This window comes from Sceloporus occidentalis, unplaced genomic scaffold, assembly GCF_023333645.1.
Source record: "Sceloporus occidentalis isolate IW3139 unplaced genomic scaffold, rSceOcc1.0.p SCAF_39, whole genome shotgun sequence".
Taxonomy (NCBI): domain Eukaryota; kingdom Metazoa; phylum Chordata; class Lepidosauria; order Squamata; family Phrynosomatidae; genus Sceloporus; species Sceloporus occidentalis.
This window is the reverse complement of record NW_028317019.1, coordinates 6954287-7026190: the sequence shown is the minus strand read 5'-3', so window position 1 is coordinate 7026190 and position 71904 is coordinate 6954287. Positions and strand designations below refer to the sequence as shown.

The 71904-nt window shown below is 46.6% G+C and overlaps 1 protein-coding gene across 1 annotated transcript; it reads right to left on the bottom strand.

Annotated features, from left to right (window-relative positions):
• Positions 1 to 28595: 28595 nt before the first annotated feature.
• On the bottom strand, positions 28596 to 69130 carry LOC149290498 (uncharacterized). The gene is made up of 4 exons (XM_089489349.1): positions 69041 to 69130; positions 53164 to 53284; positions 47983 to 48653; positions 28596 to 29658 (listed from the first exon to the last, which is right to left on the bottom strand). Exons 1-4 carry the CDS (start codon positions 69128 to 69130, stop codon positions 28756 to 28758), a joined length of 1785 nt encoding a protein of 594 aa, XP_089345475.1. The 3' UTR covers positions 28596 to 28755.
• Between the last annotated feature and the right edge of the window lie 2774 nt (positions 69131 to 71904).

Genomic DNA, 71904 nt, shown 5'->3' with positions numbered 1-71904 from the left:
AAAAAATACCTCACAAAGCTCTAGTAAACAACACGTACACACAGTCCCCATAAAAAGGACTCACTGACGTACTGTGTCTTTGGGGTCTGGAATCTCACTTCCACATTCTGGGAAGACAATGCTGCCAGAAGCTGAATTTGGGACTTTATGCCTGCAAAGCATGGGCTCACTGTCTCAGCTGCAGCCCTTCCACACAATCCTGGACTGAAGCATTTAAACAAAGGACCTCTTCCAGCTCCAGGAATAAAGGCCTACCTTCAGTACAAAGACCCTGATTCCTTCAGCCCCAGAAAGGGCTCTTCTGCAGTCCTTTAAGGCCGGAGCTTCCCTGGGTCAGAGGCAGTCTCCTCAGCCGTAGAGAAGGGTTGCTCTGAATGCGAAGGAGGAGGAGGTCCAAGGGCTGAGGGAGGAAAGGCAATGGGGAAAAGGTCAGTGCCAATGGCCATGGAGGGCAGAAGGTGACAATGCCTAGGAAACTCCTCTAGGAATGAGTGGCAGGAGTGAGTCCAGGGGGCTGAGGGGGTCTCCTTTCCCAAAGGGGGGGGAGCAAGGACTGGTGGACCCTCCCCAGCTAGGGTCCAAAGGGAGGGTCTCTTGCTCTACCTCTTTCTCCCAGCCCCCAAAGCCCAGCCTCCGCACTGGCCCTGGGTCCCCTGCCTCCCCTTTCTCAGACCCCTTCCTTCCTTCCTTCCTTCCTTCCTTCCTTCCTTCATTCCTTCCTTCCTTCCTTCCATCCTTCCTTCCTTCCGTCCTTCCTTCCTTCCGTCCTTCCTTCCTTCCTTCCTTCCTTCTTTCCTTCCTTCTCCCCAAAATGGAGGGCCAGAGGCAGAAAGGGACACACTGCCTTCCTTTTGGCCCAAGGAGCCTCGCCTCCTTCTCACTCTGGAGCCTCAGGGAGGGAAAGAGGAGCCTCTTGGTTCAACTGAGGAGGCCTCAGAGAAGGTTCCGGAACATTATACCCCATAGTCACAAGCAGCACAAAATGGCTGCCAGAACCCAAAACGGTTGCTTCTGCATCAGTACGTGGCAGATGGCAGTTTGAGGCCTTCAGGGAACCCAAAATGGAGGATGAAAGGGCCACAAAGTCGGAAGGGACCCCAAACAGGATTTCTGAACCTAAACAACACAGAAAGGTTTTCCTGATCGCACCCGATGGCTGTGAGAACACAAAAAGTCCCCAAACAGGATTTCTGAACGTTAACAACAGCTAAATATTTTCCTGATGCTATTGAAAGGAGGAACCTGATCCCCTCCTTAATTACAATCAATAGTGAAAGATATTGATATTAATATCAAGAGAGCCCATCATCCACAACCCAGCTCAGGTCTTGACCGCTCAGGGAGGCCAGTCCAGCTGCAGGACTGGGACCACTTTAGCTGCCCTGGCTCAGTGCTAGGGAATTCTGGGAAATGTAGTTTTGTGAAACATTGAGCCTTCTCTTTCAGAGACCTCTGGTGCCACAATAAACTCCATTTCCCAGGATTCCCTAGCACTGGCCCAGGGCAGTTAAAGCACACTCAAACTGGACTATTGCTGCCGTGTGTTTTGGACCTTTCTTGGCCGCAAACTGTCCATAGCCTGCAATGCATCTCCTAATTCTGTTGGCAGTCCCTCCCTCCCAACACTTTCTCATTTCCCCCCAAAACCAGCACAAAGCTGGCAGATGGAAAGAGGTTTTAAAGCAGCATTTAAATCTGCCATATTTGTTTTTAAAAGACTAAATGTCCCAAATGCTATTATCAGTTTTGTAGCTATTATTACAGAAAGAAGTAGAGTGCAAACTCTTCAAGTACCTTTGTTTTCTGGAGTGAGATGGGCTTTTCCAACTGACTCACTGTGATGATCTCCGGTGGTCCAAGAAGCCAAACTGCAGCCCTGTAATAATAATAATAATAATAATAATAATAATACTTTTATACCGCTCTTTCTTCAGCCAAAAGGCTATGAAAGTGGCTTACAAATTGTTAAATTCCTTAAATCACGCTGCCACCTCCCAGTGATTTATTTTTTAATTTTTAAAAATATTTTATTATTAAAACATATATACAAACACACATATATCAATCTTCATATACAAACACACACATACATATATTTATATACATACATACATACCTACTTATGCATTTCTATTTTACATATTCATCTTTCATCCTTTATTTATACTAATAAAAATATTCTAAAGAGGGGTCACTTTTCTCTTGCCTCAGCTCTTACTCTAACCTTTATCTTTCCACTTTAATCCTTTCCAAAACACACACACACACTCTCTCTCTCTCTCTCCACCTCCCAGTGAAATATAAAAGATTTCCCTTAACCTACACTGGGACCAGTTAAGGAGACTTATTTCTACTTTTTTACTGATCTTCCCAAGCATCAACTGAGCCAAATCATGTGTAAAAGGAGCGTTGAGTAGTAGATACTCAAGGAGATATTTACTATAAATAACAAAACATAACTAAAATATAAGTCATACAAGATATTAAGAGTCTTGCAGGTACAATATTTGTAAGTATATAATATTCAATTCCTACAAGCTATTATAATAATAAATAAACCTAAACATCCAATTCTGAGACTAACTTCCAAGATCAACTCTCTCTCTCTCGATCTCCAACCGACACAATTCCCCCAACTGTCTCTCGGTCTCTCAGGCCTTATATCTCCTTCTCACGGAAGCTTCCAGAAGAACCTTTATCTTGCTCTCTGATTGGTCAAGAGAGCCTTCCGTAGCAGTGATGTCACTCTGCATTTGCATAAACCTCCCTTTACTGCCTGAAAAAGACTTCCATTGACTGGAGCCCAGTCATTGCACTTGCCCAAGGCAAGGCTTGCACCTATTTCCCAATGTTGTTCTTGGGGTCTGCCTTCCAGTTGTTTCCAGGTCTTATGGTGACCTTATGGGAGTCTCTGAAAGGGTTTTCTTGGCAGGTCCCTTCAGAGTGGGTTTCCCATGGCCATCCTCTGAGGCTGAGAGAGTGTGACTTGCCCAAGGCTTCAGTTCTTTTGGAAGCCTTTTTGCTTTATCTTCTAGAAGGTAGCTGAAGTGTTGCTTCTTGCATTGAAGAATGAGAGGAACCTTGTGGCATCCAAAAGACTAACATTCTCTGGAGTTATGTCTGATAATATATATATATATATATATATATATATAGGATTGCAATCCCTGTTCATTTATTAAAAGGTTTATAGTGCACCCCATATCATAGAATCTCATAGATATGTCCCTTAATAGCATTTAGCCAAATTAAACAGTACTGTATATAAAACAAAAACATGAAACAAGCTGGACAAGAGGCCTCCAGGCTGCACCTGGCCCTTTCGCATTGGAGGTGGCAGTGGAGCTGCGGCTGCAAGGAGGCCAAGCCTCAGACTCCTCTCTGCCGTCGCTGCCGGCACCTCCTGTGTTGGTGATGGTGGCAGTGGAGAGGAGGCCAAGGAGAATGCCAGAGGCCTCCTCTTTCCCGCCACCTCTGTCTCTGTGCAAGGGCCATGTGGGGCTATTGGAGGCCAAGAGGCCTCCAAGTCACCACCCGGCCCTTCTACGGTGGCAGCATCGGGGGCATGTAGGCCGAGATGGAGAGGAGGCCTCTGGCGCTGCTCCTCCGCCTCCTCTTCGCTGCCACCGCCACAATCACTGCCACCTCTGCGGAAGGACCAGATGGTGGGCTGGAGGCCCCCACGCGACCTTTCCCCCGACCGTGGCGGCGGGGAGGGAAAAAGTTGGGGAGGGGAGGAGAGGAGAGGAGAGGGACTTTTGTCCCAAATGTCTGCACGCATGGACTTGAGCATACGCGGATTTTGGTATACGCTCCAGGGGCCCACTGAATTCGCAAGCAAAGGAGAGCCAAGAGAGCCCTGGAGAGCCTTGCCTTGGGTGGCTCTGGATCTCTGATACCGCAACAAACTATAAATCCCAAGATTCCACAGGATGGAGCCAGGAGAGTTAAAGCGGTTTCGATCTGAATTATTTCTTCAGTGCAGATACGGCCTGAGTCAGTTGTAAAAGTGTAGAAGCACCAAAGGCTGATTTTTACCCTTAAAAATGGTTCTACTTTTTAAAAGATAAGCAGTTTGTTTTTCTGTCTAATCCTTATTTTTGTTCTTCTTGTTTTGTTTGTTTGTTTCATTCTTGGTAATATAAGATGGTCTGGTCTGCCTCCTTCCTTCTTGCCTGCAAATCTCTTAATAAGAAAAGGGAGGAGATTTTTAAAATCTCCCAAAGGAGCTCTTTTTGGCCTCCTCTTAGAAGCCAAAGCCCAATATTTGTGAAGAATAACAAGGCTTCTATTAAAACCATCCTCCCCATTTCTGTATAAAAACCCCTCTCTGGAAAGAGACACAAAAGACACACCAAGAAACACACTGACTACCTTTTGGCCCAAGGAGCCTGGCCTCCTTCTCTCTCTGGAGCCTCAGGAGAGAAAGAGGAGGCTCTATTCAACTGAGGCTTCAGAGGTACTGGAATATTATTCCCCACAGTCACAAACAGCAGAAAATGGCCGCCGTAACACAAAATGGCTGCCTCTGCCTCAGCACTTGGCACTTGGCAGGTGGAGGCCTTTAGGGAATCCCTAATGCAAGATGAAAGGGCTGCAAAGTCAGAAGGGACCCCAAAGAGGGTGGCCAGAGGCCTGGACTGCAAAGGACCTCCCTTCTTAACCACTTCTGAGCCTAGAATAAGATGGAGGCTTTTAAGTTCTGCAGAATTCTTTTGGTCTAGAGAGGCTGAAGTGGGGAAGGCAAGGGCCGAAAGTCCCAAATGGGGTTAGGACACACTGCTTTAATTAGTGCCAACTGAGTTTGAAGCAAAGTCATTTGTCCTCTATAAAATGGGAAGAGAAGAAAATCTGAGAGCCCTAGAATTGGAAATGATCCCCCAAGGGCCATCCAGTTGTGGGCGGGGCTGGGTTGGCTGGCTGCATCTCGAGGGCCACCTTTAGTCTCCTCCCGCAGTTTTAGCCCAACGGCAGAAACAAACTTGCAAGCACGTTGCAGAAAAACCCAACTTTTAATAACAGTTTCCAACTCGGTGTCTCAAACCATACAACAGGGCCGTTCTAGGCCTTCCCAGCACCGTATAAAGTCCCCACACGTGTGAACTCCCCAGTCCCAAGGCCTCAGACGTCTTCCTCGGCGTCTCGACTCTTCCGCGTGGCTCGTCCCCCGGAATGCTTCTCCAGCGGCTCGAGGTCAGCCTTCTCCCTCTCCCGGGGCTCTGGACCCGTCTGCCATTGCTCACCCTTAGGGTCCCACCACGCCTCTTCTAGTGGGTCCTCTCTCCCGGTGGCCCAACTCTCTGCGTCCGGGAATGGGAACTCGCCCTCTATCCTTGGGTCTCGCAGGGACACTTCCTCATGTGGTCCCCTCCTTCGCCCCCCAGACCTGGCCTGAAGTATGGCAGGGCTTCCGTCTCTCAAAGCCCTTCTCTTTACCTCCGCTTTCCCTTCTCCGACTGCTGCTCCCCGTCCTCCTCTTCCGCCACGTGTTCCTCCTCCCGGCCGCCTCTCTCCTCCTCTTAACTCCCCAGGCCTCGCTCCTCCTCCCTCTTGCTCCGCCTCCCCTCCTTCCCCCTCCACCTGACCCTCATTAGCCCCTTCAGCCCTCCCTCCTAAGGGTCCCACTTCACTACACCAGTCCAGCCCCCTTCTGCCATGCAGGAATCCACAGACTCCTAGATCCCAAGGGCCATCCAGTCCATCCCCTTGTGCTATGCAGGAATACCCAAAATCCTAGACCACGAAGAGCCATGCAGTCCAGCATCCTTCTGCTATGCAGGAATACACAGAATCCCAGACCTCCAAGGGCCATCCAGTCCATCCCCCTTGTGCTATGCAGGAATACCCAAAATCCTAGACTACGAAGGGCCATCCAGTCCAGCCTACTTCCATGCAGGAATACACAGAATCCCAGACCTCCAAGGGCCATCCAGTCCAGCCCCCTTGTGCTATGCAGGAATACCCAAAATCCTAGACTACGAAGGGCTATCCAGTCCAGCCCCCTTTTGCCATGCAGGAATACACAGAATCCTAGACCCCCAAGGGCCATCCAGTCCAGCCTCCTTCTGCCATGCAGGAATACACAGAATCCCAGACCTCCAAGGGCCATCCAGTCCAGCCTCCTTCTTCCATGCAGGAATACACAGAATCCCAGACCTCCAAGGGCCATCCAGTCCAGCCTCCTTCTTCCATGCAGGAATACACAGAATCCTAGAGTTGGGGGGAGATCCTGGCAGGGAGGGCAGTGAAAAGAGATCCTTAGAAGGAGAGAGGATTGAGAAATATAGTTCTGGAAATCACGTTGTTAAAGACTCCTTGGTTTTTTGCCTTTGCCACCCTCTGAAGCTGAGCAAACGAGATCCGAACTCTGGTCTCCAGAGTCCTAGTCCAGCACCAAAAGGCTTCCTCTGCGCACTGTATTTCCAGGAAACCAAATCAAGTCCTGGGTGACTCTGGAGCCCAGGGTTCGAGTACAGGCTTGGCTGTATAAACCCACTGGATGAAATGGGGCAATAAGCCACACTCTCTCAGCCGTCAGTGGATGGATATGATGGCAAAACCACTCTGAAGAATTCCTGCCAAGGCACACTGCAATAACAGCAACAACAACAACAACATGCTTGTCCTGACCTCAGTGAGTCTTGCTTGTGAATAGACAGGTGCAGTCTTGTTCTGAACGTGTGCATATGTGGATCCGCTGGTACTATTGGATCCTTATATCCACAGATTTATAGCAGGATCTAACCTATCTCCTCACCAAGGACTCTGACTGAGATCAGTGTTTACGTTTAGCCTGTTGGCCTTAAAATGGATCCTAGATCGAAAATAGTCCCTCCAGAAAAGGGGCAGATGTCACTTGCCCATCCTGTCCTTGGATCAATTCTTAAATTCCAAGATTTAGGCTGGGGAGGAGGTCTGTCCCTGCCCTCTTCTGAGGCTGAGAGAGTGTGACTTCTCCAGGGAAGAAATGAATCCTAACCTTCCCGTCAGCTTCAGGGCTTAATGGCTGGGATCAAGGGGGCCGCCATGGGCTTGAGCCTCTGCCCAACAGTTGCCTCAGCCAAGAAGGCAGTGGCTGGTGGCTGGGGCACTGTTGACCTTTCCACCATCAAGTGCTCCATGGCTGCTGCAGTGTGAAAGACTGGGGGCACCCTTGGCTGAGCGATTCCTGTCACTACTGTGCTCTGAGGCTGAGAGAGTGTGACTTGCACAGGGCAAGACTTGCACCTATTTCCCATTATTGTGACTGGTGTGTGTGTGTGCCTTCCAGTTGTTTCCAGGTCTTATGGTGACCTGATGGGAATCTCTGAAGGGGTTTTCTTGGCAGGTTTCTTCAGAGTGGGTTTCAGCCAACAGTGCCAACTGTTTCAAGGGAAAGGGCCTCCTGGGGGTCCGTTGATACCATTACCTATCATTGAAGAGCCTTTCTCCCGAATCGCCATGGACCTAGTAGGCCCTCTGGAGCCGGCCACAGGGGGGTACCGATACCTTTTGGTAGTGGTGGATTGTGCTACCCAATACCCCGAGGCTGTGCCTTTACGTTACATGCAGGCGCCAAGGATTGCACAGGAGTTAATGAAGATCTTCTCTAGAGTAGGATTCCCGAGGGAAATTCTAACGGATCAAGGCACTAGCTTTATGAGTCAAGTGTTGAAAAGAATGTGGGAAGTGCTGGGGGTGAAGCCCTTGAGAACTTCTATTTACCACCCTCAAACCAATGGGATGGTAGAGAGATTTAATAAAACACTGAAAGGCATGTTGAGAAAGTTTATGGAGAAGCATCCTAAGGATTGGCCTAGGTTGATAGAACCTTTGTTGTTTGCCTTTAGAGAGGTCCCGCAGTCCTCCTTAGGATTCTCGCCTTTTGAGTTAGTGTATGGAAGGAAGCCCCGAGGGGTTTTGGACATCATTAAGGAGGGGTGGGAAGAGGAGCAATCCAGTTCACAGTCTGAGCTTCACTTCGTTTTGCAAATGCGGAAGCACCTGGGGGAAATAGGGCAGTTGGCTAGGGAGAACTTAGCTCGGGCACAAGAAGAGCAAAAGCGTCTTTATGATTCTAAAGTTAAAGAACGATGTCTGATAATATGTGTATATAGGATTGAAATCTGAAAAGACACACAAAAGACACACAAAGAAACACACTTCCTTCCTTTTGGCCCAAGGAGCTCGGCCTCCTTCTCACTCTAAAGCCTCAGGGAGAGAAAGAGAAGCCAATGGTCAGTTCAACTGAGGCCTCAGAGAAGGTTCTGGAACATTCTCCACAGTCACAAGCAGCACACAAAATGGCTGCCAGAACGCAAAATGGCTGCCAGAACACAAAATGGCTGCCAGAAAACAAAATGGCCACCAGAACACAAAATGGCTCCGGGAAAAAGATGTGAGTCTGGGGCAGTGGGTGGGGTCTTCCAGCTGCTCTATCCCCATTGGCCAGCCTCAAGAGGAGGAGGAGCTTCTGCTTCTCTATTTAGCTCTGCGCACAGAAGAGTGACTGAGGAGAGAGGAGCAGAGTGTCAGAGGGAGAAAGAGACAGAGAGTGAGACAGGAAGGAAGGAGAGAGGAGAGAGGAGCAGAGGGTAAGAGAGAGAAAGAGACAGACAGAGAGTGAGGAAGGAGTGAGGTGAGTGGAGTGACAGCAGAGAGACAAGGCCTGGAACTGTTAGGCTTCACTGCTGCACTGAGGTCTGGCTGGGCATGGCTTGGGTCTACGGCTGCTGCTTTCCTTTGGCCACTGCCATTAAGGAGGGGAGGAAGGAGGCCCAGCAGCCCTTCTAGGCAAGGCCCACTGTCTCTGAAGGTGGGAGATTATGACTCCCCAAACGGGATTTCAATGCTTTTAATGGTGGCTCTCACGCTGTAGCAAAGATGATGATGATGATGATGATGATATTTATCAGCCCTGTGGGGGAGAGGATGGAGCTGCCGCCAGACCTTAATAATCATTAATGCCACCCCCCACCCCGCCAGTCATTCTGAGGCAGAGGCATCCAGTTTGTGTTCCGGCTGCCATTTTGTCTTCAAGCAGCCATTTTGTGTTCAAGCAACCATTTTGTGTTCTGGTGGCCATTTATTTTTCCGGCAGCCATTTTGTATTCTGGGCTATTTTGTCTTCCAGCAGCCATTTTGTGTTCTGGTGGCCATTTTGTGCTCTGCTGGCCATTTTTTCTTCCGGCAGCCATTTTGTGCTGCTTCTGACTTTGGGGAATGTTCCAGAACCTTCTCTGAGGCCTCCTCTTTCTCTCCTGAGGCTCCAGAGTCAGAAGGAGGCCAGGCTCCATGGGCCAAAAGGAAGGAAGTGTGTCTCTTTGTGTGTCTTTTGGGTCTCTTTTCTGAGAGGGTTTTCTTATTACACAGCTCTTCTCCATCTGGGGAACATGGGTTTTAAAAGGGGTCAGAAATGGGAGGATAGTTTTAATACAAGCCTTATTATTATTATTCTTCACAAACATTGAGCTTTGGCTTCTAAGAGGAGGACTGCCCCCCAAACAAGGCCAAAAGTAGCTCCTTTGGGAGGTTTTAAAAGTCTCCCCAGTTTCCTTATTAAGAGACTTTAAGGGAAGAAGGAAGGAGTCAGACCAGACCATCTCATATTATGACCAAATAAACATAGAAATAAACAATAACAACAAAATAAGAATTAGACAGAAAAACAAACTGCTTCTTTTTTTTAAATGAAATCCATTATTAGGAAGGTAAAAGCAAGACTTGGGTGCTTCTGCCCTTTTACAACCGACTCAGGCTGTATCTGCACTGCAGACATAATCCAGTTCAAAACCGCTTTAATTCTCCTGGCTCCATCCTGTGGAATCCTGGGATTTGTAGTTCGTTGTGGCACCAGAGCTCTCTGGCAGAGAAGGCTAAGTGTCCCAAAGGTAAAATCCCAGGATTCCATAGCACTGAGGGTTAAAGACAAACCTATTACATTTACCATCCGCTGCTTCCAAACTACCAGACTAACTTTTATTTCTATCTCATTCGTTTTTAATTATCTGTTAATAAGTAAAAAGTAAATATATATTGTTCTACTTATCCTTATCCTTACAAATCATTTATTTTCTCTTTCAGGCCTCATTTAAATTGTAAAACAGTTGATACAAAATCGCTCTCATTAGATTAAATTCAACATCATTGGGCTTTTAACCTCCCAACATACTTCTGTTTTACCGATGTTATATTTCTTTGAATAAATTAAAACACTTCAAATTAAATTAGTCTTGTCTCTAAAGTATCATTTTCCCTCCATGCTTCTGGAGATATTCAGTTATATTATTCCAGTCTCCTTTATATAAATTTGACGGTTAATTTCTAATTCCTCTTGAGAGTTTGTCCATTTCCATCATGTCCAGAAGCTTAAATACCCAATCTTCTTTTGAAGGTATTTCTTTACTTTTCTGTCTCTGAGCAAACACTATTCTTGCAGATGACAACATATAAAATAATAATAAACCATTTTCCCCCTATGGATTGTTCTATTATATTAAGCAAAAAAATTCAGGCACGAATTTAAAAAATAGTTACAACTTTCTTAATTTCAAAATAAATCAACTTCCAATATTGTATCGCTTTCCCAAAGTCCACCACAAATGATAGATTGAGCCCTTCTCCTTTTCACATTTCCAATACAAATTACTGCAATTCTTTTTTTTTTTTAGTATAATCTTTATTAGGCATTAAAAACACATAAAGATACACATAACAATATAGAAGATGAACGACATATACAGCATTACATCTTAAATAAATGTATTAGTTATAAACTATACACAATATACATTATTCTAATCTAAAAATAAAGCATGATTAAGTAAGACTTCCAAGAGAAAGATGGGACACGATTATGCCAAATTATAGTCCTTAATGCTATCAGATCTAAACAAATAGAATTAATCCATGCACAATTTAAATATAGTAAAAAAAAGTCATATATCATATATTATACTTATGTTTTTGCTTCTGTGCCTAATCTCATATCCTTCCCGATAAGATAAATCAAAAATCATAGCTACCATATAAAATTAGGGGCTAGGCCTTCCTTCTTAATAAACAACATAAAAGGATGCCGTACTTTCTTTGTTATTTCCCAGTCAAGGTTTTTCATGTAGCAAGTGAGTTTCTCCAATTCCATATAATCCAATAGTTTCATAGTCCAGTCCTTCCACAAGGGCTGCCCTGACCCTTTCCAACAAGAACCATACACCAATCTGGCCACTGAAATCATATAAAACAGTAATTTTCCATGCATATTCTCAAGTTTAACATCCATAACCATATTCAACAAAAACATTTTCGGGCCAAACGGGGATTTATAATTAAGAATCATTTGCATCTTCTGATGAATCACTTTCCAGTATTTCTTGGCATGCTGACATTGCCACCACAAATGTACCAGGGATCCTGGGGAGTTACCACACTTCCAGCAGTCCAAATTTTGGTTTTTGTAAATTTTGGAGAGCTTTAAAGGAGTTAGATGCCACCTATTCTGCATCTTGTAATAATTTTCTCTGATTGCTATACAATGTCTTTACATCAGGAAGTCCCAAGCCCCCGTTTTTACATCATCCTGCATTATCCGAAAGCGGACTCTAGGCTTCTTGCCTCCCCACAAAAACTTGCTAATATCTCGATTCCACGTTACAAATGGTGCTTCATTAGTTAAGATTGGGATAGTTTGAAACAAGAAAATCATTCTAGGTAAAACTAACATTTTAATAGCAGTCACTTTACCCAACCAGGATAAGCCGATTTTATTCCAACGGGATAAATCTGCTTTAATTTTAAGCCATGTTTTACAGTAATTATTCTTATACAGTTCCGAATTTTTAGTGGAGAGCCAAACCCCCAGGTATTTAACTGTATCAAATTACTGCAATTCTTATACATCTTGCTTATTCTCTCTGGTGTTAAATACCACCAAAAATGTTTTATAATAACTCTCTTTGATGTTTTGGCTGCAAGTATAGTTCAATCTTTGTTTCCAAGTGTACTCCCAAGGGTCTAATTCAATTGCAAAACCAAAGTTTTGAGACCATCTAACCATATTTTATTTAATAACTTCCTCTTCTGTACAGATTTTTTAAGAATACAATTATAAAGTCTTGCTAATAAGGCATCTTTATTCAACATTTTTCCTGTTCTAGATCAGAGTCTGATTTGCAAATACCGTATTGTTTTTATCCATTAGGAAGAGTTTTCTTAATTGTCTGTAAAAGAACCATGAAAGATCATAACCCTGATCATTAGGATCTTTTCATGTCTTTATTCTATAACCAGTTCTATCTATTTGCATTAATTCTTTATAGGAGATCCAATTTGCGTCCTTTTTTGAATCTCTGGTCTCCTTTCTCAGGAACTTCATCTCGGTCCCCTTGGACACATCTTTGGGGCACCTTTTGCTGTAAGTGACCCAAGTGCAAGACCACCAGGACCCCTGCCCACCTGATGGCCGACACAGAGGCCAAGCGCAGGGAGTTGGGCCCCAAGAGAAAGAGGATGCAGAGATACAAGAACTCTTTGGTGAGTCGAGGTTCTTGACTATTAGTTTCATCTGTGTCACTGCTGGGCCAGCTCTTGAAAGCAAACAGAGAACATACTTTCCCAATTTACCAGAGACAGTCTTTCGGTAAGTCACTATCCTATTAGCTTCATCTGTGTCACTGCTGGGCCAATTTATGAAAGGAAGCAAATCACATACTGTCTGAGTTTTGCAAAGACAGTCCTGGTTAATCCTCTGTCAACCCACTTTTTCAGGGGCTTTTAAAAATGTCCCGGTTGCTCTCTCCTCCTCCCACTTTCCCCCTTCTCAGCTTACTTCAGTTTCTGAGTGCCATTCAGTTTGCACCCCATCAACTCAAAAGTGGGGAGAGGAGAGGAAAGAAAGAGGCAGGATATTGCCCTTCCCAGGAGGCTGAAGCAAAAGCAAACTGTTGTGCCCTTCCTAGCTTGTGTGACCTCGGAGGGTGATAGAGTCTCCTTCCTTGGAGGTCTTTAAACAGGCTGGATGGCCATCTGTCAGGGATGCTTTGATTTGGATTTCCTGCATGGCAGGGGGTTGGACTGGATGGCCCTAGTGGTCTCTTCCAACTGTACGATTCTATGATTCTATGATTCTATCTTTCTCATAAACAACTTTGTCCATCGTGACCACCTTTTGGTGTTGCTTTTCCACATATGTATTGCTTTTCCCGTCTGTGAAATGGGGGATATGGGAGACCATCTCTGGATCTAAATATGGGGTGGGCCCAGTGGCCTTCAAGCCCACAGTGCTCCCCAGAACAGTTTTTTAAAATTAACTTTTGCCTCTGAAAAGTGGCAAGAAATGTTTAAATGCACTATAATTTTTTGGTGGCTAAATGTACTGTATGTGTTGGGATAGTGAGTATCCTAATCCATCCTCTATATCCCAGCCATGGCCTAAATTATATTGGTTATTATATTGTATATTATATTGAAAGGATTCGAGACAAACTGGATCTTGAAGGCAGTAGTTGTTTTTTCCCTTTGCTGACAGAATTTAAAGTTAATTTCCTGGATTGAATATTGAAGTGATGAAATAATATTTGGGATGAACCATGTGCTTTCCTCCCCTTTTGCTTAGTCACTCTCTGAATGAGGGCTATTTTCTGTTGCAGGTGACCTTTGCGGATGTGGCAGTATATTTCACCGAAGACGAATGGAAACTGTTGACGAAGAAACAGAGACTGATCTACAGTTATGTGATGATGGAGAATTATCAGAATGTGGCCTCTGTGGGTAAGGAACCGTAATCCATTCTCCTTTTTATGAAGACTGAGGTCCCTTTTATGCTAAATTATCATTGTGCTATGATTCCACTAGAATTATAGAATCATAGAGTTGGAATAGACCGCAAGGGCCATCCAGTTCAACCCTCTTCTGCCATGCAGGAATACACATTCCAAGCACCATCCAGCCTCTGTTTAAAGACCTCCAAAGAAGAGGACTCCACCAAGCACTAAGGGAGTATATTGTACTGTCGAAGAGCTCTTACTGTCCCAAAGTCCCTAATAATGTCTAGATGGAACCTCTTTCTATGTGGCTTGCATCCATTGTAGTGTCTCCTTTTCTCTGTAGCAGCAGAAAGCAAGCTTGTTCCATCATAAATACGACCCTTTCCGATATTTAAACATGGATATCGTATCCACTCTTAACTTTCTTTTCTCAAGGCTAAACATACCCAGCTCTCTAAGCCATTCCTCATAGGGCTTCATGGTTTCCAAATCCTTCACCACTTTGGATGCCCTCCTCTGGGCATGTTCAAACTTTTCAACATCCATTTGAATTGTGGGGCTCAGAACTGGACACAGGATTATTCCAAGGGAGGCCTGACCAAAGCAGAAGAGAATGACACTATTACTTCCCTTGATCAAGAAACTATACTCATATTGATGCAGCCTAGAATGACATTGGCCTTTTTAGCTGCCGCATCACACTGTTGGCCCATGTTCAACTTGTGGTCTACTGGGAGTCCTAGATCCCTTTCAAGTGTAGTTTAATTGAGATAGCAACATCCTGTAGAATATTTGAATTTGTGATTTAGTGAGGCACTATTGCTCCCCACTTTATAAGGATACTAAATACCCCATTGTAAACTGCCAATTGTCAGAACCAGCTACTGTGGTTCATCCAGAATGGTCTTGAGGTTTAGGGGGGAGTTGTTAGTAGTTTAAATGTTAGTAGTTTTAAGTCGTTGGTAAGTATAATGGGGCCTAGAACGGCTTGGGGGAAGGGAATCAGTTGCGGAGGCTATTAACTGACTGGTTTGTGAGATTTGGGTGGCAGGCATGCCCCTGGGGGAGAGGCGTATGAGAACGGTGGAAGAAGAAGGCAAGAGGTACCTTGGCAGCTGGGTTGGTTAGGGGTTGAAGGGCCAGGAAACACACAGAACTCCAGAGGCATTTCAAATAGGTTTTTGTGGGTTTTTAGGGGGAAAGTAAAACACACATAGACATACATATACGTGTTCACGTGCGCACACACACACACACACACAAACTAGGTAACAAAGGTGGGAGTGGTGAATACTGTGAGGCTTTGCTAATGGTAATACATTACCTAGATCAGTGATGGTGAACCTTTTAGAGGCCGAGTCCCCAAACTGCAACCCAAAAGCCACTTATTTATTGCAAACTGCCGTGTCCCTCTGGCTTTCTAGTAACAAACTCTGGCAAAATCTGTGCTGGGGTGATGGCACACGTGCCCCAGAGAGGGCTCTGAGTGCCACCTCTGGCACATGTTCCATAGTTTCGCCATCACTGATCTAGATGGATCTCGAATCCAATTGCTGTGGGTCCAGAATGGGGGATTGAAGACAGTAACTTCAATGGCAAGTGGGGCTGGCGAGTGTAGAGAGGTGTTTAGCAATGTAAATCAACAGAGGGTCTGTCTGCAACTGGACTGACACTGAAGAACAGCCAGTTGGGGCTGATATTTGTACTGAAATTGTTGCTTGGGGGCAGAAACCGAGCATCCAAAAAGGTTTAAATTACTTTAGAAAGTTTTTTGTGTGGGGAAAGAATTGTCTGAAACTGAATTAAATGAAATGGGTGCTTGGTGGAAATACTTCAGCCAAAAAGGATTATCACACCAGCTCTCAGGTCCTTCTTGGCTCTGAATTCTGGTCCCATTCAAAGCCAGTGTATAGCACAGTCTGAAGGCGACACTCCCAGAGCTCAATAATAACACAGCAAGAACAGAAGCAAATCTCCAGATATAGGTATTGGCAATGCACTAACCACTTTCCACACTTAAAAATAACTCAGAGACACAGTTGATTTCCTCCAAGTCCTTGGAGGTTCTTTAGCTTGAGTTGCAATAGAAAACAAATATGTACCAGCTCTCCTCCCTGACTTTCATCAACTTCACAATATCTTGTACACACAACTCCAACCCACATCAATCCACATGTGAGCTGTATACTGTATTGGTTATGAGTCATCTTCTGGTGCCACACAGCATGAAGCATCCTCTGCAGTTAGCTTGCATCATGCCATGTGCTCTGACTCAACACTCTATGGCAGTCTCACAGGAAATGATGTCACTTTTCAATCAAAGTATTTTTACATATATTTATTGGAATATTTTCCAACTGTCTGACTATCTGCTTCCAATGATTTCCTTATGGCAGTTCACCTACAATCTCTTCTTTGCTAGCTCCTACGAGTAAGGATACAATCATTATATGGATTTGGGGCATCCAGAACAGGGTTATGCTCGGGTCACTCACACCAACTATGGCGCGTTACAGATGGCCTGAAAGCGGTGGTTTGCCGGTGCTGCCTGTTGCTGTGTCCAGGAACCGCAGTGGCCAAACCGCGTAGTTTCCAGACACAGCAAAAAAGCAGCTCGAAAATGGCGCTTCTTTTCTGCACCCCAGAAGTGGCGCTGAGAGGCGCTAGTCGCACACTTGCAGCGTCACTTCTGCCGCGCAACATCTGGACGCTATGCATCCGTGACATCAAAATGGCGGCGCCTGTGTGGAAGGGTGTCAATTTGTACGCTCTCTGCGCATACTAGAGTTCAGGGGTGTCTAGAATAGACCCCCCCTTTCTAACCCTAGTACGCCCCTTCCTAACCCTAGTATGTGCAGAGCGCGTACTTTCGGCGCATGTGTAACGTGCCCAAATTAATTTAATCTCACATAGGGAGGGGTTAACGTGGGGCTAAATCTTGGGGTAACACCTTCCTCTCTTAATGCTGAGATTCAGTCTTGTCTGTCATTGTCATTGTTTACAGAAGAACATGTCAGTCATGAGAGAGTCCATACAAGAAAGAAATCACATAAATGCCAGCATTGTAGGAAATGTTTTGCCTACAAGTCAGTCCTTGTTATGCATCGCAGAATCCACACAGGAGAGAAGCCATACAAATGCCAGCATTGTGGGAAATGTTTTCCTTTAAAGTCACACCTAGTAACACATCAGAGAGTCCACACAGGAGAGAAGCCATACAAATGCCAGCATTGTGGGAAATGTTTTTCTCAGAAGGCACACCTAGTGAAACATCAGAGAGTCCACACAGGAGAGAAGCCATACAAATGCCAGCATTGTGGGAAAGGTTTTTCTTTGAAGGGAGACTTAGTGAGACATCAGAGAATCCACACAGGAGAGAAGCCATACAAATGCCAGCATTGTGGGAAATGTTTTTCTTGGAAGCCTGACCTAGTGAAACATCAGAGAGTCCACACAGGAGAGAAGCCACACAAATGCCAGCATTGTGGGAAATGTTTTTCTTCAAAGTCAAACCTATTGGCACATCAGAGAGTCCACACAGGAGAGAAGCCACACAAATGCCAGCATTGTGGGAAATGTTTTTCTTTGAAGGGAGACTTAGTGAGACATCAGAGAATCCACACAGGAGAGAAGCCATACAAATGCCAGCATTGTGGGAAATGTTTTCCTTTAAAGTCACACCTAGTAACACATCAGAGAGTCCACACAGGAGAGAAGCCATACAAATGCCAGCATTGTGGGAAATGTTTTTCTCAGAAGGCACACCTATTGACACATCAGAGAGTCCACACAGGAGAGAAGCCACACAAATGCCAGCATTGTGGACAATGTTTTGCTCAGAACTCAAACCTAGTGACACATCAGAGAGCCCACACGGGAGAGAAGCCATACAAATGCCAGCATTGTGGGAAATGTTTTTCTTCAAAGCCAAACCTACTAAGACATCAGAAAGGCCACACAGGAAAGAAGCCACAAAAATCCCAGAAATGAACTAACATTATTTTTGTGGAGAAGGAATACAAAGAATATATTTTTCTTCCTTTGGTGATAAGAAAATGCCCTTGTGATTTGTGTGTTAGGTTTGTCTCTCCATATGTCTTTATGTTTTAAAGTTATATTTTCTTAATTTTATCTATTAATTGCTATTAGAGTAGATCATTGCTTTAGTTTATAAATTTGACTGGGAATTATGGGTTGTGGAATGGGTTAGCTAGATAGAGGGTGGGATTTGTTACAGCTGGCTAGAATAGTTGTTTGATTTATAGCCTTTGGAATGTGTAGGATGTTAGATGAAGAAAGTTGGGGGGAAGGTATTAACAGGAAGGGGACTAGTTTCTGGGAATGACAAAGGTAGCCTTGTTACCTGTGGGCCATTGACTGTGGGAATTGGAGGTGGGGGCTAGGTTTGAAAGAGGGTGGAGTTTTAGGTTTTGGGGTTTTAATGTATTATTTGGCTTGGGGTGGGCAGTTCTGATTTAAATGCTAACTTAAATGCTGGCCTGATTTAAATGGGCCTTTGCGCAGCCCCCGTCACATGCTAGGGGTTGGCCGAGAACGTAGTGTCCATACCGACCTCACTCCTAGCACGTGATGGGGGCGTCAAAATGGCGGCACCCTGTACACACAGGCGCTGCCATTTTGATGCAATGGATGCGTAGCGTATGCACGTCCCGGCCCCTTTGTGACACTGCAAGTGCGCCTTTGGTGCCTTGCGGCGTCACAAAGGCACCACAACAAGAACCTGCTTTTTGTGGGTTCTTTTTGTTTGGCGATGGAGCCACACAGTTTGTTCACTTTGGCTCCCTTGCGGAGCAAACCAGGGTGGCGAGAGACTGCCGTTTTTGGTCGGTCTGTATCCCGCCATTGTGTTCTTAATAAAGTTCTTTGTTATTTCAACACAATGGACTCATTGATGCATATAAGTTCTGAATTTGCACATAACTGACCCTTTCTTCTCTTCTCAGTCCTCAGCTCCATTCCCAGCCATATGAGCAGCAGAGGCAAACACACACACACACACACACACACACTTGTGTGTATACACACATACACACACACACAGAGAGAGAGAGAGAGAGAGAGAGAGAGAGAGAGAGAGATCTGTATGTACAAAGCAGAGTCTTCACAGCCTTTCCCTCCTGAGTCCAGCTCCGCAGCTTGGGCTCCATTCCGGAAGGAAGGAAGGAAAAAGGAAGGAAGGAAAGGTGTAGTCCTTCCCTTCTTTCAAATGTCGACAATGGAATAAACAGCAGCAGCTAGGGCTTTGCGATCCCTGCGCATGCTCAAGAGGGGCCTTTGGTGGCAAATGTGCATGCTCAGTCTCATCCCCTGAATCTGCCGCCCTCACAGCCTGCTCTGAGGGAGGGAAGTGGGGAGAGCCCTCATTCATTCAGAATGGCTGGAGGATCTTCTGGGGAGGGGTGATGTAAGAAGGACGGAAACCCCGATCTCCTCCCCACAAAGAAAGGCAGGGAGCCTGCCAGGCCTCCTCTCCCTTCCCTGCCCCCTCCTCTGGGGACTCCTTGGGGCCCAGGTACTTGGGGGGTTATTTTGAGAAAAGAGGAAAGGGGAGACCCTTGGAGAGAGGCATGGCCATGAAGGGGAGGGGCATTCAAGGGTAGAAAGGATTTTGGGGAGCCCTCTCCCTCCTGGAAAGTGGGGCAGAGGAGAGACCCTCCCTTCTGATGACTCATTTGGTGAAGAGTTTTGTGCCAAATACAAAGCATCACACAGGATAGGGTTCAATAGCATTGGAAACAACAGTGTTGTTTTTTTTTGGGGGGGGGAGACGTTTTCTCTGGGGTCCTGGGGTGAGGAGGCTCTGTCTGGGTGGGGGAAAGAGGCAAAATCTAGGCCAAATCCAAGAGGAGGGAGATGGAGGGACCCCAAAGCCCCATCTGGGGAGACTGACACTTCCCTGGCAACCTGGGAACTATGCTTAAAGGCCCACAGGATCCATATTAGGCATCCCCCACAACTACATACCTTTCCCTTCACAACAACCCTGCGGAGGAGGACCAACAGAGAGACCCTCAGCCCCAAAAAGAACACCCTCCTCCCGGTTTTGGGAACATGCTGAAAAGGCTTTGGACCCCCTTGAAAGGATGTAGGTAAAAGGAGTAGAAAGAAGGAATAAAGGAATGAAAACACCAAGGGAAGAGAAGCATAAAGGGACGGCTTAAGTGGGAGAGGGGGAGATCTGGAACCTGATCCAGGCACCTGCCCCCCAGAACCCACCATTAGAGCCTACCACAGATCACTGTGATGCTTTAAATGACTATTTCACAGATAATATCTCTCAGATAAGAGCTGACTTGGATGCCAGCATTATTGCAGAGGCTATAGGTGAGGTGTCCAGTGACTCTGTGAATAAGATCATACTGGATCAAATTGAATCTGTGAGTCCTGAGGACGTAGACAAGCTCCTTAGAAGTGTAAAGAAGACAACTTGCCCTCTCAACCCTTCCCCTTCATGGCTGGTCCTCCAAGGAGGAGATGCACTTAGGACTCACCTGAGATGTATCATAGATGCACCTCTTAGGGAGGGCTATTTTCCATCTTGCTTAAAAGAAGCGGTGGTACGGCCGCTTCTGAAAAAGCCCTCCCTAGATCCCTTGGACATGAACAATTACAGACCGGTCCCCCATCTTCCATTTCTAAGCAAGGTGATTGAGAGGGCAGTTGCTCTTCAAGTCCAAGTGGTCTTGGATGAAACAGACTATCTGGACCCTTTTCAAATTGGCTTCAGGACGGGATACAGAGTCAAGATTGCAATGGTCTCCTTAGATGATCTCCGCTTGAGCATTGACAGGGGAAGTATGACCCTGTCGGTGCTTTTGGACCTCTCAGTGGCTTTCGATACCGTCAACCATGGTATCCTTCTGGAAAGCCTGAGGGAATTGGGGATCGGGGGCACTGCGTTGCAGTGGTTTTGGTCCTATCTCAGAAGCAGATTCAGATGGTGATGCTTGGAAGCTTAAATTTGGCATCCTTCGTCGCATCATCCTGTCCCGAATGCTATTTAACATCTACATGAAACCGCCTGGAGAGATCATCCGGAGGTATGGGATGGGGTTTTATCAGTACGCTTATGACATCCAATATCTCTCCATGCCCCAGACTTCAGCGTCAACTAAGGAAGGCATCTCCCCTCTGAATGAATGTCTTGAGGGAGTAATGGGCAAGATGAGGAAATCAGATTGAAAGTGAATCCATTTAAGTCAGAAGTACTTGTTGTTGGAGCCTCTAACCCAGGTATGGAGGCTTATCTACCGCTCCTGGACGGGGTCACAGTTCCCCTAAAGGACTATGTTTGCAGTTTGGGGTGCTCCTGGTTCCTTTGCTCCAGATGTCAGCTCAGATAGATGCGACGGCCAAGAGTGCCTGTTATCAGCTTCGGTTGATACGCCAGCTGCGCCCTTTCTTGAAACCTGAAGACCCAGAAACTATGGTTCATGCGCTGGTAAGCTCACATCTTGACTTCTGCAATGCACTCTACATAGGGCTACCCTTGCAGTAAGTCTGGAAACTTCTCATTCAAATATGGCAGCTCACTGTGACAATTTATTTATTTATTTGTTTAGGTTCAGGTGAGCTTTATTTATAAATTCACATACAGTTATACATTTGCAATTGTACTTTCCAGTTATTTATAACTTCTGCCAGCATCTCTTGAACATACAAGATATTTACAGATTGATCCTATTTACAACTTCCAATACCTTCCAATACATGTTCTATTTATTATCTTGGCATAACCTATATATTCCGTACTGATATTTTGCCCTTTCCTGTATTTTCCCCTTACATTAGAAAAGAGGTAGAGAGCAAACTCTTCAAGTATCTTTATTTTATTTTCTGGAGTGAGATGGGCTTTTCCAACTGACTCACTTATAATTAGTATTAACTATTAATGAGTCCTTCTTTCTGGGAATGGCTCAAGCCCTTAAAGGCTCAGGCCCCTTCCTCCTCCTCCATTTTCTCCTCTGGAGGGACTGAGCATGCTCAGTGGCAGCCAGGGCAGCCATCTTCCTTCAGGGCAGAGGGGCTTCAGTGGCTGCTACTGAGCATGCCCAGATCTCTTGAGGAGCATCCTCAGTACTCTCCCTCCCTCCCTTGGTGTTTCCATGGAGACAACAGACTCTGCCTGGCAACAGTGAAGGAGGCCGTTGTCAGAGGCACAAAGACACTCCTCTGGGGGGATGACATCACTGGTGGGCAACCGTCCAATCTGAGGGCAGCTGTTGGGGAAGAAGGTTCTAGAAGGTGGCTGCTGAGACTAGAGAGGCCTGAATGGGGTCCTAGGAGGCTGTGGCTTTGACCATTGGCTGCTTAGGAAGAAGAAGGGCTCCTTCTGGGTCTCCTTGGCAGGGAAGGGAAGGTGGGGCCTCCATGGGGCACTCCCCAGTTTGGTTGCTCTGTGAGAATGAGGACTGGAGGGGAAGAGCCCCATTTTGGAGCCAGTGATGGGGGATGAAGGGCCTTCTGTAGGGAGGCAGCTTTGGGGCTGGAAGCAAGGAAGGCCCCTTCTCCTCCTCCTCCTCCAAAGGCTCCTCTGGCTGCCAGGCCTCCTCTTCCTTCTTGGGGGTCTCTGTGGGTCTATGAGATTTCAGAGGGGAATCAAAGGGTGTCTCTGGGTGAATATATACATCTGCTTCTGTTCAGGCAAAAGAGGACCATCTCTGGTGTTGAAGCTCTTTCCAGACTCCTCTCCAAAGGCTGGATCCTGGAGGGAGGGGGCTCTGGCTCTGTTTCCTTCATTGCAAATAGTTGGTCTTCTTTCAACTGGGATGGACATCCTATCGCCCACCAGATGTTGACAGACTACATCTCCCATCATCCCCTTGGAGAGCATAACAAATAAAAGAAGGATACTGGGAGTTGTAGTACACTGACACCTGGAGGCCAAAAGAAATCCCATCCCTAGTTTAGGACTAAGCCTTGTGCGTAATCCCAGCTAGAGGGGTTTGGGGTTGGTTTTCTTAATGAAGAAAGAAGGAACCCAAGACAAGAGCCTTTTCCTGTTCCTTGATCTGTTCAGTTGGCTTCACTCTGGAGCAACCCTAAGAAGGAGGGAACTCCAAAGACCTTGTTATTAACTGACTGAACAAGGTCTTGCAAGCTGAAAGTCTTCCTTTCCTTGACTCAGTCCACCTCCAGCCACTCTTTCTCTTTCCTGATGCCTTCCACTTTACTGACCATCCTCCTTTTTCCCAGGGAGTCATGTCATCTAACTATCTGCCCAAAGTACAATAGCTTCATTGATTTGTTTGATCTTCTAGAAAAGGTTGAGGCTTGCTTTGCTCTGAGAGTCATTGAATTCTATCTTTGGTGGTCCATGGAAGACTGCACAAGTGTTGCACATGTAAAACACCTCCATTTGTACTTTCTGCAGGTGTGCAAAGAACCAAGATGGCCTCCAAAGGAAGGAAGAGAGGAGAAACTACCCTCAGTTCCTCCTTCGAGGAAGAAAATGAAGGAAAGAAGACCTTGGGACAGTAAATGTTCAGCCTTCCTTTTTTGAAGTGGAGCCATTGGGAATTTGAGAGACTGGGATGCAATGGGGGTCAGTTATGTACAATCCTCTGTCTTTCAGTGATTAGTTGATTCGTGGTTCCTGCCATCTTGCCCTTGCTTCCCCTCCCAGCCAATCAGGGCCAAGGATAGATTGAGGGATTGGGATTCCAGCCAACCAGAGCCAAGGATGGAGGGAGGGACTGGGATTCCAGCCAATGATGGCCACTCAGAGTGTCCTCAGGAGGACTTCTTCTGTTCCTGCCTTTGTCCTTCTGTGGAAAATTGATTAAGGGAGAAAAAGATGACAAATGCAATGAACTATAAAGGAAGGTTATTGTTGGGGTATCTTTCCCTTTTGTTGATTTGTTTTTAGTGGTTTTAATTCTGTGGAGAGTTTGTTTAATTGGGTTTTAGGAATAACCTTTTGAGATCTTATGTTTTTGCATATTCTTTGGTCAGCATTGGTTTTAATTCTTGTTAGCCACTCCTGCAGTCCCAGGGCTGGGGAAAAGATAGAAGGTGGGTGGGTCGAAGAATGATGATGAAAGCAGAGGAGGAGAAGGATCCACTCTTCCCAGAGCCACCTCCAGCTCTGTCCTGTTTTGCCCTTGCAAGGCTAGCCAACCCTCAGTCCAGAATCTCAGTGTTTCAAGCACTGAGTGAAAGGGAGAAGGGATGGTTGTCTCACCAAGTCCTGTGTAGCAAAAGCAGTGGTGGTACAATCCAGTCCACGTTCATCACGAGGCTTCAGTCATTCCAGTCCATCAGGTTCAAAGGGGAAATCTGAGAGTCCTCCAGGTCCGAGCAGAATTCCAGGCAACAGGCATTCAGCCAACATTCAAGGCAAGAGCAAGGTGTCTCCCAAGCACCACGGATGGTTCTCAACCATGCTGGACTGAGGGGGTTGCTGGGATGTTTCTAACCCATCTGGGTCTCGCATGTTCTAGCTGTTGGCTTCCTACTTAGCCACAGAGAATGTCCTTGTCTCTCTTTTTCTTGGGGTCTCTCTGTGGGAGTAGGCCCCAGTCAATCTGGCTCAGGAGGAGGGAAAAATGGCTGCTGGGAACCTGACCCTGGGACTGGCTGCAGGCTTACCTCCAGAGGATCTGGACAGTGGCTGCAGCCCTGGCTTGTCCCTGGGATCTCAGCCTCCACCTCAGACTCAGAGAACAGGCCTGGCTCCTGGCGGCAGGGCATGGCAAGCCCTCACCTGGAGCGCCACCTTCATTTCAAACCCCAAAGGGGGAAAGTTCCCAGAGACCTTCCCTGCAGAGTCTTGTGGGGCCAATTGGCTGTGAGGTTTGAGGTGCTTCTGGTGAGATGCAGTTGTAGGGCAACACATTTGGAAGGCACCCATTTGGGGAAGAGGAAGTGAGAGGGAGGAGCCGGAATCACCTGGTCCTTTGGATAGAACTGGATTGCAGCTCCCAGCAGCTTCTAGCAAGCATGGCCATTGGTGAGGGAGAGTGGGAGTTGCAGTCCATCAACATCTGAAAATCTACCTGGAAAGGCTGGGTTGCTTTTAAGGAGTTTGTGGGGGTGGCTTGCCCCCAAATTTGTTGTGCAATCAGCTCAGGACTGACATCTCTGCCAGGATGATGTTCCTGCCACCCTCACGCTTGACCTTGCCTGAGCCAGGGAAGAGCTGCCACACTCAGAGGCATTCCTAGTATATTTGTGCAAATCATTCATCAATCACCCCTCTCTTCCACAGCCTTTTCGGGTCCAGCGGAGCTGCTGGACAAGCAGAAGAGGGCGAGGCTCGCTTTCTTTTGCCAGACCCATAACTTCAGCACCCCTTCCCAGCAGCGCACTAGGTGATGCCCCCTGCACCCTCCTGGCAATGCCCTTGGCCATCTTTGTGGCCTGGGCCAGTCAGGCCCTGGGCCGTCTCCCTTGCTGATCTCTCACACCAAGTTATAGCCGGTGCCCTGACTGAGGTGCTCTGGACAGTGCTAGAGGAAATGCTTGCCTTTGCGTGGAATGGGAATCTCTGGCTTCAATAATCTTATTCAAGAAGAATATGCGAAGATTCTGAGGAAGTCAGTGAGCATGTGAAATAAAAGTACTGTCAGTCCTCGGTATACGCTGGGGTTTGGTTCCAGGACCCACGGTGGATGCCAAAACCCATGCATTCTCAAGTTACAGTGGACCCTTGTTATACGCTGGGGTTTGGTTCCACGATCCCCTGTGTATTACAAAATCTGTGTATGCTCAAGTGCCATTCAATACAATGACATAGCAAAATGGTGTCCCTTATAAAAATGGAAAATGAAGGTCTGATATTTGAAATTTATACTTCTTTTAAACATTTTAAAACCGTGTAGGCTTCAATCTGTGTATAAAATAATCCATGTATAAGAAGGGCCGACTGTACCTTAAATACAAGGGCATACTAAAATAGTATCCCTTAAATAAAATAAAATAAAAAGAGTTACTTTTTGGAACTGATAAATTTTGAAAATATTTTCAATGTCTGGATGCTTGAATCTATGGACAAACATCCGTGGAAATTAGCTGAGAAACAAAGCAGTCCCAGATTGCAAGCAGACCTCTAGAGATTCCCTCTGGCATCCCAGGGAGCCTCCACAGCTGGTCCAGAAACAGTCTAATTGTATGTTATCTAAGCAGAAAGGCAGACTAGTCCATCTTCTGGGATTAAGCTGGAGCCATGTCTAGCCAGCAAGAAAGGTCTGAAAGCGAAACAGCGTGGTGCCATGGACTGAGGGCTGGACTAGGACCGGGAGACCAGGGTTCGAATCCTCACTCAGTCTTGGAAATCCATGGGTGAGCTTGCATATATCACACTCTCTCAGCCTCAAAGGAAGGCTCTTCTGAATAAATATGGACATAAAAGAGACCCCTGCGACTAAGTATTATGCAGTGGTTTGAGTATTGGCCTAGTACTCTGAGAAACCAAAGTTTAAATCCCTACTGAGCCATAGAAACTCACTGGCTGCCCTTGGGCAAGTTACACTTTCTCAGTCTCAGAAGAAGGCAATGGTAGCAAGGTTTTTACCAGAGGACCTCAATGTGTGGGGCGGATTGTATGGGAGAAGGCGATCCCGTAAGTAAGGTTATAACCAAGACCTTGTACTGTGCCCTGAAATTAATAGGCAGCCAATTAAGAGATTTTAATATAGGTGTGATATGGTCAACTCTAGATCTTCCAGTGGCCACTCTGGCAGCCATATTTTGGATCAGTTGAATTTTCCAGACTTGGTACAAGGGTAGCTTAGGTAGAGCGCATTACAGAAGTCAAGACATGAGGTTACCAGAGCATGCATGATAGTTTTCGGGTCTACAGGTTCTAGGAAGGGGCACAGTTGGCATATCAACCAAAGCTGATAACAGGCACTCCTGGCCATCGCATCTATCTGAACTGACATCTGGAGCAACCCCAAACTGCAAACACAGTCTTTTAGGGGAAGTGTGACCCCATTCAGGACCGGTTGACAAACCTCCACACCTGGATTAGGATCTCCATCAAGTACCTCTGTCTTATCTGGATTCAGTTTTAATCTGTTTCTCCTCATCCAGCACATTACTGCCCCAAGACATTCATTCCTTAGTTGATGCAGAGGTCTGGGGCATAAAGAGATATAGTTGGGTGTCATCAGTGTACTGATAGCACTCCACTCCATATCTCCAGATGATCTCTCCCAGCAGTTTCATGTAGATGTTAAACAGTATTAGTGACAGGATGATGTCCTGAAGAATGCCAAATTTAAACTCTCTTTTAAAGGAACAACTGTCCCCAAGCATCTCTGGAATCTGTTTGAGAGATAGGACCGGACCCATTGCAATGCATTGCCCCCGATCCCCAATTCCCTCAGGCTTTCCAGAAGGATACCATGGTCGAAGGTATTGAAAGCCACTGAGAGATCCAAAAGCTTCAACAGGGTCACACTTCATCTGTCGGTGTTCAAGCAAAGATCATCTACTAAGGCGACTATAGCATTCTCGGCTCCGCATCCCATCTTGAAGCCAGTTTGAAATGGGTCTAGATAATCTGATTCTTCCAAGAATGCTTGGAGTTGAAGAGCAACTTCCTTCTCAATCACCTTGCTTAGAAATGGAAGATGGGAGACGGATCTGTAATTGTTCATGTCCAAGGGATCTAGGGAGGGCTTTTTCAGAAGCGGCCATGCCTCTGCTTCTTTTAAGCAAGATGGAAAAAAGCCCTCCCTAAGAGATGCATCTATGACACATCTCAGGTGAGTGCTAAGTGCATCTCCTCCTTGGAGGACCAGCCGTGAAGGACAAGGGTTGAGAGGGCAAGTTGTCTTCTTCACACTTCCAAGGAGCTTGTCCACATCCTCAGTACTCACAGATTCAAATTAATCCAGTATGATCTTATTCACTGAGTTACTGGACACCTCACCTATAGCCTCTATAATAATGTCGGCCTCTGGAAGAAGGGAAGGAGTACACCCTTCCTTCCTTCCTTCCTTCCTTCCTTCCTTCCTTCCTTCCTTCCTTCCATCTTTCCTTCCGGAATGGAGCCCAAGCTGCAGAACTGGACTCAGGAGAGAAAGGCTGGGAAGACTCTGCTTTGTACATATAGCTCTTTCTCTCTCAGTATATGTGTGTGTGTGTGTGTGTGTGTTTGCCTCTGCTGTTCTTATGGCTGTGAATGGAGGTGAGGACTGGGGAGAGAAGAAAGTGTCAATTTTGTGCAAATGCAGAACTTCTGTGCATCAAGAAGTCCAGTGTGTTGAAATAGCAAAGAACTTTATTGAGAACACATAGAAGGAATTCAGTGTTTAAGCCAGAACTGCCCCTTCCAAGCCAAACAATACATTAAAACCCAAAACCTAAAACACCACCCTCTTCCCAACCTAGCCCCCATCTCCAATTCCTACAGTCTATGCCCCACAGGTAACAAGGCCCCCTTTGTCACCCCCAGAAACTAACCCCCTTTCTGTTAATATCGGCCCCCAACTTTCTTCAGCCAACATCTCACCCATTGCAAAAACTAACATTCCCATAACTATTTGAGCCAGCTGCAACAAATCCCACCCCTCTATTTCGCTAACCTATACTACAATCTACAGTCAAATTTATAAACTATGATCTATACTAACAGCAATGAAAACCTAAACTTAACAAAATATAACTTTAAAACATAAACAGAGGCCTGTTACAGACTGCCAAAATAAAGCTGCTTTGGGTCTCTTTGGAGCTATCCTGTTTAAATGATGCATGCATCCTAAGAATCCGGAAGCTGCACCAAAGCTGCACTCCAGTGCTTAGGAATGGAGTGTGGCTTTGGTGCGACCTCCGGACTCTTAGGACCCATGCATCATTTAAATAGCATACCTCCAAAGAGACCCGAAGCAGCTTTATTTTGGCAGTCTGGAACAGGCCAGACTTATCCACAGACAAACCACAGACATATGGATAGACAACCCTTACAAACAAAACCATAAGGGCCTTTTCACTGCTGGATTGAAAATATATTTTCTATATTAATTCTTGAAAAAATAATGTTAGTTCACTTCTGGGATTTGTGTGGCTTCTCTACTGTGTGGCCTCTCTGATGTATCACTAGGTATGACTTTGATGAAAAACATTTCCCACAATGTTGGCATTTGTATGGCTTCTCTCCTGTGTGGATTCTCTTGTGTGTTACTAAGTGTGACCTCTGAGAATAACAGTTTCCACAATGCTGGCATTTGTATGGCTTCTCTCCTGTGTGGACTCTCTGATGGGTCATTAGGACTGACTTCTGAGAAAAACATTTCCCACAAAGCGGGCATTTATATGGCTTGTCTCCTGTGTGGACTCTCTGATGTGTCACCAGGTGTGACTTCTGATAAAAACCTTTTCCACAATGCTGGCATTTATATGGATTCTCTCCTGTGTGGACTCTCTGATGCCTCACTTGGACTGACTTCGAAGAAAAACCTTTCCCACAATGCTGGCATTTGTATGGCTTCTCTTCTGTGTGGAATCTCTGGTGTGTCATTAGGACTGATTTCCAAGAGAAACATTTCCCACAATGCTGGCATTTGTAAGGCTTCTCTCCAGTGTGGACTCTCTGATGTTTCACTAGGCTTGGCTTCTGAGAAAAACCTTTCCCACAATGCTGGCATTTGTATGGCTTCTCTCCTGTGTGGACTCTCTGATGTTTCACTAGGCTTGGCTTCTGAGAAAAACCTTTCCCACAATGCTGGCATTTGTATGGCTTCTCTCCAGTGTGGACTCTCTGATGTTTCACTAGGCTTGGCTTCTGAGAAAAACCTTTCCCACAATGCTGGCATTTGTATGGCTTCTCCCCTGTGTGGACTCTCTGATGTGTCACTAGGTATGACTTCAAAGAAAAACATTTCCCACAATGCTGGCATTTGTATGGCTTCTCTCCTGTGTGGACTCTCTGATGCTTGACAAGGACTGACTTGTAGGCAATTTTTTTTCCACAATGCTGACATTTATGTGACTTCTTTCTTGTGTGGACTCTCTCATGACTGACAAGTTCTTCTGTAAACAAGGACAATGACAGACAAGACTGAATCTCAGCATTAAGAGAGGAAGGTGTTACCCCAAGATTTAGCCCTACGTTCACGCCTCCCTATTTCATGTTAAATTAATAAAATTGGTGTGAGTGACCTGAGCATGACACTGTTCTGGATGCCCCCAAAACCATATAATGATTGTATCCTTACTCATAGGAGCTAGCAAACAAGAAATTGTAGGGGAACTGCCATGAGGAAATCAGTGGAAGCAGATAATCTGGCAGTTGAAAAATATTCCAATTAATATGTGTAAAAATACTTTGATTGAAAAGTGGCATCATTTCCTGTGAGACTGCCATAGAGTGTTGAGTCAGAGCACATGGCATGATGCAAGCTAACTGCAGAGGATGCTTAATGCTGTGTGGCACCAGGAGAAGACTCACAACCAATACAGTATACAGCTAAAAAGGCCAATGTCATTCTAGGTTGCATCAATACAAGTAAAGTTTCAAGATCAAGGAATGTAATAGTGCTACTCTATTCTGCTTTAGTCAGAATAATCCTGTGTCCAGTTCAGGGCCCCACAATTTAAAAAGGATGTTGTCAAGTTGGAACATGCCCAGAGGAAGGCAGCCAAAGTGGTGAAGGATCTTGAAACCATCAAGCCCTTTGAGGAACGACAGTAAGACCTCTTTGACAGTGCAACTCCCTTAGTTTTGTGGAGTCCTCTTCCTTGGAGGTCTTTAAACAGAGGCTGGATGGTGTTTGGAAATGATTCTATAATTCTAGTGGAATCATAGCACCATGATCATTTAGCACAAAAGGGACCTCAGTCTTCATAGAAAGGACAATGGATTCTGGTTCCTTACCCACAAAGGCCACATTCTCATAATTCTCCATCATTACACAATTGTACATAAGTCTCTGCTTCTCCGTCAATAGTTTCCATTCGTCCTCAGTGAAATACACTGCCACATCCGCAAAGGTTACCTGCAACAGAAAATAGCCCTCATCCAGAGAGTGACTAAGGCAAAGGGGAGGAAATCAGACGATGCATCCCAAATATTATTTCATCACTTCAGAATTCAGTGCAGGAAATAAAATTTAAATTATGTTAGCAAGCAAAAACCTGCTGCCTTTAAATATAGTTTGTCTCAAATCCTTTCAATATAATATACTTAGGGAGCTGGACATGTTTAGCCTGGAGAAGGCAAGGTTAAGAGGTGATATGATAGCCCTGTTTAAATACTTGAAGGGATGTCATATTGAGGAGGGAGCAAGCTTGTTTTCTGCTGCTCCAGAGACTAGAACATGGAACAATGGATGCAAGATCCAGGAAAAGAGATTCCACCTGAACATTAGGAGGAACGTCCTGACAGTAAGGGCTATTTGACAGTGGAACACACTCCTTCCTCAGAATGCAGTGGCGTCTCCTTCATTGGAGGTCTTTAAGATGAGGCTGAATGGCCATCTGATGTGTATGCTTTGATTGAGAGTTCGTGCATGGCAGGGGGTTTGGACTGGATGGCCCTTGTGGTCTCTTCCAACTCTTTGATTCTAATATCATAAACAATATAATTTAGGCTATTGCTGGGATATTGAAGATATATTAGGATACTAACTATCCCAAAACATACAGAACATTTAGGCACCAAAGAATTATTGTGCATTTAGACATTTCTTGCCACATTTCAGAGGCAAACATCATGTTTTAATAACAGTTTTGGGGAGCACACTGGGATTGAGGGCCACTGGGGCTACCACATGTTTAGATCCAGAGATGTTCCCCCATATCCTCCAACATTGCAGAGATGGGAAAAGCAAGACACATGTGGACAAGCAATCCAGAAGGCAGTGAAAATGGCCAAAGTTGTTTATGAGGAAGGTCACACAAACGGGGAAGGGCACAGCAGTTTGCTTTTTCTTCAGCATCCTGGGAAGGGCAATATCCTGTCTCCTTGTTTCCTCTCTTCTCCCCACTTTTGAGTTGATGGGCTGCAAACTCAATTGTACTCAGGAACTGAAGTGAGCTGAGAAGGGGAAAAGTGGGAGGAGGAGAGAGCAACTGGGCCATTTTTTAAAATCCCTGAAAAAGTGCGGTGACAGAGGACTAACCAGGAGTGTTTCTGCCAAATGTGGACAGTATTTTCTTTGCTTCCATTCATACATTGACCCAGAAGTGACACAGATGAAGCTAAAAGGATAGGGACTCACTGAAGTTTTGTGGTACCTTGGCATCCTCTTTCTCCTGGAGCCCAACTCCCTCCGCTTGGCCTCTGCACTTGGGTCACTTTCAGCAAGAGAGGTCCCAAAGCCGTGTACAAGGAGGCTGAGATGAGGTTCCTGAGAAAAGGGACCAGGGTTATGATGGCTTAGCAATAAACCCTGCAGAACTCAAAGACAAAGAACAGCATCCTGCTGGTGACATACGCAGGTGACATATGTCTCCTTTGGGCTGATGCAGAGGTGGGCATCCCCTTCCTCCCTCTGCACCAAACAAAGCTCTCTAGACCTAGCAGAGATTCACTGCAGCTCCCCTACACAACAAATACTCCATGCCTTCTTAGAGTGGTGAAGGATGAGGGGATGGGGAACTGAAGAGGGCCCTGGTTATGTCCCTGTAACTAGATGTGAAATGAGTGAATCAAAAATAAAATAAATAAATAACCTCCAGAGTCCCCAGTGCTTTTCCCCATCATCAGCCCCTTTCCCAAGAAGGCTGCATCCACACTGCAGAAATAAGGCACTTTGACACTGCTTTAACCACTCACTGCTATGGAATCCGGGGGTTTTCCCTTTGGGACACTTAGCCTTCTCTGCCAGAAAGCTCTCATGCCACAACAAACTACAAATCCCAGGATTTCATAGGATGGATCCAGGAGAGTTAAAGCGTTTTCAAAGCGGATTATTTTTGCAATGCAGATACAGCCTAAGTCAGTTGTAAAAGGTTAGAAGCGGCCATGTCTTGTTTTTAATAGCAACAATAATAATATTAATAATATTTTTTATTTGTATACCGCTTTTCCTTCAGATCAAAGCAGTTCACAACATACAAGCTACATGTCACATGCTATAGCACAAAGCAATATAATACATCAACAGCAATCTCATACAATTAAACAAAATTCCTCAAAAACCATGCACAAAGCAGTCAAAGACATCAGTTGAGGCTTGTTGTCGCCGGCCTGACTCTCTCCCCCTGAAGATGGTGATCGGAAAGAGGGCTCTTTTTCTTTCAGGCCTCCTAATAATGGCTTTCCTTTTAAAAAAATAAGCAGTTTGTTTTAGTCTCTAATCCTTATTTTTGTTGTTCTTGTTTGTTTGTATCTTTGTTTGTTTCATTCTTGGTAATATGAGTTATTCTGGTCTGTCTCCTTACTTCTTCCATGAAAATCTCTTAAAAAGAAAACTGGGGAGATTTTAAAAACCTCCCAAAGGAGCCACTTTTGGCCTTTTTTGGGGAACTAGCCTCCTCTTAGAAGCCAAAGACCAAGGTTTATGAATAATAATAATAATAAGGCTTGTATTAAAACTATCTACCTATTTCTGATCCCTTTAAAACCCATGTTCCCCAGAAGGAGCAGAGCTGTGTAATAAGAAAAGCCTCTCAGAAAAGAGACACAAAAGACACACAAAGAGACACACTTCCTTCCTTTTGGCCCAAGGAGCCTGGCCTCCTTCTCTCTCTGGAGCCTCAGGAGAGAAAGAGAAGCCTCTGTTCAACTGAGGCCTCAGAGAAGGTTCTGGAACAAAATGGCCACTGGACACAAAATGGATGCCAGAACACAAGATAGCCAGGGATGGTGGGAGGGACAGGGGTTCCAGCCAATCAGGGCCAGGGATCGTGTGAGGGACAGGGATTCCAGCCAATCAGGGCCAGGGATGGAGGGAGGGGCAGGGATTCCAGCCAATGGCATCCCCTCAGAGTCTCCTCATGTTTAAAATTCATATCTCCCCCATATTTTCCCCTGAAAGACAGAGACATACTCCATTTGATTGCTCTGTCTTTCTAATTCAACCCACTTTATATCATGGTTCTATTCTGCCTCTATCATTCTTAGCCATTGAACCGCCTCAAAATATCATTTGAGGGATGGAGCTCCCCATCCTCCATTACTTTGATCCTCATATAATAATGCCTTAGATAGTCTGGCTTCTTTGTTCCCTGATATCCTTTTTAATATTGACTTTTCCCATTTATTTAAAACTTTACTAGGAATTATTTCTGGGATCCTTTGAAATAAATATAAAATCTTTGGTAATACCATCATTTTAAACACTCTAATTTTTGTTCACATTTTCCCATTTTTACTTGTCCATTTAGAAATCTGATTATTAATTTCCCCCTTAATTGATTATAATTACCTTGTCCAATATTATCTAACTTAATTGGTCAATTCACACCTAAATATCTCACATTTTTAATCCCCAATTTCAATCCTGACACAATTTGGGTTTCTTTTTGTTCCGGCCAATTCGTATTCATAAACATTATCTCTGCTTTATCCATATTAAATACTAATTAATATTAAGCCCAGAAACGTTTTCAAACGTCTGAAATATTTCCAATAACTTGGTTACAGCTTCATTCGGTTTCTGTGTCATTATCAGAGGATCATCATCTGCAAATGAATCCAACTTCATCTCTTCTTTATCTATTTCATGTCCCTTTATCTCTTCTGATCCCGAATCATATTTGCAAACGCTTCCATTGCCAATATAAGTAATAAAGGGGAAACTGGGCAACCTTGCCTTACTCCACTTTCATTTTAGATTTCCTTGATTTCTCTCCATTTATCATGATTTCTGCTTCTGTATCATTGTGTATTTCTTTGAGGGTTTCACTAAACCTTTCCCCTAATCCAAAATCTCTACAAATTTTATATAGATATTCATGATTTATTGAATCGAATGCTTTGTAAACATCTAGTTTCATCAAAGCTAATTTATCTTTGTATTGTTTGGCATGATGTAGCATATTAAATATATTCCTTATCGGTTCATAAATATATCTGCCTTCCACAAATCCATATTGTTCTTCTTTAATTAAAGTAGGTAAATATTCTTTTATTCTCTTGGCTAGGATTTTCATAATAATTTTATAATTTTGATTGCTTAATGTGATCGGACGATAAGATTCGGAATTGGCTGGATCTTTATTGGGTTTAAGTACAGTGGAGCCTCGGGTTACGAAATTAATTCGTTCCGCGGCCGCTTTCGTAACCCGAACGGCTTTCGCAAGCCGAATCCCCATAGCCGCTAATGGGGAAAAGCCGCGATTTGGTGTAAAATCGCGCCGAAAAGCACCAAAAGTTTTTTCGGGACCCAAAAAAACTTTCGTAACCCGGATCAATAATTTCCTATGGGTTTTTTTCGGGTCCCGAAAAATTCGTAACCCGGGTATTTCGTATCCCGAGGTTCCACTGTATTGATATAATTTCAGATAGTTTCCGTGTTTCTGGGATTATTTTATTATCCAATATTTCATTGTAATTTTTAGTCAAATGCTCACTCAGTTCATTCTTAAAGGTTTTATAAAATATAGATGTGAATCCATCTGGGCCAGGAGATTTAAATCCTTTTAAATCTTGTATTACTCTTTCTACCTCTTGTTTAGTTATTGGGGAATTAATATGATTACTCTGTATTTCCGTTCTGTCGAGTCGTTCGCTTTTGATCCTTTGGTGGGACACAACTTGTGCAGCCCTGCTTTAATAGAGGACATGTTTATCAAATTTGCAGATGACGCCAAACTAGGAGGAGTAGCTAATACCCCAGAGGACAGGATCAGCATTCACAAGTTTGGAGTATGTCCAGAGGAGAGCCAACACAATGGAGAGACTGAGGGAGCTGGGGATGTTTAGCCTGGAGAAAAGAAGGTTAAGAGGTGATATGAAAGCCCTGTTTAAATATTTGAAGGGATGTCATACTGAGAAGGCAGCTAGCTTGTTTTCTGCTGCTCCAGAGAAGAGAACCCAGAACAATGGATGCAAGCTCCAGGAAAAGAGATTCCAGCTCAACATTAGGAGGAACTTCTTGACACAAAGGGCTGTTTGACAGTGGAACACACTCCCTCAATAGAGAATGATTGAGTCTCCTTCTTTGGAGGCCTTTAAACAGAGTCTGGATGGTCATATGTCAGGTATGCTTTGATTGAGAGTTCCTGCATGGCAGAAGGGGTTTGGAGTGGATGACTTTGAGATCACAATGGGACAATCTCAATGCTTCAGGTAAGGATCACAATGGGCCAGTCTCAATCCTTCAGGCAAGGAGCATCAGTCTGAACTCGTAATAGTCCTGTCACAATCCTTCAGCAAAGGTGCCTCAGGCTGAGATCACAATGGGACAGCCTCAATGCTTCAGACAAGGATCATAACCCTTTGGTCGCTAAGGGCCAGGCTCAATCCTTCAGGTAAGGAACACCTGTCTGAAGTCAATAAGCCCATCTTAATCCTTCAGGGAAGGAGCATCAGCCCAAAGTCGCAATGAGTTAGTGTCAGTCCTTCAGAAAAGGAGCATCAGTCTGAGATAGCAATGGGCCAGTCTCATGTGTTCAGGTAAGGAAGGAGCAGCCTGAAGTCACAACCTCTCAGGCAACACGAATCAGCCTGAGGTCACAATGAGCCATCCCCAGTCTTTCGGGAAAGAAGCATCAGCCTGAAGTCACAATGGGATAGTCTAAATCCTTCAACCCAGGAGCATCAGCTTGAATGCACAGTCTCAATGCTTCAGGCAAGGAGCATTAGCCTGAGATCACAATGGGACAGTCTCGATCCTTCAGGAAAGAACATCTTCCTGAACTAACAATAGTTTGGTCTCAATCCATCAGTAAAGGAGCATCAGCCTGAGGTCACAATATGACAGTCTCTACTGTTCAGGCAAGGAGCATCAGACTTAAGTCACACTGCGCCAGTCTCAATCTCTCAGGCAGTGAGCGTCAGCCTGAGGTCGTAATGGGCCAGTATCAATGCTCCAGGTATGAAGCACCAGTCTCAAATGACAATAGTCCCATCTCATTCCTGCAGGTAAGAGGCACCAACCTTAAGTCACAATATTCCCATCTCCATCTTTCAGGCAAGCAGCATCAGACTGAATTCACAGTGGGCCAGTCTCAATGCTTCAGGAAAGAAGCATCTTTGCGAAGTGACAATAGTCCTGTCTCAATCCTTCATGCAAGGAGCATCAGCCTGAGATCACAATTTGGACAGTCTCAATGCTTCGGGTAAAGAGCACCAGCCTGAAGTCATAATAGTCTCATCTAAGTCTTTCAGGCAAGGAACCTCAGGGTGAGATCACAATAATCCCGTCTCAATGCTTCAGGCAAGGAGCATCAGACTGAGGTCACAATGGACAGTCTCTATCTCTCAGGCAAAGGGCATCAGCCTGAAGTTGCAATGTGAGATCTGGAGTCAGTCCTGTGCTCAAAAAATAAAACCCATTTGAAACTAAAGAAGCTTTATTGATGAATCCAGGCAGAAACATCCATTCTTAACCCACTCAACACCTCCCTAAGCCAGCCCCCAATTCCCAAGCTAAAGCAACACAAGCGGAGGTTGCATAGATACCAAGGTTGTTTATGCTTCCCTTCCCTTCTCCCAGACAGTCTCACCTTGAAGAGAGTGTTCCCAAGCCAGCTTCACTCCTCCTTGATAACCATCTCCAGCTGCAACCCCATCCCTCTCTCCAAACGCCCTCCTTAATCATCTGTCTTTCTAACATTTCCCACTACATGCTTTCTATAACCCATCACTCTACACTACTTACTATGAACTACAACTATAACTCCTACTTTAACTCTAATAATCAAACCCTAATATTTTTAATGTTTATGACAGGACACTTATACACTGACACGCAATGGGCCAGTCTCAATCCTTCAGGTATATAGCACCAGTCTGAAGTGACAGTTCTCTGGTCTCAATCTTTCAGGAAAGGAGCATCAGCCTGAGGTTGCAAAGGGCCAGTCTCAGTCCTTCAGGTAAAGAGCACCATCCTGAAGTCACAATAGTACCGTCTCAATCCTTCATCCAAGGAGCATCAGACTGAAGTCAAAATGGGCCAATCTCGGTCTCTCAGGCAACGAGAATCAGCCTGAGATCACAATGGGCCAGTCTCAATGTTTCAGGCTAGAAGCATCAGCCTCAAGTTGCAATGGTCACATCTCAAACCTACAGATAAGCAGCATTAGCCTAAATTCACAATGGTCCCGTCTCATTGCTGGAGGCAAGGAGTACCAGCCTGAAGTCACAATATGTCATTAATCCCTTTATTCCAGCATTTATTCATTTATTCATTTAGGGATTCATGCCATAAGGGTTATAGGTTTAGGTTTAAATTAGAGTTAAGATAGATGGGATTTATGGTGGGTTAAAATAATATGTTTTATTATGTGCTTTAACAGAAGATACTATAAAGAGGTAGGGAGATCATGGCTAAAGTATGTGCTTCTTTGCTAGGACTGGAATGTGTGGGAATCATCCTTGTAACAGAGGCTTGAGTTTAAAAGACTGTTCTCTGTAAAAGGAGCGGGGAACATAGAGAGTTATTAGTAGTTTTATATTGTATTATGTTGTTATGGGTTTATGCTTATTATATTTTCATATGGTATCATACTAGATACTAGATTGGGATTGATGGGGTTTCATATTATATATATATATATATATATATATAGAGAGAGAGAGAGAGAGAGAGAGAGAGAGAGAGAGAGTTAATCATGAATCCTGGATGGGAGAACACTGCGCGGGAACAGGCTATCCAATTAATTAGCTTTATTGGTTAATGGGGTGGGGTTAATTGATATGGTTATAAAAGTGATATGTTTATACTTTCATTCCTGACAAAAAAGTCACTTCTATTGCATTTATCTTCAATACAAGCTGTTCCTTTTTCAGAGTACTGCCTTTTGTGTTGGAAGAGGGGCTGCAATTAGGGGCCTGACAAATATCTATCTCCCCTTCCATTCACCCTGCTATCCCAACATAGTCAAATGGAATCCAGGTAAAATGGAGGTACTTGTAAGAGGGACCTTAATCTGGGAATGGAGTTATATCAGCCAGTTCTGGATGGGGTCACACTTCCCCTGAAAGGCTCTGTCTGCAGTTTGGGAGTGCTCCTGGGTTCATCACTTCATCTAATGGCTCAGGTGGATGCAAAGGTCAGGAGCACTTGTTATCAGTTTCGGCTGATACGCCAACTGCACCGCTTCCTGGAGCAGGGAGACTTTGAAACAGTAGTACATGCACTGGTCACCTCTCGGCTAGACCTCTGTAACGCACTCTACATGGGGCTACCCTTGTGCCAAGTTCAGAGACTTCAATTGGTACAGATTATGGCAGCCAAGTTGGTTATGGACACTTCTAGAACTGCCCACATTACAACGGTTCTTAAATCCCTCACTGGCTGCCCATTAGTTTCCTGACAAGATACAAGGTATTGGTTTTAACCCGTAAAGCTCTCCATGGCTTGGGTCCTGACTACTTGAGGGAGAGCTTCCTCCCATACAATCCACCGCAGACTCAGGTCCTCTGGGAAGAACCTGCTACAACTCAAGAAGACCAGACTTTCAGCAGTGACCCAGAGGTCCTTCTCATCAGCCGCTCCCAGGCTCTGGAACGACCTCCGGATGAGGTCCATCATATTTCCACCTTGGAAGCCTTTAGGAAGGCTGTGAAGATGGATCTCTTCTGGCAGGCCTTTCCAGAGTAGATTAGATCTATTGACTTGCCTCCCCCTCCCCCTGACCCTTACCCTTGCAATCTTTACTATTATGGAAATTGTTATTCATGTGTTGTTCCTGCCTTCCCCTCTCACCTTCAGAAAATGACCCATTTCCTGCCCGAAAAAACTTTTTTACTGTATTGTGTTTTGGATGTTTTACATTTTCTTGCTGTTTATTAGCTTTTTAGGGGTTGATTAATACTTCTTATAATCGGGGGGAGGGTTGGGAGTTTTGGAATTTTAATTGTATTTCTGAAATTGTATGTTATTTTATTACTGTAATCTGCTTTGATTCCTTTGAGAAAAGGCAGAATATAAATAAATAATAATAACAACATCCCTTCAAGGGGCTCTAATGCCCTTTCACTATGCTCCCAGAACCGGGGGGGGGGGTGTTTCTCGGGCTGTGGGTCTCTCTCTTGGTCCTCCTCTGCAGGGTTGTTGTGAAGGAAAAGGTAAGTATGTGAGGGGGGTGTCCAATCCAGATCCTGTGAGCCTCTAAACCTAGTTCCCAGGTTGCCAGGGGATTGCCAGAGCTTTGAGATCTTCTGTCTCCCTTCTCTTGGCTTTGGCCTAGATTTTAGCTCTTCTCCCCCACCCCAGACCCCCGTCCCCCAGGACTCCAGAGAAAACTTCTCTCCCCCCCCCCCAAAAAAAAATGTTGCTTCCAATGCTATTCAACCCTATCCTGTGTGATGCTTTCTATTTGGCACAAAACCCTTCTCCAAATGAGGCATCAGAAAGGTCTCTCCTCTGCCCCAATTTCCAGGAGGGAGGGAGCTCTCTCCAAGGGTCCCCCCTGCCCCCTTTTAACATAATAACCCCCCAAACACCTGGGCCCTAAGGAATCTCCCGAGGAGGGGGCAGGGAAGGAAAGAGGGAGAGGAGGCCTGGCAGGACCCCTGCCTTTCTTTGGAGGGGCTTCCTTCCTTCTAATAACCCCCAAGTGTCCCCCAGAAGATGCTCCAGCCATTCCTCTGAATGAACAAGGGTTCTCCCCACTTTCCTCCCTCCCTCAGAACAGACTGTGAGGGCAGCAATGGCTTCAGGGGCTGAGACTGCGCATGAACAGATGCCCCCAAAGGCTCCTCCTCAGCATGTGCAGGGATTGCCAGGGCAAAGCTGCTGTTACTTATTCCGCTGGCGGCCTTTGAGGGAAAGGAAGGTATGCGCTGGGGGGTCAGCGGCCTCCCCTTCCTTCCCTCCTTTCTTCCTTTGAAGAGACCGCAATGGAGCCCAAGGTGCAGAGCTGGACTCAGGAGGGAAAGGCAGGAAAGGAAGGCTCTGATTTGGAAATATAGCTCTCTCTGTGTATCCTGTATGTTTGTGTGTGTATTTGCCTCTGCTGGGCAATGGAGCTGAGGACTGAGTAGAGAAGAAAGGTTCAGTTTGGGCAAATTCAGAACTTCAGTGCATCAAAGAGTCCAGTGTGTTGAAATACCAAAGAACTTTATTGAGAAAACATAGAAATTCAGTTTTTAATCCAGAACTGCCCACTCCAATCCAAACAATATATTAAAACCCCCAAACCTAAAATATCACACTCTTCCAAATGTAGCCCCCACCTCCAATTCCCACAGTCTATGCCCCACAAGTAACAAGGCCCCTTTGCCATTCCCACAAACTAGCCCTTTCTTTTAATACCGGCCTCCAACTTTCTTCAGCCAACATCCCACAAATTCCAAAAGCTATAATTCCCATAACTCATATATAACAAATCACAGCCCCCCAACTACCTAACCAATACCACGACCCACAATTTACAACCCAAAGTAATTATCTACATATACTGTTACCAATAAAAACCCAAACTTAACAAAATACAACCTTAAAACATAGACATATAGATAGACAAAGCTTACAAACAAAATCACAAAGGCCTTTCCTTAGCACCACTTGAATGAAAATATATTTTTTTTCTTCTTCGTGGTCTCTGCGAATCATACAAATGGGTTTTACTGCGCCTGCGCAGTACTGTTCGGATACTTCTAGAATCACTGGGCAAAGTACACTTTGCAACATATAGAAACTTTTTGGCGGTAACCCCGCCCCCTCCTATAAAGCCCCGGTTCCCGCTCTTTTCCCCAGTTCCATTTTTTCCGCCGCGCTTGGCTGCTGTTTGGAACTTCGCTCGTGTTTAGCTCATTGAATCACTGGTTTTTTGATCTCGGACTGTTTTTTGGATTTTGGCGTCTCTTCTTCCCCCGTGTACTGGATTTTTGGATTGCTGACCTTGGCCTTGGACTTCGTTTTGGACTCGTCGACCTAGTTAGCTATGTCTCCTCCGTTCAAGAAGTGTGACATTTGCGGGGGAAAAGTACCGGTACAGGACCCACACACCTCATGTCTTTTTTGCCTCGGCAAGGACCATGATGTTAAGTCCTGCTCCCTCTGCAAATCGATGTCGTCTCAGGCCAGAAAGAATCGAGAATCGCGGCTCACTTCAGCTATAGCCCAGGGTAAGATCCGGGAAGGGGATCCTCGTCCGTCTTCGGCCCCTGTGGCTCCTGTTTCTGCGGCTCTCTCCGTCAGAGATGGCCCGGCAAGTGCTCCCCCGTCGACGTCCGATCGTTCCGGGGGTCCCAACCCTGAGACTAATGTGGCCCGTGGATCCGATAAGCCCAGTGCCACCACCAAGCCCACCAAGCACCCGCATAAATCTGGGTCTGTGGGCACTGCCGCCGCTTCAACCTCATCTCGGAAGCGAGATGCTCTCGCTAAGACCTCGCGGCCGGCTTCGGAGCATACCTCCCGGAAGGAAACTCCGTCGGACCCGAAAGACGGATCGGGTACCGGTAAAGACACCTCCTCCAGGGCGAAGACGGCCCCCCGTACGGATGATACACCCAGACCGGGTGGAAGGCTGACGGAGTCTCCTATTCCTTTTTTCCCTCTGGATGCTCCGCGGGGCTCCGCGTCTTCCAAGAGGAGGAAGTCATCGGCTTCACTTCCAGAGGCTACGGCTCCCAAGAAGTCCAAGCATGCTAAGGACCGTCCTCGTAAAGAGTCCGGGATGTCTAAAGAACCGGAGCCCTCCACTCGTCCTCGCATCCGGACGGATTCTCCAAAGCAGGACACTCTGTCAGTCGTGTCCAGTAGACCTCCACAGAAGGAGGCCCGTCAAGTTTTGTCCACCCCGGGGCCTTCGGCGGCGGCAACGGTACCGTTTCCCCCCTTGAATGAGGAGGACTTCCAAGACAGACTTTCGAGGTCTCCTTCTCGGGAGTTGCCCTCACGATCTCCATCCCCAGCTCGGAGAGATCGAGACCCTAGGTCGCCATCACCAGCTCCCCGGTCTCCCTTGCCGGTGCCCGATGATGATGACGTCTTCTACGACTCGGAAGCAGATCAGTTCTACCTGAAGGTCTCTAAGAGGGTTGCAATGTCCAGGGTGCCTTCTCGTGACCGCCCCCGTGACCGTCCCCGCGAGGATTCACAACTAGACAAACACCAGAGAGACCCCGTTCCAGCTTCCAGAACAGCTTTGCTTCAACCGGCACCGAGACCAGCTGACAGAAGCAATGTCGTGGTTCAGGTAGACTCCTCCGATTCCGAGGCGGATGCTTCGGTCGGGACGGAAGACCCCTCCGATGTGGAAGACCCCCCGCGTCAGTCTCCGCAGGATCTCCACTATCCAGAAGCGGCCTCGCCTTCGGATGATGTTCGTTCTTTTGCAGAACACATCATTAAGATGTCCAGGGCCCTGGACATTGACCTTGTCTATCCGGAGGCGGATGCAGAAGACCCAGTTGAGCGCCGGGTCCATGGCCGGGTCCCGACACCACCGTGTGTCCCCTTTTTGCCATCATTGCAAACGATCCTCAAACGATCCTGGGACTCTCCTGCGTCCCTCCTCGGGCCTCCAAGGAAAATCGAGTCGCTATACAGAGTCTCGGCTCCAAATGCTCCATGGCTCATGGCACATCCTCGCCAAAATTCGGCTATTGTGGAGGGAGCTCAGCAGACCTCCACCCAGCGTCAGACCACCTCACCAGTCGATAAGGAGGCCAAGAAGATAGACGCTCTGGCCAAGAAAGCTTATGCGGCAGCGGCCCTGGCAGCGAAGGCTTCTAGCTACACGGCCTGTATGGGAGCTTATGTTCAGACTTTGATGGAAGGCATCTCCCCAATTGTGCCGGACGTTCCCGATGAGGTCCAGAGGACTCTGACCCAAATCAGGGATGAGACCCACTCGATTGGTAGCTGGCTCATCACCGCGGCTAGGAACGTCACGGAATGTGTAGGACGGGCGATGTCGGCTTCCATCGCGTTGAGAAGGCACGCTTGGCTCCGAGGCTCTGACCTTAATCAGAGCGTGAGATCCACCATCGAGGACATGCCCATCGACGGTTCGGGGCTGTTTCACGCCGATACCGACGAGCGGCTTAACAAGAAGTTCCGCATGAAGGCGGCCGCTCGCAAGCATGGCATGTCCACGCAGGGTCCGTCCTCCTTCCGCAAGCGTCTCCGGCCCTGGCAGCATCACCAAGGTCAGTTCCAGAGATTCCCCTATCAGGAACGTCAGTTCCATCAGCAAGGGTCGCAGCGGCAGGGCTACCCCTCTCAGCAACCATCTTCCTCGGGCCGTCGCAACCAGTCTCGGTACAGAAAGAACCGTCGACAGGAGCCCGACCAGGGGAAGAAAAGGGCATGAAGATCCCTAGCGCACTTCGCCCCCTCTCACTTGTTTTTTCTTGACATCTTGAGGCCCTTTGCCACCACATGGGCCTCCATCTCCTCCGACTCCTGGGTCTTGAACATCGTCCGAAGGGGCTATACCCTCGAGTTCGAAGAGCTCCCGCCCACCGGAGCTTTCATTTCTACTGCCCCCTCGGGCACCCTTCTCGACGAAGTGCGCTTTCTCCTTCAAAAAGGGGCCATCTCCCCATTGCCTCAAGATTTATGGCCCAAGGCCTTTTTCTCCAGATATTTCACTGTCCCAAAGCCGGATGGAGGAGTTAGACCCATACTGGATCTAAGGGAACTGAACTCTTTCTTAAGATATAGACGTTTTCGCATGGTGACGTTGGCTTCCATTTTGCCTCTGCTCCAACAGGACCTCTGGTTCGCGACGGTAGACCTGAAAGATGCTTATTTCCACGTTGGGATAAGGGAATCCCACCGCAGATTCCTCGCCTTCGCCATCGGCTCCGACGCCTACCATTACAATGTCCTCCCATTCGGCTTGGCCACAGCGCCTCGAGTCTTCACGAAGTGCATGGCCCCAGTAGTAGCCTATCTCCATCAGAAGGGATTCAGCGTTTTTCCCTACCTCGACGACTGGCTGCTGACAGCTCCGTCAAGACTGGAGCTTCTAGGTACAATTCACTTCACTCTAAACCTCTTGTCAGATTTGGGACTGGTAGTCAACCTAGAGAAGTCCCACTTGACCCCATCCAAGCAGGTCCGTTTCATCGGCTCCGTGCTCGACTCCGAAGAGTCGATGGCCTACCTTCCTCAGGACCGCTTCCAGACCCTGTCGACCGCAGTACGCACTGTTCACTCGAGCAGGAGACTCAAAGCCAGGGACATCCAGGTCGCGTTGGGACACATGGCGTCCACCACATTCGTTACTCCATGGGCGCGATTGCGACTCAGACCGCTCCAGGCATGGTTCCTCTCCGTGTTCAACCCGTTGACAGACTCACCAAACAAATGGCTCACCGTTCCAAGGACCGTGACTTCCTCCCTGTTATGGTGGCTAGACTCCCAAAACGTGTGCGTAGGTATGCCCTTCGTCCAGCCTCAACCGCAAATGACCTTGACGACGGATGCGTCGATGGATGGCTGGGGTGCACACCTTCGGGACCTATGTGTCAGGGAAAAGTGGTCCCTGCAGGAACGCTCCATGCACATAAACGCGCTCGAGATGATGGCGGTAGAAAAAGCACTCAAGGCGTTCGAATCCACTGTCACAGGCAAGGTGGTCCTGCTCAAAACCGACAACACTACAGTGATGTTCTATGTCAACAAACAAGGAGGTACCAAATCCAGGACCCTCCTGGACATCACGCTGAGAATTTGGGACTGGTGCATCCACAGACACATATTTCTCCAGGCCATCCACTTACCAGGAGAAGAAAACATCCTAGCGGATCAACTGAGCAGAACATCATCCTGCCACGAGTGGCGGCTTCACCCAGAGACGGTCGCCGACCTGTTTTGCAAATGGACAACCCCCCAGGTCGACCTGTTTGCGACAGCCTCCAACACTCACTGTCCCCAGTTCTGTTCTCGGATGCGACACGAGAGCCCCCTCGGAGATGCATTCGCATTCGACTGGTCCCGGGAAGTGGTATATGCTTTCCCTCCATTCCCGTTATTGACCAGGGTAGTGTCCAAGATGTCGAGGGAGAGAGTCGACGCGATCCTCATCACCCCGTGGTGGCCGAGACAGCCGTGGTTCCCGCTGCTTCTCCATCTGTCCAAGGGCGATTTTCTCCGGCTGGAACCGAGGCCAGACCTTCTCACCCTCCAAGAAGGGAGGGTCCGGCATCCCGACATCGACTCGCTACCGATGGTGGCTTGGAGGCTCCTGCGTTGACGGCGCTGACCCCTTCGGTACGGAGGGTGATCTGTGCCGCGCACAGGCCTGCAACTCAGAAGTCTTATGCCTCCAAATGGAGGAGGTTCCTTTCCTTCCTTGTTGAAAGGAATTTGTCGGCGGACAGCATCACCGTGCCAGTGGTGCTTGACTTTTTGATGTCATTACTGGATGCGGGACTGTGTCTCACATCCATCAAATGTTATCTGTCTGCTATTTGTTCCCATTTTCGTTATGATGGTTTACCTTCTTTCTTTAGGGACCCCTTGGTTAAAAACTTTTTAAAAGGGTGTAATAACCTCTACCCCCAGATTTCTCTCCCTGCCCCGGCTTGGAGTCTGGACATTGTGTTATCTGCCCTCCAATCCAAGCCCTTTGAGCCCTTGGCCACAACTGACTTAAGACTTTTAACATGGAAGGTTGTCTTTTTGGTGGCCATTACCTCGGTGCGCCGGGCGGGAGAACTCTGTGCTCTGCGGAGGGATGAACCGTTCCTCCGGTTTCATAGAGACAAGGTGGTGCTGAGGACTGATATCACCTTCCTGCCTAAGGTAGTATCTCTGTTCCACATGTGCCAGGACATTGTGTTGCCAACCTTGGCTTCGACTCCGGCAACTGTGGAGGAACGAAACCTCCATATGCTGGACGTTAGAAGAGCCTTGGCCTTTTACCTGGACAGGACTAGGGGTTCGAGCCGTTCCGAGAGACTCTTCCAATGTTATTCGGAACCGAAGAAGGGCTTGCCGGTGTCCCCCCAGAGACTTTCAAAATGGGTGGCCAGCACCATACGCCTTTGTTATGAACTGTCGGGAAAACCGGTACCGAACAGAGTCCGCCCCCATGCAACCAGGGCGGTCGCAGCTTCCTCTGCCTTTTTAGCTGGCATCCCTTTAGAGGATGTCTGCAAGGCTGCTGTCTGGTCCCAGCCTTTGACTTTTATAAAACATTATAGGCTGGACACCAGGGCTATTCGGGACGCAGCCTTTGGCAGGGCAGTCTTGGTTTCGGGATTGCACTGATGACTTATGTTTGTCAATTGGTCTAGAATATGTTCTCTTGTCTAGCTTATGGGGAGGCTGGTCTTGCATGACTTTACAATTCCTCCTCAGGTTCTGCAAGGTTATGATTGCGTTTAAACTGTGAATTATGTTGCATAATGCCACTGGGTATGGTCGTGCGTGACCCTGCATACCCTTCTTTTTCTTGTAGAAATTTGTCTGCATTGGTTAGAGTGTGCAAAAGATCAGACTGACGTTTTTCTTGGTTCACAAGTTTATTACTGTAATAAAATTATCCTGGTTTACCATAGCTTGGGTTTCAGGACACTCCCTCCGCCGTATACCTAAGCTTGTCAGTCTAAACCCATTTGTATGATTCGCAGAGACCACGAAGAAGAAGGACAGGTTGCTTACCTGTAACAGTATTTCTTCGAGTGGTCATCTGCGAATACATACAAATCCCGCCCATCCTCCCCTCGGTGTCCTGCTCGCTTTGGCTCTGTCTTACACCGCCTACTTGGCGGGGGGGGAAAAAATTCGGAACTGGGGAAAAGAGCGGGAACCGGGGCTTTATAGGAGGGGGGCGGGGTTACCGCCAAAAAGTTTCTATATGTTGCAAAGTGTACTTTGCCCAGTGATTCTAGAAGTATCCGAACAGTACTGCGCAGGCGCAGTAAAACCCATTTGTATGTATTCGCAGATGACCACTCGAAGAAATACTGTTACAGGTAAGCAACCTGTCCATATTCCTTATTGACAAACAGAATATTAGTTCACTGTTGGGATTTGTGTGGCTTCTCTCCCTTGTGGACTCTCTGATGTTTCACTAGATTTGACCTCTGAGAAAAACATTTCCCACAATGCTGGCATTTGTATGGCTTCTCTCCTGTGTGGACTCTCTGATGTCTCACTAGGTCTGACTTCAAATAAAAACATTTTCCACAATGCTGGCATTTGTATGGCTTCTCTCCTGTGTGGACTCTCTGATGTTTCACTAGGTGTGCCTTCTGAGAAAAACTTTTCCCACAATGCTGGCATTTGTATGGCTTCTCTCCTGTGTGGCCTCTCTGATGTGTCACTAGGTGTGCCTTTGAAGAGAAACATTTTCCACAATGCTGGCATTTGTATGGCTTCTCTCCTGTGTGGCCTCTCTGATGTGTCACTAGGTGTGCCTTTGAAGAGAAACATTTCCCACAATGCTGGCATTTGTATGGCTTCTCTCCTGTGTGGCCTCTCTGATGTGTCACTAGGTGTGCCTTTGAAGAGAAACATTTCCCACAATGCTGACATTTGTATGGCTTCTCTCCTGTGTGGACTCTCTGATGTGTCACTAGGCTTGAGTTCCAAGGAAAACATTTCCCACAATGCTGACATTTGTATGGCTTCTCTCCTGTGTGGACTCTCTGATGTGTCACTAGGTGTGACCTCCGAGAAAACCTTTTCCCACAATGCTGGGATTTGTATGGCTTCGCTCCTGTGTGGATTCTCTGATGTGTCACTAGGTCTGACTTTGAAGAAAAACCTTTCCCACAATGCTGGCATTTGTATGGCTTCTCTCCTGTGTGGACTCTCTGATGTGTCACTAGGCTTGAGTTCCACGGAAAACATTTCCCACAATGCTGGCATTTGTATGGCTTCTCTCCTGTGTGGACTCTCTCATGATTCAAATGTTTTTCTGTAAAGAACGACAATGACAGATAAGACTGAAAATCAGAGTTAAGAGAGGAGGGTGTTACCCCACAATTTAGCCCTCATTAACCCCTCCTTATTAGAGATGAAATTAAGAAAGTTGCTGTGAGTAACCCAAGCATGACCCTGCTGCTTATGCCCCTAAATCCATGTACTGATCGTATTCTTACTCATAGGAGCTAGCAAAGAATGGGGACTGCCTTGAGGGAATCAGTGGAAGCAGATAGTCAAAGGACTGTTGCAAAAATATTCTATTAACCATGTGCAAAAATACTTTGATTGACAGGTGTCATCATATCCTGTGAGACTGCCATTGAGTCCCGAGTCAGAGCCAAGACATGATGCAAGCTAACTGCAGAGGTTCCTTCATGCTGTTTGGCACCAGGAGATGACTCACAATCAATACAGTATGCAGCTCATATACGGATTGGTGTGGATTGCACTGGAGTTGTATGTACAAGAGATGGTGAAATTGATGGAAGTCGGAGAGGAGAGCTTGCAAATATTTGTATTATTTTGCAAGTAAAGAGAGAAATTCTCCAAGGATTTCAATGAAATCAACTGTGTTTTTGACTTATTTTTCAGTGTGGAAAGTGGTCAGTGCATTGCTAATATCTATATCTGGACATTGGCTTCTGTACTCTGCTATGTTATTGTTGCGCTGTATCTGGGAGCGTCACCCTCAGATTGTGCTGTATATTGGCTTTTCAACGCGATTGGATTTCATAGCCAAGATGGATCTGAGAGCCAGTGTGCTAATCCTTTTTTTCTAAGATATTTGTACCAAGCACCCCTTGCATTCAATTTGGTTTCAGACCATTCTTCCTCCCAGGAAACATTCTAAATCGATTTAAACCTTTTTGAACACTCGGTTTCTGCCCTCAAGCAACAATTACAGTATAAATATCTGCCCTGGATGGCTGTTCTTTGACGTCAGTCCAATTACAGACATACAGTCTGTTGGTTTACATGGTTAAGAATCTCAGTGTTCTCGCCAACCCCACTTGTCACAGGAGCTCCTGACTTCTCTTCCCATTTTGAACCCTCAGCAATTGGAATCCAGATCCGCCTAAGTAAAGTATTACCATTATGAAAGTCTTACATCTCTTGACCACTCCCAATTGTTGTCTAGTTCTTCTGCATGTGTGTGAATGCTTACGTGTGTGTGTGTGTGTTTTGCTTTTCCCCTAAATAAAATATAAAAACCTATTTCAAATGCATTTGGAGTTCTGTGTGCTTCCGGGCCTGGTATAGTTGGGCTGAATCCCGAGGTCACTCTTGCCCCAACTAAACTATATCTCTCTTTTCAGCTAAGTACTAAATTCCCCTAAAAACATTGCACTTGCGGCTGTCCTACCCAAATGCCAGCATTTGGGATAACAAAGGGCCTCTGGAATCAACCATGGACCTAAGCAAACTCAGTTGGGACAAAAACATTAGAGAAAAAGGAATTTTTGTGTCACCTTTCCTCTCTTCATAGACATTGCTGATAACTGCTATATGGAACGCCTTAATATCCCTGAAAACAAGGGCCTGAGCCATGTTCTCACCAGTTCACTCAATCCAATTCTTAAAATCTGTCAGGTTGGTGGCTGCCTCCCAATCCCCAAGGCCCCTCTCCTGGCCCTTCCCAGAGGTCCCTTCCTATCCGCACAGAGCTAAGTGATCCTGGCTTTGCTCCTGCCTTCCCCTCCTGGCTCCCAGAGGCCTGGTCCCCTTCCCTTTCTCCCTCCTCTCTCCAACCTTCCCTCTTGTCCATCTGCACTGTGTCAGCATTTCACCTTCAGCATCTCTCCCCTCCCTTTCTATTTTTCACATTCCCTCCATCTCTCTATCACAGACAGAAACACAGAGTGTGTGTGATGCATAAAAGGGACAGTTTGAGGCTCATTTGTTGAGAAAGGCAGGATATTCAGTATACAAATAATGTATTAGGAAAGGCAGAACAAGGGGGCTGGGACCTGGATTCCAATTTTGGCGAGGGTCAAATGCCAGAGAGGAGCTTTAAAACAGCTTTAAGACATCTGCAAGACTGGGATGGATTACTCTTGAGGATGGGGGGGGGGGGTTTGACATTGCCTCCCAGGGGATCTCAGAGGCAATCCCACATTGTGTCACCTTAAAATATGGAATACTTGTATTATTATGCAGTCTGTTTACAGTGGATTGAAGAATGGATATGATTAGGATATGATAAGTTATTAGAAATGGAAAACACAAAAAGGTTTGGATATCGTGCCTTCTTGTGGTATGATCAAATTAAAGCTAATACAGATTTTTGCCATCACTTTATAAGAAATTTATTGTTTAAAGTATGGGTTAAAGTTAAAAAAACTATTTTATAGTCAGATACCATCATGGGTCTCTGTTCAAGAAGCTTTCTATAGAAGAACAAAAATGGAGGGTCAGAAATGGTTAAGATACAGGGACCTGTTAACAACAGAAAAAATTATTTAATAATGAAACCTAGCAATGAGAGAGAGAACAAGATTAATAAGAATTGGTTTCTGTTTAGACAAATTTTTGAAAGATATAAAATTGATAAAAAAGAGCATGGTCTTACAGATAAGAAAAATGAAATGGATGCTATAAAATCTTGGCGAGATATAATTCTTTCACACTTTGCCAAAATCATCAAGAAAATTATATTAAAATGATGTATCGCTGGTATATATCCCCAGATAAACTAAGCAAAATGTACAAGAATGGAAGCAGTAGTTGTTGGAAATGCTGTTAAACAAAGAGGAACTTTTTACCACCTTTGGTGGAAGTGTACAGAAGCGGGGAAATACTGGGGGGAAATACACACTTTGATGTCAAACATGTTAGGAATAACATTACCATTTAGTCCTTTATTATTTTTATTAAATATGACAGGATTATTACAAAAAGAAGTGGAAAAAATAGATGTATTATTTTATATATGGTTACAATAGCTAGAATTGTTTATGCTAGTTCCTGGAAAGCGAAAAGAATTCCAACAGAAGATGAGTGGATAAATAAATTAGAAGAAACAATGGAGATGGATATATTGACTGCATTGCTAAAGGATCTGGATAAGGAAAAGATAAAAAGGGAATGGGAATGCTAATTAAAAACTAATTAAGAAGTAAAAAACTTTTTATTTGAAGACGTATACCTAGGAGATATGATATGGTTAGTAATGTAAAATATGCATTTACTTTGAGGAAGCCACGATATATATTAGAATTAAATAATATAATATAATGTTTTAGATCTACATAGTTGTTAGTTTTTAATGTTTGTTTTGTGTTTTGGTATTGAAACCAATTTTTCATGTACGTTTGTTTATGTGCTTGCAATGTTTGTAATGTGATGTCTGTTATTAATAAAATTTAAAAACATAAAAATAAAAATATGGCATAACGTTTTGCCCCTCAATATCCCACAGCATCCCTTTGGGGAAGTGGAGGCCATTTTGCCACTGTTGGGCCCTCTCTGATCCATTGCAGGGCCAAGGGAGGCCTTTTCCCCATGAAGCCTTTCCAGAGCCTCAAAAAGCTGGAAGAGGGGCCACAAAAGCCAGGAAACTTGCTCAGGAATGGGCTGAGGACCATTTAGGGGCAAAAAGCATTAATCTCCATGGCTCCTTCCCACAAAATTCTAGAATTGGCAGTTTAGGATTGGATATTGAGAATCCTTACAAAGAGGAGAACAATAGTGCCTCACTAAAACTAGAAATTCAAAGATTCCACAGGAAGTTGTTATGACAATTAAATTACGTGTGAAAGGGAACTAGGAATGGTAGTAGAGCACAAGTTGAACATGTGTCAACATTGTGATGCAGCAGCTAAAAAGGCCAATGTGATCCTAGGCTGTATCAATAGGAGTATAGTGTCAAGATCAAGGGAAGTAATAGTGACACTCTATTCTGTTTTGGTCAAGGCTCACTTGCAATAATCCTGTGTCCAGTTCTGGGACGACAATTCAAACAGATGTTGAGAAGCTGGAGCATGTCCAGAGGAGGGAAACCAAAATGGTCAACGGTCTGGAAACCATGCTCTCTGAGGAACGACTTAGGGAGCTGGGTATGTTTAGCTTGGAGAAGAGAAGGTTAAGACTGGATATGACAGCCCTGTTCAAATATTTGAAGAGATGTCATATTCAGGATGGAACAGGCTTGCTTTCTGCTACTCCACAGAAAAGGACATGGAACAATAGATGCAAGCCACAGGGACAAGAGATTCCTCTTAAACTTTAGGAGGAACTTCCTGACAGTAAGAGCTCTTCAATAATGGAATACACTCCCTCAGAGTTTGGTGGAGTCTCTTTCTTTAAACAGAGGCTGGATAGCCATATCTCGGGGTGCTTTGAATGTCTATTCTTGTATGGCAGAAGATTGAACCGGATGGTCCTTGTGGTCTATTTCAACTCTTTGATTCTATAATTCTGAAGTGGAATCATAGCACTCTGACAGTAAATTATGAAAGGCCTCTCAGCCTTCACAGGAAGGGCAATGGATTCAGGTTCCTTACCCACAGAGGCCACATTCTGATAATTCTCCATCATCACAGAACTGTACATAAGTTTCTGCTTTTGTGTCAACAGTTTCCATTCCTCCTTGGTGAAATATATTGCCACATCTGCAAAGGTCACCTGCAACAGAAAATAGCCCTGATCCAGAGAGTGACTAAGCAAAAGGGGAGGAAAGCACATGGTGCATTGCAAATATTATTTCAACACGTTAAAATTCAGTCCAGGAAATAAACTTTAAATTCTGCAAGCAAGCAAAAAGCTACTGCCTTTGAGATCCAGTTTGTCTTGTATCCTTTCAATATAATATACAATATAATGAAGAATACAATTTAGGCCATTTCTGGGATATTACTGATTGACTGAGATACTGACTATCCCAACATGTATAGTACATTTAGTCACCAATGAATTATAGTGCACTTAGCCATGTCTCACCTAATTTCAGAGGCAAATTTCATTTTTTAAAAGGAGTTCTGGGGAGTACTCAGGGCTTGAGGGTCACTGGGCCCACCCCTCAATTTAAGTCCAGAGATATTCTTCCGCATCACCCAGCATTTCACAGATTGGGAAAGGAAGACACATGTGGACAAGCAACCCCAGAAGGGGATCAAGATGGCCAAAGCTCTTAATGATACAGATCACATAAGCGAGGAAGGTGTGTGTCCAGCAGTTTGCTTTTGGCTCCGACTCCTGGCAAGGGCAAGACCCTGCTCCCTTCTCTCCTCCCCTCCCCTCTTTTGCGTTGATGGGGTGCACATATCTTTTGAACTTGACCTGACGACAAGGGGGAAAGTGGGAGGAAGAGAGAGAAATAGGACATTTTCAAAGCCCCTGAAAAAATAAGGTGACAGAGGATTGAACAGGACTCTCTCTGCTAAACTGGGACAGTTTGTTCTCCGCTTGCTTTCATGAGCCAGCCCAGCAGTGACACAGATGAAATGAATAGTCAGGATGGCAACTTACCAAAGAGCTGTTGTATCTCAGCAGCCTCTTTCTGTTGGAGCCCAACTCCCTCTTCTTGGCCTCTGTGTCAGCCATCAGGTGCGCACGGGGTCCTGGTGGCCCTGCACTTGGTCACTTCCAGCAAGAAAGGCCTCAAAGCCGTGTACAAGGACGCCAAGAAGATGTTCCTGAGAAAAGAGACCAGGGTTAGGATTGGCTTGGCAAGAAACCCTGCAGCATTCAAAGACACACAGAACAGCACCCTGCTGGTGACACACGCAGGTGACATATGCCTCCTTTGGGCTGATGCAGAGGTGTGTATCCCCTTCCTCCCTCTGCCCCAAACAAAGCCCCCTGGACCTAGCATAGATTCACTGCAGCTCCCCTACACAACAGATACTCCATGCCTTCTTAGAGTGGTGGGGGATTAGAGAATGGGGAATTGGAGAGGGCCCTGGTTATGTCTCTGTAGATAGATGTGAAATGAGTGCCCCATAAATACATAAATAAATAAATAATGTGCTGAATCCTCCAGAGTTCCCCAGTGCTTTCCCCCAGCATCAGCCCCTTTCCCAAGAAGGCTGCATCCACACTATAGAAATAAAGTACTTTGACACCGCTTAAACATTTCAGTGCTATGGAATCCTGGGACTTTACCTTTGGGACACTTAGCCTTCTGTGACAGATAGCTGATGCCACAATGAACTACAAATCCCAGGATTCCATAGGCTGGAGCTAGGAGAGTTAATGCGGTTTCGAACTGGATTATTTCTGAAGTGCGGATACAGCATGAGTCGGTTTTAAAAGGATAGAAGCACTCAATTCATTGTTTACCCTCCTAATAATAGTTTTCCTTTAAAAAAAATAAGTAGTTTGTCTTAGTGTCTAATCCTTATTTTTGTTGTTCTTGTTTGTTTCTATGTTTGTTTGTTTCATTCTTAGTAATATGAGTTATTCTGGTCTCTCTCCTTCCTTCTTGACTGAAGATCTCTTAATAAGGAAACTGGGGAGACTTTTAAAACCTCCCAAAGGAGCCACTTTTGGCCTTCTTGGGGACTAGCCTCCTCTTAGGAGCCAAAGCCCAATGTTTGTGAAGAAGAAGAAGAAAAAGGCTTGTATTAAAACTATCCTCCTATTTCTGATCCCTTTTAAAACCCATGTTCCCCAGAAAGAGCAGAGCTTTGTAATACGAAAACCCTCTCAGAAAAGAGACACAAAAGACACACTTCCTTCCTTTTGGCCCAAGGAGCCTGGCCTCCTTCTCTTTCTGGAGCATCAGGAGAGAAAGAGAAGCCTCTGTTCAACTGAGACTCAGAGAAGGTTCCAGAACATTCTTCCCCACAGTCACAAGCAACACAAAATGGCCGCCAGAACACAAAATGGCCGCTGGAACACAAAATGGCCGCCAGAACACAAAATGGCCACTGGAACACAAAATGGTTGCCAGAACACAAGATGGCTGCCTCTGTCTCAGCGCTTGTCAGTTGGCAGTTTGAGGCCTTCGGGGAACCCAAAATGGAGGATGAAAGGGCCCCAAAGTCCTCAAACAGGATTTCCAAACCTTAACAACACCTAAAATGCCAAACCAAAAGAACATTCCCAGAGTTCCATAGCACTGAGCCATGGCCATTATAGTGGTGCAGAGCAAGAAGCCCCAGCGATGGTGGCATTAATGAGGATTAAGGTCAGGCGGCAGCTCTTTCCTCCCCCACCCCACGCCTGATGATGATGATGATGATATCATCATCATCATCATCATCATCATCATCTTTCCTACAGCGTGAGCACCACCATTAAAAGCATTGAAATGCCCTTTGGGGAGTCCCACTCTCCCACCTTCAGAGAGAGTGGGCCTTGCCTAGAAGGACTGCTGGGCCTCCTTCCTCCCCTCCTTAATGGCAGTGGCCAAAGAAAAGCAGCAGCAGCAGTAAAACCAAGCCAGGCCCAGCCGGACCTCAGTGCAGCAGTGAAGCCTAGTGGTTCCAGGCCTTGTCTCTCTGCTGTCACTCTGCTTCTTTCTGTCTTTCTCCCTCTGACACTCTGCTCCTCACAAAGAACTAAATAGAGAAACTGAAACTCCTCCTCTTCTTGAAAGTGGCCAACGGGGGCCAGTAAATGGAGGTTTATGCAAATGCAGAATGACATCACTGCTATGGAAGGCTCTCTTGACCAATCAGAGAGCAAGATGAAGGTCCTTCTGGAAGCTTCCGTGAGAAGGAGATATAAGGCCTGAGAGACCAAGAGACAGTTGGGGGAATTGTGTCGGTTGGAGATCGAGCGAGAGAGAGTTAAAGAGTGGATCTTGGAAGTTAGTCTCAGAATTGGATGCTTAGGTTTATTTATTTCTTCAACAGCTTGTATGAATTGAATATTATATACTTACAAATATTGTACCTGCAAGATTCTTAATATCTTGTATGACTTATATTTCAGTTATATTTAGTTATCTATAATAGATATTTCCTTGGAGTATCTACTACTCAGGCAGACCCAGCCATTTTGTGAGGAGGAGGAACGATTAGAGGAAGGGCCTGAGGACGAGGAGGAGGAGGAGGAGGAGGGCATTTATAGGAAGGACCTGAGGAGGAGGAAGAGCAGGAGGGCTTAGAGGAAGAGCCTAAGGAAGAGGAAGGCTTAGAGGAAAGGGTGGAGGAGGAAGAGAAGGCTAAGACGGAGGGACTGAGGAGGAGGAACGATTAGAGGAAGGGCCTGAGTACGAGGAGGGGGAGGAAAGTTTAGAGGAACGGCCGGAGGAGGAGGAGGAGGGCATTTATAGGAAGTACCTGAGGAGGAGGAAGAGCAGGAGGGCTTAGAGGAAGAGCCTAAGGAAGAGGAAGGCTTAGAGGAAAGGGTGGAGGAGGAAGAGAAGGCTAAGACGGAGGGGCTGAGGAGGAAGAAGGATTAGAGGAAGAGTCTGAGGAGGCAGGCTTAAAGGAAGGGACGGAGGAGGAGGAGAAGGCTAAGAGGGAGGGCCTGAAGAGGAGGAGGAGGAGATGGAGGAGGGTATTTATAGGAAGGACCTGAGGAGGAGGAAGAGCAGGAGGGCTTAGAGGAAGAGCCTAAGGAATAGGAAGGCTTAGAGGAAAGGGTGGAGGAGGAAGAGAAGGCTAAGACGGAGGGGATGAGGAGGAGGAAGGATTAGAGGAAGAGTCTGAGGAGGCAGGCTTAAAGGAAGGGACGGAGGAGGAGGAGAAGGCTAAGAGGGAGGGCCTGAAGAGGAGGAGGAGGAGATGGAGGAGGGCATTTATAGGAAGGACCTGAGGAGGAGGAAGAGCAGGAGGGCTTAGAGGAAGAGCCTAAGGAAGAGGAAGGCTTAGAGGAAAGGGTGGAGGAGGAAGAGAAGGCTAAGACGGAGGGACTGAGGAGGAGGAACGATTAGAGGAAGGGCCTGAGTACGAGGAGGGGGAGGAAAGTTTAGAGGAACGGCCGGAGGAGGAGGAGGAGGGCATTTATAGGAAGTACCTGAGGAGGAGGAAGAGCAGGAGGGCTTAGAGGAAGAGCCTAAGGAAGAGGAAGGCTTAGAGGAAAGGGTGGAGGAGGAAGAGAAGGCTAAGACGGAGGGGCTGAGGAGGAGGAAGGATTAGAGGAAGAGTCTGAGGAGGCAGGCTTAAAGGAAGGGTCGGAGGAGGAGGAGAAGGCTAAGAGGGAGGGCCTGAAGAGGAGGAGGAGGAGATGGAGGAGGGCATTTATAGGAAGGACCTGAGGAGGAGGAAGAGCAGGAGGGCTTAGAGGAAGAGCCTAAGGAATAGGAAGGCTTAGAGGAAAGGGTGGAGGAGGAAGAGAAGGCTAAGACGGAGGGGATGAGGAGGAGGAAGGATTAGAGGAAGAGTCTGAGGAGGCAGGCTTAAAGGAAGGGACGGAGGAGGAGGAGAAGGCTAAGAGGGAGGGCCTGAAGAGGAGGAGGAGGAGATGGAGGAGGGCATTTATAGGAAGGACCTGAGGAGGAGGAAGAGCAGGAGGGCTTAGAGGAAGAGCCTAAGGAAGAGGAAGGCTTAGAGGAAAGGGTGGAGGAGGAAGAGAAGGCTAAGAGGGAGGGCCTGAAGAGGAGGAGGAGGAGGAGGAGGGAGGCTTAGAGGAAAGGCCTGAGGAAGAGGAGGAGGAAGGCTTAGGAGAGGCCTCTGGAGGATTCTTCAGAGGAAGAAGGAGAAGAAGAAGAAGGGGCTCCTGGGCATGCGCAGAGGCCTCAGAGGGAAAAGCCACAGGGAGAAATAGCTCTTGGTTAATGTTCCTTATTATTATTATTATTATTCCTAAACTTTATTTATTTATAAAGACTTATAAAGAGTTACTTGTATAGACTGCCTCAGGGAGTCTCTAAATTATAGCATCAGGAAAATATTTAGGTGTTGTTAAGGTTTGGAAATCCTGTTTGAGGTCCCTTCCGACTTTGAGGCCCCTTCAGCCTCCATTTTGGGTTCCCTGAAGGTCTCAAACTGTCAACTGCCAAGTGCTGAGGCAGAGGCAGCCATTTTGTGTTCTGGTGGCCATTTTGTGCTGCTTGTGACTGTGGGGAATATTGTTCCAGAACCGTCTCTGAAGCCTCAGTTGAACAGAGGCTTCTCTTTCTCTCCTGAGGCTCCAGAGAGAGAAGGAGGGCAGGCTCCGTGGGCCAAAAGGAAGGCAGGAAGGAAGGAAGGAAGGAAGGAAGGAAGGAAGGAAGGAAAGAAGGAAGGAAGGGGTCTGTGGGAGTCTGAGAAAGGGAGGCAGGGACCCAGGGCCAATGGGGAGGCTGGGCTTTGGGGGCTGGGAGAGAGAAGTGGGGAAAGAGACCCTCCCTTTGGGCCCTAGCTGCTGAGGGTCCACCGGTCCTTGCCTCCCCCTTTGGGAAAGGAGACCCCCTCAGCCCCCTGGACTCACTCCTTCCACTCATTCCTAGAATGGCTGGGACTCAGGGGAGTTTCCTAGGCATTGTCACCTTCTGCCCTCCATGGCCATTGGCACTGACCTTTCCCCATTGCCTTCCCTCCCTCAGCCCTTGGACCTCCTCCTCCTTCGCACTCAGAGCAACCCTTCTCTACGGCTGAGGAGACGGCCTCTGACCCAGGGAAACTCCGGCCATAAAGGACTGCAGGAGAGGCCTTTCTGGGGCTGCAGGAATCAGGGTCTTTGTACTGAAGGTAGGTCTTTATTCCTGGAGCTGAAAGAGGACCTTTGTTTAAATGTTTCAGTCCCGGATTGTGTGGAAGGTTTTCAGTGAGAGACTGAGCCCATGCTTTGCAGGAATAAAGCCCCAAAATCAGACTCTGGCAGCATTGTCTTCCCAGAAGGTGGAAGTTGGATTTCCAGACCCCAGACACACAGTGCGCCAGTGAGTCATTTGTGTGGGGACTGTGTGTACGTGTTGTTTACTTGAGCTTTGTGAGATATTTGTTTCAATGTGTTTATATAATGAATTTACATAGGTCTTCACTTCCCCAAAATGAGCTTAATCCAGGATGCAATCTTCACTCATAAACCTATACATTTATAGATTTTTGTTGTATAAGTGCAACATATTCAGCAGTGTGCATCTTTTTAAAAAATATACAAGGAAAAGAAATTGTGATACTGACAATAGATCCATTCAGAAACAATGCACACAAATGTACATGCTTCAATTTCTGTGTGGCTTTAGCAAGCAGAGGAAGGAGGTACATACCTCATGCTCCTGGTATGACTGACACACACAAACACACAAATCTTGTAATTGTCAATTTGTAAACTGCTTTGATCTTTTTGGAAAGGTGGTATATAAATAAATGTATTATTATTATTATTATTATTATTATTATATTATTATTATAAACACAGCAGTTAAGCTCAGAGATATTTCTCATTTGGAAAAATGAAATCATTATTTTCACCAGTGTCTAAATGGGGAAGGGGGCCTGATGAGGGGAGGCCATTGGTCAGATCATTGAAGAAATACAGGTCTTATCCAGCCCAGGGGCCAGAGTTTCTCCACCTGTGATATAAATAATAGAATCATAGAATCCTAGAGTTGGAAGAGACCCCAAGGGCCATCCAGTCCAACCCCATTCTGCCATGCAGGAACTCTCAATCAAAGCATCCCTGACAGATGGCCACCCAGCCTCTGCTTAAAGACCTCAAAGGAAGGAGACTCCACTGCACTTCAAGGAAGAAGTGTGTTCCACTCTCGAACAGCCCTTACTATCAGGAAGTTCCTCCTAATGTTGAGGTGGAATTTCTTTCCTGTAGCTTGCATCCATTGTTCTGGGTCCTGTTCTCTAGAGCAGCAGAAAACAAGCTTGCTCCCTCCTCAATATGACATCCCTTCAAAAATTTAAACAGAGCTATCATATCACCTCTTAACTTTCTCTTCTCCAGGCTAAACATCCCCAGCTCCCTAAGTCATTCCTCGTAGGGCATGGTTTCCAAATCCTGCACCACTTTAGTTGCCCTCCTTTGGACACACTCCAGTTTCTCAACATCCTTTTTGAATTGTGGTGCCCAGAACTGGACAAAATGTTCCAGGTGGGACCTGACCAGAGCAGAATAGAGTGGCACTATTACTTCTCTTGATCTAGACATTATACTTCTATTGATGCAGTCCAAAATCGCTTCTTTGCAAGAATGACATGGGGAACCTTACATAAATCAAGATATACTAAATCCATAGCATTCCCTTCATCTACCAGGACCATCTACTGAGATTAGATTTGTCAGGCATGACTTGTTTCTCTGTAACTAATATTGACTTTTTGTGCTTATGGCATTGCTTTTTAGATGTTCGCAGACTCTCTGTTTAATGATCTGCTCTTTAATCTATCAATAAAGAAGGTGGTCCTCCTCCTCCTCCTCTTCCTCTGCATGAAAGAGAAATCAAATTTTCATCAGTGATGATGACGCAGCATGGAAAAATTAACATTCCTGCCTTTAAAGTCTTTTTTAAAAATAATTTTTATTGAAACTAAAGTACATACATTGAATTTTATACAATGCATAATTATGTATATATATTTTCTACATTCTACTGCAACTTATCGGAATTTAAAGTCTGAGGAGGCTTGAATCCTGTTGGTTAAACCTAGAACAGACCTACTAAACCCATAATTGACTAGTGAGTCAATCTATAGGTAAATCCAAGAGACTGAGTGATTCTACTCTGATCGGGACTAAGTATAGGATAGGATACAGGCTAAGATTTAGTCCTACTTGTGGCTAGAACAGGACATTCCCAAGCCAAGATGGTCAGGCAACAGTGTGGAAAATAGGCACTCTCCACATGGGCAGAGACACTTTGAGAATTGTGACTTCTCTGCATGCAGAAGGCTGCCATGGGAATTGGTTGTTCCCTTCACATCAGCTCAATCCTCTGGTGCCCCCCCCCCCAATCCTGGGAGGAGGGCTGGATCCTATGGAAGGGGGGCAACTAGAGAGCTCCTTTCCTGCCCTGCTTGACCGGGGAACTCCCTGGGGGATGGAGGGCAACTGCTTTGGCCAATGGGAGAATGGGAGGCCACTAGGCCAGAAAGCCTGACCCAGCAGAACCCTCTATGCTCCTGTGTTGCTCCCTGTGGAATCAGGCTAGGAAGCAAAAGCCCACCTCTGCACCGGCCCAAAGGAGGCATATGTCATCTGCGTGTGTCACCAGCAGGATGCTGTTCTCTGTCTCTTTGAGTGCTGCAGGGTTTCTTGCCAAACCAGTCCTAACTCTGGGCCCTTTTCTCAGGACCTTCATCTCAGCCTCCTTGTACACGGCTTTGGGGCCTCTCTTTCTGGAAGTGACCCAAGTGCAGGACCACCAGGACCCCTGCCCACCTGATGGCCAACACAGAGGCCAATCGAAGGGAGTTGGGCTCCAAGAGAAGGAGGCTGCCGAGGTACAACAACTCTTTGGTGAGTCACTATTCTATTAGCTTCATCTGGGTCACTGCTGGGCCAATTTATGAAAGGAAGCAAATAAAGTACTGTCTGAGTTTGGCAGAGACAGTCCTGGTTAATCCTCTGTCATCCCAATATTTCGAGGGCTTTTAAAATGTCCTGGTTTCTCTCTTCTTCTCCCACTTTACCAATTCTTCAGCTCATTTCAATTTCTGCATAATGATTGCCAAGGAGTTTGCAGCCCATCAACTCAAAGGTGGGGGTTGGAGAAGAAAGAAGGGGGCAGGGACTTGCCCTTGCTAGGAGTCTGAGGCAAAAACAAAGTGGTTGTGCCCTTTCCCACTTGTGTGATCTTCTTCATAAACAACTTTGTCCATCTTCACCACTTTCTGCTGTTGCTTTTTAAAAACGACATTTGCCTCTGAAATTTGGCAACAAATGGCTAAATGCACTATAATCTTTGGAGGCTAAATGTACGATACATTTTGGTATAGTCAGTATCCTAATCCATCCTCAATATCCCAGCCATGGCTTAAATTATATTTTTTATTATATTGTATATTGTATTGGAAGAATTTGAGACAAACTGGATCTCAAAGGCAGTAGCTTTTTTCTTGCTAACAGCAATTAAAGTTTATTTCCTGGACTAAATTCTGAGGTGATCAAATAATTTTTGGGATGCATCATGTGCTTCTCCCTCCCCTTTTATTAGTCATTCTCTGGATGAGGGCTATTTTCTATTGCAGGTGACCTTTGCGGATGTGGCGGTATATTTCACTGAGGATGAATGGAAACTGCTGACGAAGAAGCAGAGACTTATGTACAAGGATGTGATGATGGAGAATTACGAGAATGTGGCCTCTGTGGGTAAGGAAGCTGAATTCATTGCCCTTACTATGAAGACTGAGGGCCCTTTCATTCTACATTATCATGGCACTATGATTCCACTTTAGAATTATAGAATCAAAGACCTTAAACAGATAACAAGGACCATCTAATTCAACCCCTTGCCATGCAGGAAACACATTGTAAGCATCACCAGCAGATGGCCACCTAGCCTTTGTTTAAAGACCTTCAAAGACCTTTAAAGACCTTCAAAGAAGGAGCACTTTAGACATTAATAATAATAATAATAATAATAATAATAATAATAATAACAACAACAATAATGAGATGCCACCATGCTCCGAGGGAGTATATTCCACTGTTGAATAGCTCTTACTGTCAGGAAGTTCTTCCTAATGTTTTGGTGGAACCTCTTTTCCTGTGCCTTGCTTCCATTGTTGAAGCAGTATCTCTTCAAATATTTGAACAGGGCTATCCACTCTTAACCTTCTCTTCTCCAGGCTAAACATTCCCAGATCCCTAAACCACTCCTCATAGGGCTTGATGGTTTCCAAACCCTTCACCATTTTTATTGCCCTCCTTTGGATAAACTCCAGCTTCTCAACATCCTTTTTGAATTGTGGTGACCAGAAATGGACACAGTATTCCAAGTAAGGGCCTAACCAAAGTAGAACAGAATTGCACTATTACTTCCCTTAATCTATAACACAGAATCAAAGAGTTGAAAGAAACTAGAAAGGCCATCCAGTCCAACCCCCTGCCATAACACTATACCCATATTTATGCAGCCTTGAATCACATTGGCCTTTTTAGCTGCTACATCAAACTGTTGACCCAGGTTTAAGTTGTGGTCTACCAGGACTCATAGATCCCTTTCACACATAGTTTGTCGTAGCAGCTTTCTGTGAAATCTTGGAATTTGTAGTTTAGTGAGTCATTATTGCTCTCCACTTTCTAAGGATTCTAAATATCCTATCCTAAACTGTCAATTCTAGGATTTTGTGGGAAGGAACCATGGAGATAAATGCTTTTTGATTCCATATGCTCCTCAGCCCATCCCTGACCAAGATTCCTGGCTTTTTTGGCCCCTCTTCAAGCCTTTTGAGACTCTGGAGAGTCTTCTTGGGTAAAATCCCTCTGTTGGCCCTGCAATGGTTTAGACAACAATGGCAATATTCTCTAATGTTTCTTTTCCTGCCTGAGCTTGCTTAGTTCCATGGTTGATTCAAGAGGCCCTTTGTTACCCAGAATGCTGGAGTCTGGGGAGGACAGCCGCAAGTGCTATGCTTTTAGGGGAATTAGGTACTTAGTTGAAAGGAGAGATAAAGTTTGGTTGGGGCAAGAGCGACCGTGGGATTCAGCTTAACTATACCAGGCCTGGAAGCACCCAGAACTCCAAAGGCATTTGAAATAGGGTTTTGTTTGTTTGTTTGTTTTATTGAGCGGAAAAGCATAATACACACACACACGTAAGTGTTCACACACACGCACAAGAACTAGATAACAGGTCGGAGTGGTCAAGAGATGTAAGACTTTCTTAATGGTAATACTTTACCTAGGCGGATCTTGATTCCAATTGCTGAGGGTTCGAAATGGGAAGAGAAGTCAGGAGCTCATGCGACAAGTGGGGTTGGCGGCTTCATTGAGGTGCTTAGCCAAGTAAACCCACAGACTGTCTGTCTGTAATTGGACTGAAGTCAAAGAACAGCCACCCAGGGCAGATATTTAGACGGTAATTGTTGCTTGGGGGCAGAAACCGAGTGTTCAAAAGGGTTTAAATCGCTTTAGGATATGTCCTGGGGGGAAGAATGGTCTGAAACCAAATTGAATGCAATGGGTGCTTGGAGCAAATAAATCAGACAAAAAGGATTAGCACACTGGCTCTCGGTCCTTCTTGGCTCTGAATTTCTATCGTGTTCACAAGCCAATATACACCACAATCTGAGGGTGACACTCCCAGATGCAGCTCAACAATAACATAGCAGAGTACGGAAGCAAATATCCAGATATAGATATTTGCAATGCACTGACCACTTTTTACACTAAAAATCTATCTTGAGTTACAAAATAATAGAAATATTTGCAAGCTCTCCTCTCCGAGTTCCTTCAACTTCATCATCTCTTGTACACACAACTCCAGTCCAATCCACACCAATCTGCATGTGAGCTGTATACTGTATTGGTTGTGAGTCACATCCTGGTGCCAAACAGCATGAAGTGACCTCTGCTGTTAGCTTGCATCATGCCTTGGGCTCTCACTCAGCACTCTATGGCACTCTCACAGAATATGATGCCACCTGTCAATCAAAGTATTTTGGCACATGTTTCATGGAATATTGTTTCAACAGGCCTTTGACTATCTTCTTCCACGGATTCCCTCAAGGCAGTCCCCATACAGGCTCTTCCTTGGTAGCTCCTATGAGTAAGGATACAGTCGTTCCATGGATTTAGGGGCATAAGCAGAAGGGTCATGGTTGGGTTACTCACAGCAAATTTATTAATTTAATCTCAAATAAGGAGGGGTTAATGAGGGCTAAATCATGGGGTAACACCCTCCTCTCTTAACTCTGATTTTCAGTCTTATCTGTCATTGTCCTTCTTTACAGAAGAACATTTGAGTCATCAGAGAGTCCACACAGCAAAGAAGTCACATAAATGCCACCATTGTGGGAAATGTTTTGCTTACAAGTCAATCCTTGTCATACATCAGAGAATCCACACAGGAGCAAAGCCATACAAATGCAAACATTGTGGGAAATGTTTTTCATCGAAATCTTACCTAGTGATACATCAGAGAGTCCACACTGGAGAGAAACCATACAAATGCCAGCATTGTGGGAAATGTTTTTCTCGTAAATCAATTCTAGTGATACATCAGACAGATCACACTGGAGAGAATCCGTACAAATGCCAGCATTGTGGGAAATGTTTTTCTCAGAGGTCAAGCCTAGTGATACATCAGAGAGGCCACACTGGAGAGAAGCCATACAAATGCCAGCATTGTGGGAAATGTTTTTCGTCGAAATATTACCTAGTGATACATCAGAGAGGCCACACTGGAGAGAATCCATACAAATGCCAGCATTGTGAGAAATGTTTTTTGTCGAAATCAAACCTAGTGATACATCAGAGAGGCCACACTGGAGAGAAGCCATACAAATGCCAGCATTGTGGGAAATGTTTTTCGTCGAAATATTACCTAGTGACACATCAGAGAGTCCACACAGGAGAGAAGCCACACAAATCCCAGACGTGAAATGACATTATTTTTCTCAAGAAGGAATACAAAGAATATATTTTCAATACGCTGGTGATAAGAAAAGACCCTTGTGATTTTGTGTGTTAGGTTTGTGTGTCCATATGTCTGTTTAAGTTTTAAAGTTATATTTTGTTAAGGTTTGGTTTTAATTGCTATTAGTATATTTCTTTGCTTTAGTTTATAAATTTGGCTGGGGATTATGGGCTGTGGAATAGGTTAGCTAGATAGAGGGGTGGGATTTGTTGCAGCTGGCTAGAATAGTTAAGGGAATGATAGCTTTTGGAATTCGTGCGATGTTGGATGAAGAAAGTTGGCAGTGAGTATTAACATAAAGAGGGCTAGTTTCTGGGCATGGCAAAGGGGGCTTTTTTACCTATGAGGTGTAGACTGTGGGGACTGGAGGTGGGGGCTAGGTTTGGAAGAGGTTGGAGTTTTTGGTTTTAGGGATTTAATGTAATCTTTGGCTTGGGGAGGGCAGCTCTGATTTAAAAGCTGAATTTCTCACTATGTGTTCTTAATAAAGTTCTTTGCTGTTTCAACACACTGGACTCATTCGTAGAATCATAGAATCATAGAAGTGTAGCGTTGGAAGAGACCACTAGGGGCATCCAGTCCAACCCCCTGCCATGCAGGAAATCCAAATCAAAGCATCCCTGACAGATGGCCATCCAGCCTCTGTTTAAAGACCTCCAAGGAAGGAGACTCTATCACCCTCCGAGGAAGTGCATTCCACTGTCGAATAGCCGTTACTGTCAGGAAGTTCCTCCTAATGTTGAGGTGGAATCTCTTTTCCTGCAGCTTGCATCCATTGTTCCGAGTCATGTTCACTGAAGCAGCAGAAATCAAGCTTGCTCCCTCTTCAATATGACATCCTTTCAAATATTTAAACAGGGCTATCATATCACCTCTTAACCTTCTTTTCTCCAGGCTAAACATCCCAAGCTCCCTAAGTCGTTCCTCATAGGGCATGGTTTCCAGACCCTTCACCATTTTTGTTGCCCTCCTTTGGACACGCTCCAGTTTCTCAATGTCCTTTCTGAATTGTGGCGCCCAGAACTGGACACAATATTCTAGGTGGGGCCTGACCAAAGCAGAATACAGTGGCACTATTACTTCTCTTGATCTAGACACTATACTTTTATTGATGCAGCCTAAAATAGCATTGGCCTTTTAAGCTGCCGCATCACACTGTTCACTCATGTTCAACTTGTGGTCTACTTGGACTCCTAGATCCCTTTCACACGTAGTTTCATTCAGCCAGGTGTCACCCATCCTATATCTGTGCATTTTATTTCTTCTTCGTGGTCTCTGCGAATCATACAAATGGGTTTTACTGCGCCTGCGCAGTGCTGTTCGGAACCTACTGGAATCACTGGGCAGAGTTCACTCTGCAACATATTGAAACTTTTTGGCGGTAACTCCGCCCACCCGTTATAAGGCCCCTGCCTTCCCGCTCTTTTCCCCAGTTCCTTTTTTCCGCCGCGCTAGCTGCTTCAGAGGAACCTTCGCTTGCTTTGCTTGCTTGGAATCACATTCTTTGTCTCCCGCCCCTGGTAACTTCGGATCTTCGGATTGTTGACTTCGTTTTCGGATCTCCAGCGACTTCAAAATGCCTGCGGCTTTTAAGAAGTGCGACATTTGCAAGGGCAAGATGCCCGTTCAGGACCCGCACTCCACCTGTCTGCTTTGCCTTGGTCCAAGTCACGACCCCAAGGCCTGCGGACTCTGCAGATCCCTCTCTTCCCAGGCCCGGAAAAACCGTGAGTCCCGGCTTACTTCGGCGATTGCCCTGGGAAAATTGCAGGAAAGGGGTTCGCGGTCTTCGTCTGTCCCGCCTTTGCCGCCCCCCGCTTCATCTTCCCGGGCAAGTGTCTCCAGCTTGGGATCGGGGAGAGCGACCGTCCCCAGCGTGGTGTGTGTCCCGGCCGGGACTCCTTCCACCACCACCGATGTGGCCCGTGGCTCCAAACCGCCCAGTGCCACCGACAAACCCTCCAAGCGCCCCCATAAATCATCGGGGACTGAGGGTACCGAACGGGCCTCCAAGCCGAAGGAGGGACCGGAGGGCTCCCGTTCGAAACAGACTCCCAAACCGGAGGTCCATCTTGCCTCGCCTTCGTCCTCCAAGGCATCCAAGGCGACAAGGTCCCCGAAGCCCTCGTCATCGACACCGGCTGCTGTCCTCCTGGACTTCCCGGACAACCCTTTCTTCCCATCGGAGGAGACTCCCAAGTCTGGGAAGAAGAGGCACCAGGACAAGGCGGACCGGGATCCGGCCCCTAAAAAGGCCAAGCCCTCCAAGGTTCGGCCCATCACCGACCCGCCGAGGGCAAAGGACAAGGAGCGCTCCCACTCCAGGCATGCCCGCGCCTCCGCCTTGCCAGCTCCATACCAGGAGCCGACACCGGTAGATCAGGGGACCCTGATTACATCCCTGCCTCCCCCGGCCATGGACTTTACCCACGGGACAGATGACGCCCCTCGCTCTCCTGATCATCGGCCGGCGACCGATGCGGAAGATGACCTGGCCCACACACGGGGGATCCCGGACCTCTTCTACGACGTGCAGTCGCGCCGCTACTACATGTCGGTACCGGAGGACAGAGCTCTGAGGGAGTTCACCAGGGTGAACCCGCACCCCACAGACCGAGCCAACCCGGCCAGAGCGGTTCCCACTGTGTCGGTCTACGAGAGGTCATCATCTCCATCCCGTAGACGCGAGAGGTCGCCGTCTCCACTCCTTCCACGTGAAAGGTCGCCGTCACCAACCCGTAGACGCTCCCGATCGTCGGTGGACTTCACCCTCCCGAGATCTCAGGTCAGGGTGACGGACCCTCTCTCCTCCGACCTGGATTCTGAGGACGAACCGCTGCCACCTTCGGAGGCACCCTCGGACGAGGATGTCCTCTCGGGTTCGGTCTCCCCGCAGAGGATGCACAACCCGGGACCGTCTTCGCCGTCGGAAGACGTCAGGGCCTTCACGGAGCACGTAGTCAGGATGTCACGGGCACTTGACATCGAGCTCGCATCCGCGAGTGACGACGCAGAGGACCCGGTCGAGCGTAGGGTTCATGGACGGGTCCCCACTCCGCCATGCCTTCCTCTCCTTCCCTCTCTCCAGACCATCGTGAAAAGGTCTTGGGATGCTCCGGCCGCGCTATCGGCGCCCCCCCGCAAGGTCCAGTCCCTCTATAGGGTCGCCCCGGCGAGTTGCTCCTGGTTGGCGGAACACCCCAGACCAAACTCGGCCATTGTGGAGGGAGCCCAGCATAGCTTCGTTCCGAAGCAGGCTACTTCCCCTGTCGACAAAGAGTCAAAGAAGGTCGATGGACTGGCAAAAAAGGTTTATTCGGCTTCGGCTCTTGGGGTCAAGGCCGCCAACTACACCGCCTGCATGGGGGCCTACATCCAGACCCTCATGGAACGGATCTCTCCCGTTGTTCAGGACGTCCCAGATGACATCCAGAGGCAGCTGGTAGAGATCAGAGACGAGGCACACTCCATCGGAAGCTGGCTAATCACCACTTCCAGGAATATAGCAGACTGCTCCGGGAGGTCCATGTCAGCTGCCATGGCTCTTCGGCGCCATGCATGGCTCAGGGCCTCAGACCTCAACCCGACGGTTAGAGCAACCATTGAGGACATGCCGCTCGACGGGACCGGCCTCTTCCATGCCGAGACCGACGACCGCCTGAACCGCAAGTTCAGGATGAAGGCGGCGGCAAAGAAGCACGGCATGTCCTCAGCGCCGGCTTCTCCGTTCCGGAAGCGACAGCGCCCGTGGCAACCACAAGGTCAGTCACAAGGGGCCTTCTCCCGGGACCGACAGCCCCAGCATCAAGGTTCTCAGAGACAGCGCTTCCCTTCGCAGTCTTCCTCCTCCTCTGGCCGTCGCACCTTCCCGCCTCGGTACCGCAAGTCCCGCCGGCAGGATACCGACCAGGGGAAGAAGAGAACCTAAAGGGACGCAGCGCGCTTCGTCTCCCCCTCATCCCTCTTCTTCTTGGACATCTTGAGGCCCTATGTTAACACCTGGGCCTCTGTAACATCGGACTCGTGGGTTCTTAACATCGTCCGTAGGGGTTATGCCCTCGAGTTCCAAGAGCTCCCTCCAACTGGAGCCTTCATGTCCACTCCCCCCTCGGACACCCTTCTCGACGAAGTGCGCGCCTTGCTCGCAAAGGGGGCAATCTCCCCTTTACCGCCCGACCAGCATCCTTGGGCCTTTTTCTCCAGGTACTTCACCGTACCTAAAGCGGATGGGGGCATCAGGCCCATCCTGGACTTGAGACAAGTGAACTTATTTTTGAACTACCGTCGCTTCCGAATGGTAACCTTGGCCTCCATTCTGCCTCTCCTCCACCAGGGCCTGTGGTTCGCGACTGTCGACCTGAAGGACGCCTATTTCCACATCGGGATCCGAGAATCCCACCGGAGATTCCTCGCCTTCGCTGTCGGCTCCGACGCGTACCACTACAACGTGCTCCCGTTCGGTTTGGCCACGGCCCCACGGGTCTTCACGAAATGCATGGCACCGGTGGTGGCATACCTTCATCAAAAGGGCTTCATGGTTTTTCCCTACCTGGACGACTGGCTGTTTGCAGCCGAATCCCAGGAAGAGCTACACGAGGCAGTCTCATTCGCCTTGCACCTCTTCGACTCCCTTGGGCTGCTTGTCAACAAGGAAAAGTCCCACTTCATGCCGTCCAGACAGGTCAAGTTCATCGGGGCCATCCTCGACTCCGACAAATGCCTAGCCTTCCTCCCTCCGGACCGGTTCCAGGCCCTGGCTACATCCCTCAGGCCGTGCATCTCACACAGAAGGATACGGGCCAGAGACGTCCAAGTCGCCCTAGGCCACATGGCATCGACGACATTCGTCACCCCCTGGGCAAGACTGCGTCTTCGTCCTCTCCAATCCTGGTTCCTATCCGTCTTCTTTCCGTTCAAGGACCCACCTTCAAAGTGGCTCACGATACCCAGACCTATAGCCGCTTCCCTCAGATGGTGGCTAGACGGCTCCAACGTCTGCACCGGGATGCCTTTCCATCAGCCTCAGCCACAGCTGACGCTGACAACCGATGCATCCCTGGAGGGATGGGGCGCCCACCTGCTCGACCTTGTCGTCAAGGACAGGTGGTCTACACAAGACAAGCTCCTCCATATCAACGCTTTGGAGATGCTCGCAGTGCAGAAGGCTTTGAGGGCATTCGAGTTTGCTGTCTCAGGAAGAGTGGTCCTCCTGAGGACGGACAACACCACCGTGATGTACTACATCAACAAGCAAGGTGGTACCAGGTCCAGGACCCTGCTCGACCTCACGCTCCGCATCTGGAACTGGTGCATCCAAAGACGTGTCCTCCTCCAGGCGATTCACCTTCCCGGAGAGGACAACGAGCTGGCAGACCGCCTCAGCAGATCTCCGTCGGTGTGCCACGAGTGGAGGCTCCATCCCGAGACGGTCAGCGACCTCTTCGATCGGTGGGGAACCCCCCGGATCGACCTCTTCGCGACCAGCCGGAACAGTCACTGTCCCCAGTTCTGCTCCAGGAAGCGATTCGACGGATCCCTTGGAGACGCATTCGCTTTCCTTTGGACGGAGGAGTTCCTCTACGCCTTCCCTCCGTTCCCTCTCATCATCAGGGTGGTGTCCAAATTTACAACGGACCGCTCGCAGGCGATCCTGATCACCCCGTGGTGGCCGAGACAACCGTGGTTCGCATCCCTTCTCCACCTCTCCAGGAGATGCTTCCTCCGTCTCGACCCGCGTCCGGACCTGCTGTCGATCCAGGACGGACGAATTCTCCACCCGGACATCGAGAGCCTGCCGCTGGTGGCTTGGAAGATCCGGCCCTGACCGCCTTGCCGG

Excerpts from the sequence above, each read along its gene's own strand:
- LOC149290498 (XM_089489349.1), bottom strand. The coding sequence starts at position 69,130 with ATGGCGGAGTGGGGACCCGTCCATGAACCCTACGCTCGACCGGGTCCT. Across the intron at positions 53,285-69,040 it reads GAGCTCGATGTCAAGTGCCC|GTGACCTTTGCAGATGTGGC; the intron begins GTGACATCCTGA and ends TTTCTGTTGCAG. Across the intron at positions 29,659-47,982 it reads GGAAAAGTTTTTCTCAGAAG|TCAGTCCTTGTCAAGCATCA; the intron begins GCACACCTAGTG and ends ATTGCCTACAAG.